The 69,352-nt window shown below is 35.9% G+C and overlaps 1 protein-coding gene across 1 annotated transcript; it reads right to left on the bottom strand.

Annotated features, from left to right (window-relative positions):
• Positions 1 to 8,616: 8,616 nt before the first annotated feature.
• Positions 8,617 to 63,639, bottom strand: RAB28 (RAB28, member RAS oncogene family; the record flags this gene model as incomplete). Its single annotated transcript, XM_009865974.1, has 6 exons — positions 8,617 to 8,820; positions 16,073 to 16,150; positions 18,972 to 19,075; positions 49,331 to 49,460; positions 58,239 to 58,327; positions 63,543 to 63,639. Coding segments are annotated over 6 exons (591 nt in total), but the record flags the coding sequence as incomplete, so codon positions are not given.
• Between the last annotated feature and the right edge of the window lie 5,713 nt (positions 63,640 to 69,352).

The following is a 69,352-nucleotide window of genomic DNA, read 5'->3' as shown; positions in this document are numbered from 1 at the left end:
TCTTAACCCACTCTGAACTCAGTTTGTATTTACTGCAGGAAATCTTTAATGTCTGACAAACCTGCTATGGTAACAGTTATCACGCTCTGTAAGATTCCAAAGAAAAACACAGGTATGCTGCAAGATGCGGTTTCCACACATGAAGTCATCTCTGATAAGCACCTTTATCCTCCTTCTTTCTTTCCAGTTACATTCCAGGCTCATGATCCAAACCAGGTACAGCTTTGATTAATTTCATACCCAGAAACAAATAATGATGCTCCTAAGCATCACCTAAGCTTCTTAGCTTCCATGTAGCCTTCCGCAAACCCACAGGAAATTTATTTTTCATATGTTGAATGACAAAGAGGACTTTTACCAGTAACAGATCACTGTTAATGATTTGGGATCCTCATGGACCTCATGGTTGCCATAATCTACCACATTTCTGTTGGTAGTCAGAATAAGGAAACTCATGGTTTCTAATACCTGTGTCACGATTTAGCAGATTTGTACCTCATCCTGGTTTTCAGTTATTTGTCAGAAAATGTTGAAAGCTGTTGCATTTACTCATTCAAATATCTCAAAGAATGCTTGGAGCGCAATACCACTATTTCCTTCTCAAATGAACAACAGACATTGGAATCAACGTTGGTTTACTCTTTCAGGGGGATGTTTTGTCTCATCCTTGCTACTCCAGCCTAGGAAACTGAAAAACACTAAGAATCTGGTTCAGAAAATCTGAACTTTCATTCTCAGAAGCCTCAAAATGTGCCCTGAGAGAGAAACATCCACTCAAAAATGGAGGTTCATGCACACAGAGTAGTAATAACATGAGCAGTCTTTTGGAAGTGTCTGGGTACATAAGGAGTTACAGGACTTTATCGTGTAACAAAATGAAGAGCCAACAGCCCAGTTCTTGTGCTGATCTCATCTAGCACTTCTCTACCTTTCCACATGGCCACTCCACAGAGCAGTCTGGGACTTAGATGATACATCACCACATGCATGGACCTTCACCACAGCTTTCTTTCATGTGCATGGTTTATGCTACTATGGACATAAGCATATGTGCACAAAACCCACCTTTATTTTGAAACTGGTACACTTTCCCTAAGTCTTTTGTCCCTGGAAGGCATGGATTTCCCACTCCCCAGTATCAATCACTCTGAGTTTTTCACCTATATTTATTTTAATGAAACTCTATTAACAGGACTAAATTATACGAACTCAGATCTATCATTCTGCAGCACATACACAGCGCATACACGGCAACAACAGCAGACAGCATTAGGTTTAAACACAATAGTAGAGGTCTCCTGTACATACCTATATAGCAGCTGCAAGGATGTGGATTTGCTCTGTACATGGAATAGGAACATTCACCTGTTGTTTCCAGAGCTCCAAAACCCAGGTGGGTATGGTTAGTGAGTGTGCACTGCAAAACGTTTCTCAACCAGAGCAAAAGACTATGCCCAGACCCAGGAGGATGCAGAAACAGCTAACCTGTTGTTACAAATAAACAGCTACAGTAAACTTACACACACCTAAAGAAAAATAACAGTACTTTTTTAAAAAAAAAAAACAGACAAACACGTCTCAGCCAAAAGACAATGGAAGAAATTCAGCTGCTGGTTACATGTGTACAAATCAAACTAACTGTATCTCAATCAAGTAACTTACACTTCTGTGACTTCAAAATCTGGCTGCACCTTCTCCAAGCACACTCAGCTGTGTTTCAGCATTACCACTGGCTGTCCCCTCGGTCTCTGCTGTGGGGGACTGGGCTGGCCACCAGCTGCTCTTGACAGAGGAGACAGGAAAGACATCTAATCATCAACTGTTGACTGCGTAGAGATAAGAGTTAAACTCTGACATTCGGCCATTTAGTCAGAAAGAGTAGCAGAACCACAGTGAAAATAAAATAGGGAGCACACTCACAAGACCTTTGATTATATTCAAGTTTAATTGGCACAAATACAAACTGTGGTTTTCATTTGAGAATAAGTAACCTGTTAACTATAAGCTTATTTGCATCCCTGAATTTCTGGGCAATAATACCAGGAAAGAGGTTAAACTGAAAGACTTCCATTTCCTTTCTTACACCAGTGTGAGATTCCTGAGGGATATGATTAGTTTTCTCGTAGTTTATGCTGGGTTGTGAGCTCACTCACTATTATAAATGGGTTGTCTGTATAATTGTTACCAATTACATGCAAATTGCTGCTAAATGGCACAGACAGCCCATTTGTGCCAAATGTTGGTTTACACTTTGCTCTCTTTCCAAGACAGTGGGGAGATAAAAAAGCAATTGGATTGATGAGTGGGATGTCAAAATTTCTCTCCAGTTTCCATTATGCAGTTAAACATTGCCTCACCATTCTTTGACAAATACTGGAATATATCCAGAAATCGCACTTCATTTTTTCCAAGATGGTCATCAAATACTGCCCCAAATCTGAGCAAGAAGTACAGGCTCTTGTTTATCCTCCATGTCAGATCTGCAATTCAGACACTACAAGCAGGCACTTGATATGTCTTCCTGCACTATCAGTTGGTATTCAGTTTGCAATTAGACTTGCCAAACATTTCCAGATTCTTTTCTCTGTTACTGAATCATTATGCTTCTGAGGAGAATTTGTTTCAAGAACAGCAACTTGCCCAGTGTCAAGTAAATACTCTGATCACACAACCAGAACACATTAAAACTTTTTTTTGCAATTTCTGAATCCTTCATGTTAGGCAAAAGTATCAGAAAAGCAACTGAATATATGAGAAACACACTCATTCATTTTTTTTCTTTTTAAATTGAGAGTTTAGTTTATGTCCTTCACAAAGGGTAGAAAATTTAACAACACTGAAAATCGTGAAAGAACTTTAGCCTCAAAGGCATCTATTTCAATGAAGTCAGAATTTCTGTGTCAGTAAAGTACGCCTGAATGTATTTACCTTCAAGTGTATATTTAAATTATGTAGACTTCAAGGGAACTTAAATACACGCTTAATTTTGAGCATATGCTTAAGTGCTTTTGGTGAATAGTATTGAACCACAGCATTTACCTCTCTGTAAAGGAAAGAATGCTTTCCAACGCAACGTTTACTTCTCAGGGCACGGTGTGTGTCTTTTAAATCCTCCTTTGATGTTTCTTGGTCTACTTTGTTTTTAAAAGCTCACCAGAAATCAAAAAGGATTAGTAGGTCATGATCCTGCAAGTTACCTGGTATGGATCAGTCCAGGAAAGGACAGAAATGAAGTTTAGCTAGAAAAGAAAAAATGTTTGCCTGGAGCAGTTTAAAGGACCAGTTTTCTGAGACACAAATTAGCTAAAAACAGTTTGGTATTTTGTTTTGTATTTATAATCATTATTATTCTAAAGAATATTTCAAATAAAAAAGTAGGAAGCAGAATATAGGCTATTTAGCAGATAAAAAGTAAAGATGATTATTAATGTGCATTAAACACCTTCACCTAAAAGAAAAACTTTTTTGAATCAAAGTATAATTACCACACCTTGTTTTTTAAGTGGGGACTTGAATTAGTATTTTTATATAGCATTGATTGCCACCATGACATCAGAGAGCAGAGGCAGAGAAAGCCTTGAAAGCCAAATTAAAAAAAATATCTGGATCCCTATTTCCTCCAGAAATCAGTGCTCTAAATGTGGTATCTGAGCAAACATAAGCTCCTGACCTCAAATCTATATTCTTCTCTGAGGTTCATCCGCCAGGATAAGGAATGCTGTGTAGCGGTTAAATACAAAACAAACCTGAAACTGGTACGTTCTGAGGTTTGGTTCTGACCAGCCTTTGAAACAGGATTGCCTTTAGTCAATTGGTTATTTCAGCACTTGACATCACCCCCACATAAAAGAAGGCAAATAGCCAATTAGCTAACTGGAAGTTTTCCAGTTCAAAATAGTGCCAAGATGAACGAAGATGAAGTGGGATAGAAAAAAAAAAAAGTTTAAATTGGCTGAACAGGCAGCTCTCTATGGGAAGCTGAAAATAGAAATCGGTTCATGAAACTCAGGAGCTTCACTATCTTCTATTTGGGGAAGATCAAACTTCGGCATTTGCAAGTTAAACAGGGATCCCCAAGGCTTCTAGAGAGTACTTTATAAAAAGAGGTTTTATATAAGACCTGTGTATTTTGCAAATAAAACTGCAGCACATTAAATTCTAATCACATTCTATTCATAGCATCTGAAATCAGAGTATAAATTTGCTTCCTACGGATAATTATCTGGACTGCAGTTTTAATCTCATATGTATGCTATTACCCCTATGCAAACATGGATAAACTTTGGCTTTTTCTTTTCAGCAGCATTCAGCTATTTTGACATTTTAAGTGGTTATGAGTTGGTTTTCAACAAAGACAGCCTAAAGAAATCAGATTATATGCTAAGCAGTAGGACTTGAGCTGAGAAAGAAAATACAACATTGTAGAATAACCCCTTTGCTTGGAAAATAATGCTTAAATTCCAGAAGGAAAAGTAGTTAATCACATCAGCTTTGTAAATACAACTTCTATAAAAGTCAATGCCACTTTAAACACATCTATCAGACCCTTCATACAAACTCTTAAGCCACATCTGAAATGAATGCAAGTATTTTAAATAAGAAAAATTCTCCTGCAGAAAATTTCCCATTATTATAAAACTGTTAATTGTATTAAGGAACAGCAATCTAGTCTTCTGTCAATGACAAAACATAAGCAGGACAGTACAGCTATAGTTTGATATATCAAAATTTACTTCGAAAGGGTTGAAGACAAGGAGTTATGGGGTATTTTGTTTTGCTTTCACTTTGTTAGAGCTGCTTGGCTAGCTCAGATCAGTGATCCGAGCGCTGCACAGGTACACAGCGACTTGTTCTTACATCTTTAGCCTCAGACCAACACAGAAAACAGGGACACCTTCTACACAACACTGCTACAGCTTGTACGAAAAGGTCAGAATCGTAATGAAACAAGGATTACAAACCTCTTTTCATGAAAAAGCAACCATATTCCTACTGTAAAATAAATATAAAAAGGAAAAATACAGTTGCAACTTATTTAAATTGCCATAATCATCAAAAAGCAAAAAGAACAGTCAGCTTTACATACTACTACAATATTACTACAATATTTTTCATTATGAAATTACTACTGGATTTTGGCTATCAGGTGCACTTGCCACCCAACAAGCAAATTAGCTCTGCATTTAAAAGATGCCGTCTTGTCCAAAAGCCCTTTAGTTCCAGTGAAATCCAAGCAGTGCTTTATGGAACAGGTTTTTTTTGCTAAATAGATGCCTTATGATGCAGATAGAGAGAAGAGACAACTTTCAAATTCCTCATTTAATCTAATTTTTCTAGTGACCCTGTATGTATTCTGTGAAACTTGTTTTCTTGTGGATTTGGTGTTTTGTGTTGTTTTTTTTTTTAAAAAAGTTACTCTGGTTAAAAAGAAGCCTCATGTGCTTTCCCAACCTTCATGAAATGTCAAAAGAATGATGTATTCACAGCAGAGATCATGAACTTATCGCAGGTTCTGGCACTCAGAACAGATGGTCATAAGGGAAAATACCTTCACACTGCTGTTTGTGAAAGAGACTCAATTTGACCGCACCAAATTTTAGAACCACAGAAGATAAAAAGTTGGGTTAGCCTTATAGCACTTCAAATATGTGTTTTAAAAGCACTGGTAATAACATATAGCCAGACATAATGTACCTGTTGGTATTCACTACATCACACAACACTGATCTTAGTGAGGAGCTGAAGTTCGAAACAATTTTTAGCTGCGGAGCCGGTACTGAAATGATTAGTTACAACAGCTCTGAGTAGGCAGATCACTTCACCAGTGTGGATCTGTGTAAGATCAGGGCCTGAACACATTTCTTACCTTCATCTAGCCTCAGCTTCAGGAAAAAACATGCTTCCCCCTGCCGCCCCAGCTTGCTCCCCATGTCAATGGATATTAAGCACATGTCGTCTCGCTTTTGGAAAAGCATTGCATTACTTCATTACTGTTTGTTGAATTGCTTTCAACCAGTTCTCACCTTGCAAAAAACTTCTAAGTGCATTAATATGGCACACGCTTAAACTCCATCATGTGTGAATTGTGTGGATCAGCAGCGGGACGTTATTTACGGAAGGAGACAGGGCACAGGCTGACTAAATCTGTTTCTACCCTTCCTGTCTCCAGCAAGCCCTTGCCTTCCCTCCAGAAGTGTCTACCTTTCTCTCTCCACATTGCTTAATCCTCCAGAATTCTCTCTGACCTTTCTGCTCAACCTGATGGAACGTGGGCCATAGCGATGGCAAAGGCATCCCTGAATCTTCACCCACAGCTGTGGCAGCACTTCAAAGGCAGCCACTACCACTAAGGATTTAGACTGCAGCTGGAATCCCAGGCCTTGAGGTGGGGTCCCCAGGGCTGAGCAAAAAGAGCAAAGCTCATTTGTAAGGATTAAAACGTGGACAGGTAATGGATCTAAATGGGGCAGGAAGGGTAGCGAAAGGCAGAGAGAGTGGAAGTCAGTATACAATACAGAAAATCTGAGGAGGTTAAGAGGGGCAGCAAAAGGACGGGCTGGGGGCACAGAAGACAAGAGATTCCTGGCTAGCGTAAATAATAGGCATATATGTTAGGAAGGAAGAATGAGAGCAGCTTGGAAATGTAAACAAAAATATCTTCAGAGGAGGTAAGGCTTTAACACAGAAAATAGAGAAAAGATCAATGGGAATAAAGGACAAAAGGATGTACAAGTCAGACAGCTAGAAAAACAGGCACTGAGAATAAAAGATGGTGATGAGACAGACGTAAAATCCATTTGTAAAACAGCTTGGACATTTATCACAACCTTCATGCTGCAGTATGTAAAAATGTAAAAGCTAAAGTTTTTTATTATTCAGGCTAATAATGTGCTTTGCACATCGAAAAGCATTTTCGTTTGAAAAGACTGCAGTAGTTTTTAAGAGAAAAGCACTGTTTGGCTTTTAAGATCATGCTGCTTGGGAAGCAGGACTATGAATCTGATTCACACACACGAGGAAAAGGTGCCCCCAGCCATTACCTGAGCCAGGCTGTGCTTCGCTCCTCAGAGAGCAGGCAATTCTCATGAATATTTCAACATACCAGTATTGTTCAGAATAGAAACACACCAAGAAATCTAAGGGTTCAAAAAAACTTACCACATGCTTTGGAGGGCATAAACTTGGAAACTTAGCAGCTCCTTCAGAAAAACTGAAGTTCTCATCCTGTGGTAGCAGAAGACCGTTCATCTTTCATTTGCATTTAACTATAAGGCAAAGCCATGCAGCAGGACACAAACTCCATGGGACAGAAGCAAGAACACACGACTGTTAAAACAAATAATTTACTGCAAATTCACATCTACCTTAGTGTAGAATAATTTCTCAATACCTCAGAGCTCGCTTCTTAGAATTTCCCACATTTGAATGGTAAAATACGACACCATCACTATCATGTAGCTACAAGCTGCATGTTGACTGGTTTAAAAAAGAACTCAGCTTTTCAATGAACTTGAAATACAACAAAATAGTAACAGATAGCAGATCTTTCCCATCTGCAATCTTTTTTAAACATGATTAAAATAGTTTTACTATTTTATTAAACTACTAATGCTTTAATAGTTCCAACTATATAATTTTCTAAATCTCCAAATGTTTTGTTGTAGTCTATAAGAAAAACACATTCTAGAGTTAAAACAGGAACAGATTTCAGTTTAGAATCAAACTGGCTGTTGTTTTTAACTCTACTCAGATCTGCCAGCAGAGAACTGCACACCTAGAAGAGACCGACAGAAAACGAACAGAGAAGAAACGTGATGATCACAGAGCAGACAAGCTTTTTATTGGTTGTTCGCTCTGAACTAGAAAGAAGAGTACCAGGCCAAAAGCCATTCAGTTAGTTATTAAAAATGACTGATCCTAACTGATCTATCAACAGTTTCTAATGCCTGCTGAATATATCACTCAACATTTACAGCTCAAACTGTTGACAGAGGTTCATCCATATTTATGAAGACATATGAATATATCTACTACTGCAAGAAGTAATGCTGATGTGGTAATAAAAATACACAAAGACACTAGCATTTTTCAGAGCATCCACAGACATAACTTGAGATTTATGAAAAGTAACTATTTTTATATTATGCTTTATTTCAAGCACTGTTTCTTACTGGATACAACGTATGCATTTTGCACTATGTATACATATTAATGTAATACATTCCAAGTTATCCCGAGATAAAATATATTATATGATTAAAATTATTCCAGCAATAGCTTTTCCAAGTTACATTTTGCTGAGTGCTATTTCAGATCACAGGAGAAGAAAAAATAAAAGAGAAAAAATTTTTAAAAATGCTTTGGCAAAATACCCTTTCATGGTGACATCTCTAAAAGTATTTTGAATGCAGGACTTCATCCACTTTTATTCCAGTATCAGTCAAATAGATAGGAGAAAACATATAAACATAGCTATATTGTTTTATTTAAATATAATTTAAAAGAATATAGATTTTAATTTTTCAAAGTGTGTGGTCTCATATTTGAATTTCAGCCAGTCAGAAAACTGCTTGCTTCTTCTCAGTGTACAATGGTGCCACAGGTTTTTGAACTCTCTAACTGCATTGTTGTAACGGTCGCTGTTAAAATAAAGTTCCTGGTAGTCCCAGAGCCTCTGTTAAGGTAGGAGGATGGCCAAAGGTAGCAGAACAGAGAAGAATAGAATGGTCATTGAACTGCACACATGGAGCTTCTAGGAGGATTCATAGTTCTTGTCATAGGCTCCTGACTGTAGTTGACAATATCTGCCTTCACCACCCTCTGTCATAAAAAAAAAATCCAACACAGTAACAATTAGAAGATATAGTCTTCATGCCGATAAAGCATTCAACAGGTATTTTACTATGAAATATGATGGAAAAATAATTAGGCAAAAGAGACACCATGTAGGAACTTTTTCATTACCTTACAGAAAGTCTCATCAGGTGCTAAATCTCATTATAAATACCAATTTATCGATACAAAGTGGAAGGATGTGCCTTGCTAGGTTTTCACAGCGTACAAATGGAACATGACTTGTGCAAAAGCAATGAATACAGTTTTACTTCCATGAAAATAGTTTTATATGGAAATAATAAAACAGTGATTTTTTTTTGGAAGACTATGATATGCATTCTTTAAGAATAACTGCCCAAATTGTAAGTAGAAATTGCATGTAAGTTTCTCTTTCCATCTTTACTCCAGGCATTTCACAGGAAAACAGGGACAGAATTCAAAGCAAATTTCAAATACAACCGTATCTCAAAAAAACTTGGATAGGCAGATATATTAAAGACTAAATTAACATAAAAGAACCATTACATACCACAAACATTTATTTTCTGAAACAGATCCAACAGGTACTACCCATTCTATTTGCAAACTATTTGACAAGACTGTTGGTCTCTCCTATATGAGAAGGAAATGAGATTCCAATTTTGTGACCATTTCTATCTGAGGCAGCTATGTAAACATTTTGAACATGCAGCACTGAAAGGCCTTCCTAATACAGTAACATGAAGTATTTCAAACTTTCTATGAACTAACTGGTTACTTTAGAAACACCATGTAAGTGTACACAGAGCTTCAAATTAACATGTTAAGTATTACAAGTGATTACAGATACAAGATATATTTCTTCAATATAACTTACTGTAACAGTTGTTACAACGCAGCTTGAAAAAATTTTAAAAAAATAAGTTTTTCATCAATACCTGAACTACTGCATTGAGCAGACTTTGCTCTGGCAGTTGGAAGTCTTGTGATGCTGGTGATCTTCTTCAGGATATTTCACTAGTTCTGCCCTGACAACGTGCTGTTAATCATGTACCAACACAATGGACAGAAGGCAAGGAGAAGAATGTAAAAAGAAAAGAGAAGGAAAAAAAGTGGAGAGATTGATCAGTAGCTGAAAAGAATGAATGACAAAAAAAGACTATGCAAAAGCAAAACAAAAGTGCATTTCATTTCATGCCTTATGCTGATACAAGAGCAACATGTCCAGCTGAAAGCACCACTACCAACATCAGGGCTACTTGCCAGGCTTCTTCCAGGCCATGCCCTTTCAAAGCGCTGCAGTGAAATACTCATGCAACCAACAGAAGTGTATTAAAACAAGAGAAGGGACAGAAGAAAAAAAAAGCAATTCAGTGGAAGAAAAGATGACAATGGCCTATTCCTTTAAGTCTAAGGTAGTTAAATATTACATTAATCAGCTTCCTATCAACAATTGTAACGAGTGCATTAGATGTACACATGCATCTTTTCCATTACGTAACTAACGCATTATATCTAAATACATAAACCAAAACAGTGACATAAACTAACAACCTCACATCTAGGTTCTAAAAGCTTCAATTTTTCTTAAATATAAAAATAAAAGGCTCTCACTTTTCCCCTTACAGACAAACAAAACTGTTGAAAAGTTTTCTCACTATTAACATAGTCATCATGCAAAAGGGAGCAAAATTCACAGAACAGTTTAAGCCAAGAAATAACAGTAGGCAGGTTTGCTATGAAAGACACCCTAACACAGTTTAGTAAATTTTTCTTAAATAGTCCAACTTTCACACAACATATTTTCAAGGTTAAAATGAACGGATAAATATAAACAACATGTAAACTGGATTACATGCATATATAAACAGCATACGTTAAAGATTAGGTGTGTAAAGAAAACCTGTCGAATAAGCAACAATAATTGAATTGAATGGTAAAGGATCTGAATTTATTAGCTGCTGATGTACTCTTCTTGAGTTTAATTGATCACATTCATATTATCTTATCTAGTGGACAACACTCATGATTTACTGGACTCCTGGCCTGATGTTATCAAGGGAAAGGTTGCTAAATCCCATGTAAGGCACTAGTAGGAGTTTCAGCATTAAACAGTGTTATCTGACCTCACAAGACCTAGTTTCTTCATACCAATCTTTTGACTAGAGCTGAGATAAAAAAAAAAGAGGGGGAAAAAAAAAGGAGTCTTGCAATCAGTAGGCAATTAATTGTACCTCAAAACATTGCTCTAAATCCCATCCTGTAAACACAGGCTGGTTAGTGACCCATGCTTAGGCATGTTGTAGCTAGAAACTGACTATCATAAATGACTTGGATTTTCTAAAGGAATTTCCTCTAAATAAGAGTTAAAAAATACCATTGCAACATTTCTTTTATGAAGTTCATGGTAATTAAAAATGTAGGCTTCTTTGTATCAGTTTCTATGTCAGGGATATCATTGCCATGGTTCAAACCACTGTCAACACTGAGAAATAACCTTTCTTGGCACAGGTGCTCTGAATTCCAGATCTGACTGATCTGCCAAATATTTTATTGTGCAAAGCTGGCACACGCAATCTAGTTTGCTGAATTGGCATTTAGAGAGAAAACTACACATCACTTACAAAAATGCTAGTTCTTGCCAATGCCAAGGAACAAAGCTGCAACCCACGCAGTTTTTACACTATGGTTGAAAGTAAAAAATACAGAAAGAAAAACATTTGATTAGTAAAGGAGCTATTTCCTCAAATTTCATCGGACCCTTGCGATTTAATAGGGAGAGTACTTTGAGGACTGAAAATAAGCCCGAATCTGCAATTTTCTTACTTTGGAACTGTTCCACTTTAAAAACATGCTCTACTTTCCAGTCACGCATAAAGAGTAATCTACCTCTTTGTTTCACCACAGTTCTGTCCAAATAAAGATCTGATTAACAGTCATCTCAGCATGTTAACAGACAAGGTTTAGTAGCTCTAGCTGAGACAGTTAAAAACTTACCACCCCCAAATGTCTGTCCTATTCCTCTGCTGGAGATCACTGCTGCCAAAGAAGAGCTGGTGGAATGTAACGTGTACTTGCACCTCATCCGCTTCAGCACAAAGTCTGGCAGCTTCACTTAAAAACAACTTTCAGCAGCAGTTTAAGTTAAGCTGCTCAACTTCACCCTGATGTGGCCAAGGCACACGATCACCTTCCATTTTTCTGATTCTGCTGTGGGAGTGATAAATTCCAGCAAAAGGGCAGTAACAAACAGCTTGGGTTGCAGTAACATCTTACACTGCTGCAGCAGCTTTCTAAAACAACATATGATAAATAATTCAGTCTCTAAGGCTCATTCTTGCCGTTAATTAAAAGAAGTTGTGCTGTTAATTTGAAGGAGACTAAGAACTCCATCCACTTTTCACAAGACCTTCTGCAGTTCTGTCAGTCATCAAAGATCAAAAGTCATATGTCAAGCCCCACAAATTCATACAAGTTAAAATTATGTGTTTAGGATTTCTATTACTTATTTCTAACCATCTGTGAGTCACTTCTAAGACTGTCCTAGTGACTGTGACAATTATAACTGATTTTAAGCACAAGAAATATGACCTTCAGGCATAAAATCAAAAGTGCTAGAAATAATTTTTACAGCATATTCTCAATATTAGACAATTGGTAATAATGGAGAAATACACAATAAAACATAATTCACATATAGGATATCACTGTTGGCATTTGATACAAACTCAGTATTTCAACCAACACTTTGTCACAACCTAGACTGTATGAAAGCAACTGACGTCACACAGTAGCCTGCTCATTTTTCAAAATGAGAAAATTGCACATTACACAAAATACGGAAAATTCAAAGATATAATCCAGCATTTAAACAATGCACATTTGTAAAAACTAAAATGAATTTTACTCTTTGTTTAAAGATTAAGTCCAAGTCAACACTTGCATTCTTACTGATTTAAGGATAAATCACACTCACTATTGTATTGGCTTTACGTGCTTTTTAATAGCATGCATCTATCTATCCATCTATTGATCTGTCTGTCTATCTACTTTTATAGCCAAATAGCTAGAGTATCAAATGCTTGAAAATTTTAAGGAACACATTTACATAACTGTTTCACAATTTAAGGAAGCCCTGTGCCCATTTCAACCAAAATCACCACCACACTAAGGGACCTGTACCTGTCATAAAAAAAAAGTCTGTGGTAAACCAAACCTGGTAGTGGCAACATCATCTAACACCACCACCTTCTAGCCAAGGGCCCAGGTCCGTGCTTTTGGGAAACAGCATCAACATATTACTTTAGTTAGGCTTTTCCACTGCAGACTAATACATTTCTCTCAAGAAATATCCTTCTATTCATCTCCCTGAGGATATGAACGTTAAAGCTTTCCTTCTCTAGTTTTATGCAGAGACTTTCTCTTTTCTGTCTTAAGAAGTGACCAAGGTATTTGGTTCCATAAAACAATGAAGCTTAAGATACAGCTAACAGACAGACACTGATACAATTCCCATCGGTTTACAACTGATTTAAATTGGGGCAATTCCTACAGCCGACTCAAAAGAGCACTCTCAAAGGAAGCAAACATTTCACTGGTAACAAAGAACTATTGCTTGCTTGGAGTAGATCAAAACTAAGCTCAATTAGCAGAACCTTGCAAAGCCGGGCAGTTGCTTTTCAGCTCTCACTCTTCAGCCACAGGCACAGCGTAGCCCCAGGAGCTGACTCCGGCTGTACGCCAATGGCGACAAAAAAGTTTCTTTTCTGTCCAACTCTATTTACTGGCTTTGTTTCATTATATCTTCTTCCGTTGTTGCTTTTTGTTGCTGTTCTTGGTTTTTCAGGGTGTTTTTTACCTCTTTTTTTTTAATCACGATAGCTGGGATTCACACTAGCAGTAGTGTGTGGGCCACAGTGAGTATTTAATTTATGCATATTAACGACTTATAGGAAATTGCTACTGCAATTCGTGTAGTATCGATTTTGTCTGACTAATTAAAAACTGTACTTACAATACTAAGGTAGGAGGAAGCCTCCTTAAAGCTGATACCAATTTGACATACAAAGTTATGTACTCTTAAGTCAAGGCTATATAGAAATTATTCCTTTAAAAACAACCTAAAAATAGACACCTTCTTTGGAAAGCTACAATTTCCTGTAAACTCCCTTTTACACTATTTTCTTTTTAAGGTGTGTGCATATCTACCTACAAGCTTACATCGGAGTTACTGGAACACCACACAGCACAGAGACGTCTAGTGTTAGCTAAACAATTAAAGAAAAATTAAGTAACTCTATGTGCTGGATTATGAAAATAATCGTAGAGCTCAGAATATGAGATGGATGGAGCTTTCATAGTAAAAGATCACTGAAAAACACATTCAATATTTCTATACCTAAAAATTACAGCTCCTTAGCTTTGCTTGTCAGATATGCGCTATATTTTACCATTTTACTGTTTGCAATACAGTTTTCCAGTCAACCATTTCAATACAGATTGTAAACACTGCTGTGGCAAAATAATTTTAGAAATTTCATATTTATTGTATATTTCAAAAACTAGGAGACCAAGCTGTAGGTAAGAAAAGTTTTGACCTTTTTTTTTTTAAAAAAAAAAAAAAACAAAACAACGAACTTGACTCATTTTGTGATACTTGTTTAGGTAGTCACTAGCAGTTCCAGGATATTATACCAGGATATAATACTACAACAGCCACCTTTTGGGTCAATAAGCAGATTTAAAATAAGTGTATTGTAATCTCAAACTTCATTATATAGTTTGTTTTAGAAGTTTCTGAAACCAGGTTTGTATAAAATCTTCTCAGTTTAAACCCGTGACGCAGTAGAAGGAAAAATATTTTTAGAAGCAGGAACTAGGAAGAAGGAGGTGGTAAGGGAAAAGGGGTTATGTTAGAAAACCTCTTCCTTACTTGCTTAACTGAACAACTAACAAATTTTTGATCTCCTGACTTTGACTGATAAAAACTGAGTGATCTCCAAACATGGTACCATCTCTCCCATTTTAATTAATAAAGTGACAGTTCAAATTTTTACAAATAAGCAAACACACCTTTTCCGAAGTAATTGGTAAGGTCCTAAATCAACGCTCTCATTAGAGCCATTTTGCCTACAGTAAATACTGAACAGCCCGAAACAACAAAGTTCTGCTGCAGTTCAGAGCGGGACATGCAGCAGCAGGGTTTTGCCACGTGTTCACTGTGAAGTCACTATATTCACATCCGTAACTCACTGCTAATCAATATTAGAGACAAGGGGACAAATTTCTTGACAACCTTCCCAGCTCTTGCTGGGAAACGTTCTCTCAGCCCTTTCTTACTGCTGAGGAAAACCCCAAGATAATGTTTGCAACGCAAAGAACCAAACACAAACTGCAAGGGTAGAAACTAGCAGCTTCTTTGAAGGGAGATTATTTGGGACTGGTACAGCAAGAAAAATAATTGCAGATGGCAGGGAGCCGTAATAGCTACCCAAACACAGGATTCCACAGGTCTGCCTGTTGTTGAGAATGGGTATACTGAATCAGAATCAGATTCATTTCTCATTTGCACATCACAAAAAAAATTGGGAAACAACGACCTCACAAACTCAATATACCTTCTCCAAGGCAGAGATCACTATTTAGATCATATATTATAAACAGGCACACAAGGAAGATTAAAATCAGAGATCAACCAAATGTAGGATTTGACATAGTTAATTTCGAGCTCTCTGATAAATATTTTCTTTTCCTGTACAACTACAATGAAGATTGATTTAAAACATTTTCATTCACAGAAGCCTATGCCTTCTATCACTTAAAATTTGTATCGTTTTAAAAATTAAATGTTTTTAAATATGTAAAGAACTAAAAAAGAACTGTCATAAAAACTGTATCTGACATCAGTGTACAGTATTTAATGTATAGAGAAGAGTATCTTCCATGTTACCTGTATATGCATACATACAGAGAAGTTTTCATTTTTGAAACAATTTCAAGTACTACTTTTAAACAAAGAGCTCTCAAACTAAAGGTTTTTCCCTATTTGTTTGATCATATATTTTCTTGTTTCAGCAAGTTTACCACAATGGATAAATAAAGATTTATTATACTTTAAAAATGCTGTTGTGAAAGTAAATAACTGTCTTCAGAACAACAAATGCATCTTGATTTAAAGGCAGTTACCATTTTGCAATGAGACCTTTTTTAAAAAACTAAATTAAATACTAAGAAAAAACATGTATTTGTGGAAAATCACCTGTGATTGTTCCAATTCTGCTTTGTTTAATTTGATGCCAAGTATGTCAGCAGCAATTCTCTGAAAACACAGGAAGACCTATGGAAAAAAATTAAAATTGCACTTAAATGATTAAAAACAGACATCCTTGAGGTTCTTTCAAATATATCAAACCATTCTTGAACTGTAAACAATGAGATATACAAAATTATGACCTGTGCAAAACATCTGAAAATAACCTCATCTGGTATATTCATTTTTGTTTAAAAATTGGGGAATATAACTCAACAATGGTACAAGGAATGAACAGTATGCTGGATTGTTAAGCAACACTTACACTCTGCCTCCCGAGACCTAAGTTTAAACAAGCTTTTAGCAACTCACCTCTCAAATACTACTCTCAGTGCTATAAAATATGAATAAGGGTATTCATTAATGTTTAGCACAAAAATATATTATTCCTGTGTTGTGCAAGATAGATAGAGGTTTCCGAAATTGAGAACAGAACTGTGCATCAACATCACCAAAATCTATATTGCACATATTTAAAAAACTTTAGCAATACAAAAGCCAAGCAATGATACATTTGTCCTGAAGAGCCCTACAATACATTATGGGGCTTACACTAAACAAAAGTAACCAGGAAAGAAGAAAGTTGTTACAGCAAGCAGGAGCCTGGCAGAGTTAGGCTTCAGATACGGTTTGACAAATAACATTGGGTGCCAACGCTATCTTAAATAACTCCTTTACTTCACTCTAGTGCACCAATCTTACTGTTCAGGCAGGAGCATTTTAAATGAGATTCAAGAACACAACACATGTTCAAGAGAGGCAGCTTAAGCTTGCGCTGCTGCTGAACACCATGTTGTCAAGCTACATATTATATATTTTCTATATTATCTATATCATTATTCAACTGAGCTCACAGTCTAAACTACTAACAAGCATTGCTTTCATCATGCAGCTGCCACCCCTAAAAGGTAATACCTACATGAATGATTTTAGTAATTTTCAATGAAAATTTAAAAAAAAAACCTTTACACATTCTCTTCTTATACTTGGATGGAAACCAGTAATAAATTAGTGGCACACCAACAGATCACAGTAGTTTCCAAAATAATTTCTCTTTCTCTGAACTACTTGGTCTAGCACTGGACTGTTCTACTGGATCCACACAGCAAGAAAGGAAATCCTGAACAAGCTCACCTTTTCCAAAGACCTACTTTAACTCCTACCAAGCTCTCAGGTGTACTGAGCTAGATCAGCTGCCATGAAGATGCTTTGTGCACAAAACAACAGGCATGAGTTCAGTCCTTCAGTTATGCAATTTATCGGATGACAGGACAGTTAGTTATACTAAATCTTTCATGATTTTTTTTTCCCCACTGAGGAGAATTTTGGTATTTCTATGTACATAAAATTACCTTTTACAAATGCGTCTGCTGGAAAGATCTGAGGTAAACAAAACAAGTCATTTACCTTAACTGAGCAAATTTAAGACTCCTCTAGACTATGTCCACAGTAACAATGGATGGCCTCTTCTTAAATCACTCTCTAGGGTAAACACTCTTGTCTATCCTGCAAAACTACCCAAATACATAAAGATACTGGAAGGTCATCATATGGTAACAGTGAAAGAGTTAATTCAAATCTATACTGAAACTAAAAATGAACTATTGCAAGCTATACCTCAGCCCTTCTCTTGTTATCAGATATTTTTTAAAAGACTTCTGGTTAGTGTTTTCTAGGTATGTTCAGATTTTTTGGTTTAAACAGTTAAGTTTTAAAAGTATGATTGGTATATATAGTAGGATGCTGCTGTAATTCATGAATCAATTAAAAAGATGTAATAAAGATTCCTTCGTAATTTGTAATGTGAAATACATCGACCTTATAAAAAGAACTATTACCAAATCCCACATAAATGTTGTCGACTTGAGAAAGGACTACGTTTTATCAGACACACACTTCATTGAGGGAAGTATTGTAAAATTTTACAACTGTTTCTATTATAAAAAGCTTTAAGTAAAAAAAAATACTAAAGATTTAACAGAAACTATTAAGAAGAATCAAGACTCACTGCATTTGTAACAGAAGCGTTGTTAGACTTTAAAGAAAAATTACTATCTTATAAAATTAGGCAGTTCATTAGAGAAGTTTCAACAAAGGTCTTAAAACAAGTGATTCCATCTGCGATACAGAATTATACCTCAATATAATTGAGCATGGTCTTACCATTCTATAACATGTCATGTCGTCCTAAGTAACATTAAGGAGACAGATAGAGGGATATTTTATGGGAATGCCAGAAGTTATTAGGCATGTGCCAAAAATCAAGCAAAAAAAATACAATGTGATTTGACTGATACAGTCAACTAGAAAAGAACCTTTTCTTCCATACACTTTCAACTAAAACAAATAACCCAGTTAGTTCAGAGTCAAAAGGCTCTGCAAAGCATTACAAATACCAGAATGTTCAAATTTCAATGGACCTGCAGAGGGAGTGTCTCTCATGGCTCATGACTCACATTAAAAACTTTGACTGCAACCAGGTCTTGTGACATGATCAACTGTCGAAAGTTTCTATACTGACAGTCTATGGATGGGACTCCACTTGGAATAAAGGAATACTTTTAACTGCAGTCTGACTGCAAACAGAGATCCAGCTGGTCTCCGTTCTCACGGTGATGTATAAGATCTATACCTCAAACTGCGAATCAGATGAGAAGCCACCATAATTAATAAAGAATATATACATATACAGTCACACAAAGATCTATTTCTCATGCAGCTAAGCAGGCAAAATAATCTGCAGCAGCCAAAGTTCTCAATGGTTTTATATGCGAAGTATAAAAAAGCTGCTGTATCTTAAATTAAAAAAAAAAAAAAGCTACAAGGGTTTTTTATTTTCCTTACTTACAGAATCTCCTGTCTTGGCTGACACGAAATGGCTACTGAAATTGTTTTCCTGACAAAATCGCTGGTGTTTGTCAACTTTCACTGTGCGCATATGCTCCAAGTCAACTAAAAATAAGTTGAAGAAAGGAGAAATTACTACAAGGGGCCCATATGGTAATCCATCTTAGAAATTATGCACTGGAAACACAACAAATGTAATTTTTTCCTTTACAGGTGTATGCAAATGCAAGTTCCTTTCTTTTTAAAATCACTTGCCAAAATAAAAATAACAAATTACATCAGATTAATTTTATTTGCAAAACTGAAATGAAATCACAATTAAAACTGTATGGTCAAATGCAACTAATTCTTACCTGAAATAAAGAGCAAATTAATTTCTGGATACACAAAATTTGTAACTACTGCTAACTAAATACAAAAACTTGAGACAGAACTAAAATTTGCACATTATATTTACAAGCATGATGCATATTGGACATTTCAGTGTAATGTAGAGACAACTACAAAATATAGAGTTCACTGAACAGATATGAATTTACATTTTATTTCTAAGAAAAAAATGTAAACAAGTTAAAGAACTTTATTGCAGAACATGGTAGAGCAAAAACGTTCACTATAACAAAAAAATGAACTGAGGAAAAAACCTGATCCTTAGTTACTGGTGTATTAAGCTTTCGATTTCACAAAGTTATGGTTCAGAAAATTAAAAAACTGTAAAATGCATATTTCAAGAGTCACACACATCTTCATTTTTATCATTTTACAACCACTGGAAGCAAAGGAAAGCTTTCAAATGGTATTTTATGCTGAAAAGCAGTGGTTGCTTCCAAAACAACATGGAACTCAAGTCTTGCACAGGTTTTATTGTGTACATTCCAGCTTCTCCAAATCTGATCCTAAGGTAACTGGAAACTATATTGAACAGTTTCTCTTTTTATTGCATTACAGTTCCTATAAGGGTGTTGACTCAATGCCGTCAAATTATAAGGCAAATATATTCAGAAGGATTTAAGGACAACCAGGCTCTTTCAGTCAATACAGGAAAAAAAACTTAAACTGATTTCCTGAGGAAGGGACCCAACTGACTTGTAAAAACTTGTAAATTTGCAAATCTAGTAAGCCTGTATAATAGTGTCATTTGATTATCAGTTGAAAAAATGCTCTCCTACTACATAAAAGGCTTTATTTTAAAATGATATTGGAGGTCTTTAATTTGTAGGCTCTAGAGATTTTCTCTTGGAGATTTTTAGTCTAACAGGGGATTCCTACACCCCATTTATACTGCTTACCTTGGTTAACGTGGAGGTTTTGCCACATATTACTGTTCCGTGTACATCAGTAAGGCCTTGTTTATAAGAACAGGCCTAAAATCATCCAGTTACCACAGGCATTAATTCGTGAAGGACTAAAACACTAAGCTATTAACACTCATGTTTGTTGTACAGTTTTTCAAAATGCTCAATCTAGAATATAGTCGCATAAAAAAAATAGGAAGAGCAAATACATTTACTAAGATAAGACCCAAAGTTGATAACAATTTTGCTAAAAACTCTTGCAGTCTGTGTAAAAGCTACTTAACTTTTTTCTCTGAAAAAATCTACCAGAAGAGAACCTCTGCTGAAACACTTTTAGGAATAAAATAGAGCATACTGCCTAAACTACATAATTATTAACTATTGTTTTACTCTTCACATACTAGCTTTAAGTGCAGCTTGGAAAACACAGCAGTGAAATTGCTCTTATGGGGGGGGGAACACAAGAAAATACATAGTTTCCTTATTTTAATTTGATGAACTCCTAAAGGAACCTTAATCTCACCTCCAAATTTCACTCACTGTATTTCTTCAGCTATACCCGAACTCCAAAAACCTACACACGATTACAATGAAAATGAATAAATAAACAGACGGATAGCATTTACACTGTATCCTTCTAAAATGCCATGACATGCTTATATAAATCCACAAAGACAAGCTCACAAGTTACAGTCTCTCCCAACAAGACAACAACAGGGAGCGGAAGAACATAACAGCATTATAAAAAATTTATGAGTTTTCAGGAAGAAAATGCCACTGCCACACTGGAAGTCATATCCTCAGATGCCTCCTATTTCTTTTCAGCGAAACATCAAGAATAATATATGGTCAGTGGAGTACATACTTTACTACAGCAAAGAAGTTAAAAGCACACCTAAAATTTAACAGACTGGAAGTAAAAAATCAAGGTGAAATGATATTTCTGAATTTTGTGTAATCCTCAGTCCCTCTCCTCACTTTGAAATATTTCACCTTATGCCTTCTGAATTATGGGCAGTCTGCTGTGAACTGTACAGCTACTGTTGTGCCAGATAACTGCCAGGTGACTGTCCGCGTGCACGCTCTCAGCCCGCAGTAAGTGCAGGGCAATTCATATTACATTAACTCTCAGTGAAAGAGGGCACAGTTTTAGTATAAGAAAAAGGTTTCGAGCATTAATAAATATTTACCTATACAAAAGCTGCAGTTGGCAGTCAATGAAAGATGACTACCAAACTCAGATTACTTTGCACTGCCACAGGCTAAGGGCACAGTCACAGATAGTTACTGAAGATCAGCTAAAATAAAGTGAATAGTCCTCCAGTTCTTTTTTTTTTTTTCCTACATCTGACGATGGTCAGCTCGACAGACAGAATTCTTCGCACACCAGGAGATAAGCCTTGTCCAGCTTTTATTTAGACACCACAGCAAAAAGACTTTAAGGAGGGATTTGGAGGAGAAAAATGATTTTCTAAAAAATGTTTATAAGGAATGCAGGGACTTTCTATAAAGAAAACTAACAGCTGGCCAATGTGGGCGCATATGATGAGCCAATTAACAGCAGTAATATATATCTTGGGATGGAAGGGATGATACTAGAATGCACTTAAGCCATGAAAAGTTTAAAGGCAAAGACAAATAAGTTTGGGATAGAAAGAAAGAGAATCAGATACATAAATATGGTTTGATTTTACAAACCAGAAAAATGATCTTAAAGAATATTCTAAATGACTAGATAACATTGCTTTGGCCAAGAAAAAGGAATCACTGAAATTAAGATGCAAAGTAAGAACAGTTTAACTTTGGTAATGGCTATGATGGGCCATATCTAACAAAGGTCTCAAAGAAAGAATCTGCAAGATTTGGACACACCTCAAACAAAAACACTTAGAGAAAGGACCAAAGTGAATTTTATACATGCCAGATAGTACAGTCATCCTCCTTAGCTGAAGCGAATGAGAAGGAAGATAGCAGGGGAAAATTACTAGCTTCGTTTTTACCAAGTAGATGGCTAGAAATTCACAACTGGATGTTTAAAGGCAACACAAGGATTTTAGAGATTTAGCTATTTGCAAACAGTGAATCTCTAAAGCATACAAATTCTGCAAACCAGTACTTTGGGTTGTTAGGCTTGGATACAAACTGCTATCTACTTTAATAACTTACATCTTCTTATCACGAAAAGATAAAGCAATCCCAAGATGCTTAAATTTTATGGAATGCAGTGAGAGTATCTCTTTGATCTATCATTTCTAAAATTCAACAGGTCTTAAAAACAAGACTAACAGGCAGTCAAAGTTAACAAAGCAATACTTTAAATGTTGAGGGAGTACACTGCTAATTCCTTGACTATGCAGGAACCAGTTGGCATATTTGCATTAAATGGAATACTTAAATTATCCATATGAAAATCCAAATCAGGAGCAGCAAATGGACATCACGAGCAACGGGTGATACAGAGATAAGTCATAGTCCTCTTTCCCTGATTAGGACAGAAAAAGAGGCTCATCATTCCCCAAAGTCATTTTGAAGTCCCTTTCTAAGAAAAGGCACCCAAAAATCGGCTGTTGCAATCTGCTCATTTATACATCTGAAATACACACAAGAAAGCTCATGCGACAACTTCATAAAAACCCCATAACTTTCACAAAAACCCCAAGTGAAATCTACCCTCAAAGATGAAACCAGCATAGATCAGTGTCTGCTGATAGCAAAAGTTGGTAAGGCTTACTAAAATACTTATCAGTTTTTAAGTGAGACTAAACAGAGATCTAGTGAGGTGAAAGAAGAAAAAAGAATGTAAGAGAGAATTATGGAACCCCCACAGAAATCCCAAGGATTCCTTAAGATGTGAGAAGAAAACCAGGTAAGAACAAAACTGCAGAACTTATGTAAGGACCACCATGGTCACCTCTGTGGGGAGCAAGTGACATGTCAAAGGACAAGGACAAAATAGTCATTTTCAGGTAGGACCAAAGAGATTTGTTGGGGCACATCTTCAGGTGATTTATATCAACAACTTTTTCATTATCCTCTGAATTGTTGCTGTACATCACTTATTTGCAATGAAAAATGCAAACTCAAAATGTAAAAGAAAATCGTATTTGAAATGACTACAAGGCTAGGTATCAAATGACAGAAAAATTCTGACCAAACACTTGAGACATTACAAATAGTTATTCAAAGTAAAATCTCTATATAACTTTATGGAGAAATTAAAAATGGGTACTTCACAAGCTCCTGACACACAATCAACCATTCAACAGCAATTCGGTCTTGATTAAATAATTCTGCCACTTTTGATGCAAGAGTCTGAAACCACTCGTGGTAAATAAATTAATACCAAATTTGTTTCTCTTATGCTATTTAGATGTATCTATCATTCCATACACCATATATATGTGGAAAACCAATAGTCAAGCAGCTCAAATATTACCTTAGCTCACCTGCTTCACTGAAATTAACTAAAACAAATAAAATTAGCTCACCAGTGTTTGCTTCAATGAATAAAGTGTGATAGCAAAACCTACAGCTGTATTGTCTTAAAATTTGGGCAATCATAAAATACATTTAATAATTTACCAGAGTAACACAACTGGTATAGACACAAAGTCAGTAAGTATTTTAAAATACATATCACCTGTTAGAAGAGTCATGAATGTTCTGGTTTTATAACCTTCAAAATGCCGAAAACATAATAAAACTCGGTTTTGATGTAAGTATTGCCACACAAGCAAATAACTGCACATACTCTAAAAAGATGACAAAACATCAATTATACAGAATGTAAAGGCTCCTACTCAAGCTATTTATTTCCCTTTCCCACAGGACTGCCAGTCTCTTCTTTCATAACATCACTGTAGAAGAACTTCGTGTAAAAAATACAGGGTTTTTTAAGTCGGAAAACATCCATTTTGCATGAATCTTCCTTTCAGGTAATTCTGGAAGAAACACAAATATATAACTTGCACAGGTACTTCCAAGCAGCTGAAAAAATAGTGACGGTGCTCATTCAGAATGGCATAAACAGCTGAGTGGCATGCATAATGCATGTTAAGCAAGTCCGACTGTTTAATAGTTTTTTGGCATTTCTCCTGGATAGTGAGATTACACTTGCAAACTATAAGGCACTACACAGTCATTTCAGATGATTATACCAGTGATAACTAACCTAACCACTTTCTAAACCCTACGTATGAAAAGAGACATAAAAGAGACAGTTTGGAGAATTTCAGTGAAGAGACGCCTCTCCACCCAAATCTGGCCATCTTTCACTTTCAAAGCTTGCAAGAGTAATAACTGCGACGGAGTGTGTTACAAACGGGGTGGTTCTTCTGCTGAAGCTGAGGTTTTCTTTTTTTTTTTTAAATTGATAATTACCGTATTTTCCATTAGAACTGGTACTCGCACGTAAATGAATTTATAACTATCTAGCTTTGTAGTTAGCATGCATATCATAACTACTTCATATTTTAATATAATTAAGGGTAGTTTTAAAGTTAGGAGTACGTATCTGTTAGTCTATGGTACCATACAAAAATATATTCTTTTATAGTATGCTGTGAAAAATTAAATATAAATCTTTCTGCAAAGTATTTGCAGCTGTTCACACAAGCTATACAATTACATAATGTTTAAATAATGAGCTATCATGATTAGCCCACACAGACATGACAAGTAAAATGCTTTAATAATTTATTAATTTGATTTACATGTGCTTAAAATTATGTACGTATTTTCTCTTCTGAAAATACTCCAGGGTCATAAAAAAAAGGGGGCCATACATGATGAGCTCTTTTTCATCCTATTTTTTGGTATAATTTCAGGCTGATTTAAGAACAAATCTGACTTCAGCACCTGAAAAACTAACTGGCTGAAAATGACAATACTTTCATACAGTGTTATCCTCATGCAACACACATTGCTCAACAAGTGCCGTCAGTTTCATTTCAGAGCGTGAAGCTTCTGCTTTTCCTACACAGAAATGAAAATGCATGGAAAAGGGAATAAAAGAAGGATTTATCTAAGACTTCCAAATACCACTATTCTAAAGAATGAAAGAAAAGTCCTGGTGAACATGGGGAGCAGAATTCCAGGCAACACGATTTACTGCCCAGTTAGTCAGACCTCTGTCCCACAGCACCTCAGCACAGAGTAGCTTAGCAGGTCTCACCCTTCTGACTAGAGGGATCCTCCTCTCAGACCTCTCCTGCCACCAGTTTTAATTCTAATTCTGCCATCACCCCAAAGGAAAAGACAAAACCAAAAACACCTAGCTTTTTTATTGCTCGGGTTTTCAGTTACCTACTGTTTTCCCAATGAAAGCTGAAGCTATTTGACTCTGCCTCCATTTTTAAAGAACATTTTGAGTGGGTTACTTAGAACTTCAAGCAAGTGTGCTTTCATTTTCTCATTAGACACGAAAGTTCTTTCTGTGTATATAAAAAAAATCATTTGATATAAAAAATATCTGATGTTATTAATAATAATTATCTGATATAATAAATATTTTAAATGCAGAAATAATAATAAACTAACTTTACTACAAACTGTACTGAGTCTGCAGTACGATCAAACTTTGTGTACTACCTAGCTCTTTAAAAATCAATTTTGATTCGGTACTTTTAAATTATTACAGCATACACTTCTCAAATATTGAAATCTAAGTGTTGGAGTGCAAACTGCAACTTTTTGTTAATATTTTCAACCTTTTTCTCCCACTAAAATTGTATAACTGTCAAGCAAAGAAAACCCCTTCATGGGAGTCCTGAAAACTGTGCCACTACTCTGATTTAAGGAAGCTCAAAACGAAATATAAATATAGTTCCACTACAGATTTTCTCAGTAATTTTTTTAGGTTATCAAGAAAACATCTAGAGTGTTGATCTGGTTATACTCATGTCAGACAAACTACATGTCACATTAACTACCTCCAGGAAGTTATTCCAAACACAAAATAAACTGTTTATGCCCCTTCTCAGATAGATAGCATGACAGATTGTTATTAGTTGAAGACAGATGAAATACATTAATTTGATTGAGAGCATGTGTTTACTTTCTCACTGTCATGCACGCTCTACTGCTGATGCTTCCCTATGAGGACACAGTAACAAATCAAATGCTGTATCAGAAGACTTGCTAAGGCAGAATAACAATAGCTGGTGCTACACTTTAATACTTAAAAAACTATGCTTAACATTTCCAGCTATAACAGGAAATTACTGGCTTCAGAAAGGAAAAAAAAATGATAGCTTAAAAACTCTTGGAATTTATACTTATAAATAAGTAAGCTTCTTAGAATAAGGGTACTTCACACAACAAAATCAGGTTGATTGTTCCAACACAGGAAATAGTAAGTATGTGTTGTCTTTGATTTGCATTTATGGAAGTAGCGGTAGTCTTCACATTAAGCTTTCTACATAAAAATTAAATGAGACTCTAAAATACTATTAAACAATAAAGGGTCACAGCTTGTTTCCTTCTAAAGCTATAGAACATATTGGTTCTTGTGCATCTTTAGAAGATAAAAGGTTATTGAAGTCAATGTTTCCAAGATTTCAAGGAAAAAAACAAGAAAAGCAGCCATCTCCACCTCAGTACACCAAGCGCAGCTAACTAGAGAGGACACAGTGTGACAGGATTATCGCCTAATAACATGTATAATAATAGCATGTGTATCTATATATATAGTAATAGCATGTATAACGTTTGGAAGATGACAGGTCTTTTTTAAGAAGATACGTTAACTTTTGCAAATGCAAACAGTAGGCACCTTTTCATACCAGAGCAAAATTTCTTATGAAGAAAAAACGAATACACTCAAGTTTCTTTTCATGTCTTTGATGACAGATGATTGGCTTATATAGCTTGAAGAGACAGTTAAAGAGAAAACAAGAATATTTTTCTCAGCTAGACATTTCCCAATTCATTTTTTGATACACTCTCGGCAGAAACTCTTGCAACCATTTATCATTTGACTGAACAGACCAAGATTACACTGACAGATGAAAACTGATCCCTTCTGTCAGGTACTTACACTCCTTATCTTTACCCCTAACAAAGACATTTTCTGAAACAGGCATTCAAAAAAGAAGATATTATTAAACAAACACACAATTAGGTCACCTTCTAGTATTATGTTAGGATTAAAACATAACTGGAAAACTCTACCCGTTTTCAGCTTTTTAAAAGGGTATCATAAGAACACAAAAAGCAAAAGAGGAGGAAGAAAGGCATGTGTCAACTGTCATCTTACCACCCTGCAACTCTAGGGACTAAGTAGTACTCTGAAGACACATCTAGACATCAGACAGTGGCACAGCAAAGATGACCAAGTTAACCTGAAATGCATTCATCTGGGCACAGGGAGTTTAGATGTGGCAGGACCGACCTCTGTGCGGATGATTTCACCAGGTACCTGTTTACTGTCTGCAGCGTACAGACCTAAATAAACACACCCTCAGGGTACTTAACAAATCAAGTGGGGATGTGAATGAAAGTAGATGAAACACTTTTGTGCATACTAGTATGGAGAATGAACCCAGCTTCAGCAAATTAATGCCGCTCTCTCTCAAAGCATCATCTCACAGGACTTTAACAGCCTCTAATTTCACACCTTTGGTTAACTATTTTTTATGTTCCACAGAGAATCATGTCCTAAGATCACAGTCTTCACCTGGAAAGAACACAAGTTTGTTTACTGTTGCTTTTTATCCAGTCAGTAAGTTTCTTACATGGCCCTTACTGCCAGTCTATAAGCAATTTGCATTTACTAACAGATCATTTGCTGACTAATTCTCTTCCCAGTAAATTAGGTAAATATTCGTCTTATTTTTACAAATGGACAAATAAACATGCATGAAAAGATGAATTCAAAGCCTTGCCTAAGATCACATAAAGTTTCGCTGAACCATGAATTTACTGCTTTGTATGCTAAACCACATTTCATCTTCTTCAGCACTTGCGCTCAGGCTTCCTAACCTCTGTGCCAGTAAGAAATCTGATGGCAATTAGTTTTACTTCCTTATTAAATTAAAGCTGTTAATTTGAGCTCAAACATCAAATAGCTACTTCCTGGAGACAAGGAGAAAGAAGAAAATGGCTGGGGCAGGAGAACATCCCCCAGCTGGATTTTTCTTGCTATATTAACTCATTTATAAAAATCACTGGGCAGTCACAGTGACCGGCACAGCACAGAACCACAGTTGAACATGTTCAGTGAACGACACTGAGAGCAGAACAAGACAAACTAGCCTGTATTCACACAAACCATAACCCAAGATGCCCAACAACAGCTGGAATTCTAGTCCCCACAAGCACACCCTAACACACTGGCAGTACACACTGAAATGTCTAATGAAGTTATAAATCACACAGTAATAGCATTAGGGTAACCATCACAGACAAATGGCAATTCTGTTAATTAAGTACCATAAACCAAATAGAGCATAAAAAATATGTAATAATTATGCTGTGTCTTTGAAACTATAGCTGCAGCATTTCTTCTCACCTTGTTAAAAGTAATAAATAGTAAAATAATAAAAAATTATAACAAATAGTAAAAAGTAATAAATACAATATTTCACTTTTTGGATTCAGCATCTTTCACAAACACAGTAACTGAACATACATATTGGAAAAAAAAACCACCCAAGTTTCAAGTGATATGTCACTTTTTAATTGGCAGTATTTTAATAACACTAACAAGAAAAAAGTTGTAATATTCAGAAACTACATTTTTCTTTCACCAGTATAACCCTACCTTTTACAAAGCCACATATAAGAAAAACAGAATTACTCGATGCATAAACTTGTAAGAACATTTTTAATACCACAATGACTGCAATAGGTATTTTTAAATGTCCATATGATCTCCTCTGGACAAATTAATTTCAACAGGCCTAATTTAAAAAAAATTATGTTTCTCTTTAAATTGCACATGACCATTTTTGACAGTAGTTTTCAAACTTCCCTATACCGAATTTTAATGACTGCCCAAGCACTCTGAAACAAAAACTTATTTACAGAAAAATAACAACAGACTCTTCTTTGATTCAACATGAAACAATTTTTATCAGAATTACTGAAACTTTTAAAAAACTGCTTAAATTGATTTTGCAGAGCTACTAGTGACAAATTTCTGGACTTCAATAGCTTTTTTTTCACAAAATAATTTCCCTACTTTTTAGGACAGCGGTTTGAAAACTGTTAAACATCTCAATTTCTCACTAATTCAACTACAGATATCCTTTGTTTTGATTTAAAAATTTCATAAACTCACCGAGTTTAAACAAGATATTTCAGTACTGTGATTACTGAAATTCAAAGTTCAGTGAATATTCTGCTTAAAATGTTTTCATACCTTAGTGAAGACATAAAGCTGTAATGTACTAAACCTTCAGAAGATGGTGCTAGTCCAATGCATCTGCAAGCCACAGACGAATCAGCTTTTCTTCACCTTGCTCAAATTTTCATTTATCTACTAGATCATCACGGAATCTATCAATCTCAGGACAAGGTACAGTCATCTTCAGTGAAATACTAAGAGCACTACTAAATGATTTATCTTTCTAAAATTCACAAAAATTTAGTAGATTGACAGCCACAAAATATAAAGCTCACTATAGTTTCATAAACTCAGGATCTTGGGATCTTAATGAAAACTTAAGACAAACATTTCTTAGATCCTACCTTCAGTCACTCACATCTGTCTCCTTTTGCAGTCAACAGCAAGAGTTTCTGATCACATTTTCAAGACTGGTGCCATTACCAAAGCTTGGAAAATCTCACCAACCTGCCTCACTCCCGGTCATACCTTCCCACCCTCATGCCACAGCACACCCTTCTCTCCTCACCTACTTAGGAGGCCACGTAACTCGTACAAGCTTATGAAGCTCAGTGGGCTGATCTGTGTTAAAAATAGCCATTTCTTTTTGCAATGTTCTGTTTAACCCAGATCAAGTCACAGATCCGATTTCCCTGTGGGGCAAGCGACCAACCGATTGTGGAACTGCAGCTTCTGTAAGTTTGGAAGGCCTGAACTCAGCATTCAAAAGCGTGCAGGCAAGTTAACAGTCAATTTCACTATTGCATACAAAAACTAAATTTTTCAAGTTATTAAAGGAAGGTACCTCCTTATTAAGAGATTAGATGCAGAGTACGAAACAAATCCTATGTACCTTCCCACACCAAACATTAGACACATTTGCAGTTCTGTCTATAATTCAAACATTCTTCAGAGCCTTGCAAGCTAGGTACAGTTGCGCACGTAATTTCTTTCAAAAAGAGTAGATCCGTACATATGATAACATTAAGCAAAATGCTTTATCCTTACACAGCAGTTCCTAAAACAGTATTCTCAAAATAATGCATAGAAACGTATCTCAGTAACGTGTTTTGTGAAGTCATGGAAATTAACTGTTAATACAAAACTTTTCCCTCTAAAAAGCATTGCGTAATAAATGACAAATCCTCACAGGACTCACTCAAGTATTCCTGATAGCTGCTGCTGCATGCATCTATACAGATCATTTCCACAGGTATACTTCTGCTGACTTAACGCCAAAATGCCATGTTAAAAAACTGGCTATTCTCTCGTGATGCTTTTACCCAATACTCTCAATTATTTGTTCCTAACAGAGCCAACCCAGGTCAGCTCCAGGGCCTTTCCATGCCTGATTCCATCGTTGCTTCCAGCAGATGTCATAGACTTGGAGACACTTAGCCCTTCTCCTACATAACCCTCTGGGAGCTCTCACAAGACAAAATTGTAAGTGAACATGAAATCATTCACTAGGATATAAAAACAAGCCTTAAATGCTCAAAGATCAGGCCAAGTCAGTATTATTGTTATTACAATAAACCTTCAGCATTAAGCAATTTCAAACACCAGTTCTTCTTCCAAATTTTTTTCAGTGTAGACGCAAGATTGGCACATATCTGAGTGAAATTGTTCAGTTACTAGGCAATTTATTACTGCTTAACTGTTCCATGTGTATCAAATCCTGTTTGACAGCAGCCCAGTTCTTCCATTTGGACATTTTTTTAAGTAATTATTACCAAGCCAAAGTGTTTTCAACTGGAAGTTAAAAATTAATGGTACAACTCAATTTTATATCACATTACCTTTTGTAAGACTGCTTAGTAAAGAAAAACAACCTACTTCAATTAACTATAAAAGAAGAAAGGGAAACAAAACATATTCCAATCACTGATAGTAAATTTATCAAGTATTTCTTAAATTGAGCCACAGCATTTCGAAGACTACAAAGAGCTGAGTTCAAAGGATTTATATTTCAGCAATATAAAGATTTCAAACCAGACAGCAGAAGTGGAACTGTACAAACCTCTTTCACATTCGCCAACTCACATTTATCACTAACCAGCCACCTAGGCAAACAAGAAAAAAATAACTGAATCTTAATCAGTGCATCAATCATTGGTTCATCATGGTATTGAAGAACTGCTCTTGTTTCCAAGTAGAATGAGGATATATCTTGTTTCTTCCTGACGTAATTTTCTATCATGATGTGAACACTTTGGTCCAAAATTTCATTAACTTAACAGAAGGTTACAAGTGACTCAGATACTGAGAAAAAGCTCTTCTACAATATTTATATCTATTTTTTCCAAACTAATTAAAAGCTTCAACTAGTAGACACATTAAGACAAAATATACAACTTTACAGTATTAACCAGTTCCAGATGAGCAAGAGGAACCAACTCATCAGGCGGAACAAAAATCATTAACAACTATGTCCAAGACTTAAAAAGCTATATAATGTATAAAGGACACAAAGGAATAAGAAAAGTACTTTGTACATGATTTGATCGTTCAGATCTAACAAAGCAGGGTTCATACTATTCTCAGAGCTAATCAGGCCATGTGACTGTGCAGAGCAATCCAACTCCCTTCTTCTTGTCTCTCTCGCACACACACAAAAGGGGGAAGAAAAAATAACACCTTCACACCCAAAAATAAAAACACACAAAAAAAATTTTATTAAGTGGAAGGGGCTGGCCTGAGCCTAGAGTGAGAAATGTGGTATTCTCTTTAGCAGCTTAAGCTACCAAAATTGCAAATCAAATGGATGGTCCTGGCTTTCCCTGTGCTGCTGGCCAAGCATTTCCAAACTTTCTGGTGTGATAGCATCACTGCAGAACAAAAGGAATCCATGAGTTCATTCAAACAAGAACTCCTCCCGTCGTTCTGTTCAGCTCAGGCTGGATCAGGAACTGAACCAACTCTCTGTGCAGTGCTACCATGACCACAGTTGACAAAAGCCAAATGGTTAAGTTAACCGCAAAACAACTTCCTCAGACTGGTTTGAATGTTGAGGGGAATGTAATAGTGAGAACGGCTGAATTTGGACACATGCATGCACTCTTAAAAAACTTTTGTCACGATTCACTTTAATTTGAAAATATTAAGCAAGCAAGTTGAGGTTCTGCTGTGACTTCTTGAAAACTTTTTAACATTTTTTTTTCTAAAACTCCCTAGAACCAAAGACAATTTTAAGAGTTTCTGCTTTGTTCAATTCTTACTGAAGTTAGGGAAGTCAGCTACATCTGACTTGCAGCAGAATTTAAATGCTGAAATACTATTTTCCCAGACCATCTAGTCAGTCATGACCTCAGTTAAATAGACCCACTCTACTTTTTCTAGTTAGCAGTGCTCAAGGATAAGCAGCACTTCATCTGCTAGATTTGAAAAGGGAGAATATGAGTCAAGGAAGTTAACAAGTCCTTTGTAAATAACCCCAAGATATTATCTACTAAAATTTTAGCACAGCCCTGATGATGACCTAGTTTCTTTGCGAATTAGTACACTCCTCCTCTTCCAATACACATTAAGAGGGCATGGAGTTTCCGCAGGCATCATTTCTATGGGTGAGGTTTTCAGAATTAGTACAGTAAAGAGACTTTAGTTAATGGTTAAACATTCATTTAGGCCATCACTAAGTACTCTTTGAAAAGTGTGTCACCATCATGCTTCCATTTAAAATATATCTATAAAAATAGATTTAACAACGTTAGATTTGTAGAATTTTTCAGCAAAACAAACTTCTTTAACACAGTCTAGGCAAGAAGCAAGGTTTTCAAATGAGTCTGCGTGACTAACACAGCTGAATTTAAGAGCAGATACTTTAGAGACCTTGAGGGCCTAAAATTAATCACTGGGGATTACTCAGATACTCAGTGCTTCTCTCTATCCCACAGACTTCTTCATTACTTTACCCAGAGACTGTTCTACTGAAAAATAAATGAGACTGTGGAGCAGCCACCAGAATACAGGTTATACTCTCTCACCCGCACTGTTCTAACCAACCAGCTACAAAGTAATGCACATAAATACAGCTACACAACCTGAGGCACTGAAGGCAAAATGACAGGGAGGGGTGTTTTGTTCGCTGTTCTAGGGGTTTTTTTGGAGGGTGGAATGGGGAAGCAGGAGTTCTAATAGCTCAAGGTCAGGAATTTGTTTTTTTTAAAAAGGGATATTTGAAAGCCTGTTATAACGTGTGCCAGTAACCCACCTAAAGGAGCCGTCAACAGCAGGTATTGAGGCAGGAAAATAAGAAACAGTACAACTACAATGATCTTTCCTTGATAGAGACCTCACTTTCAAGCGGTTTGCGTTCCTCAGCCAGACACTACATCTCCAGGTGACTAGGAATACACCTGAAACGTTTTATAGCCACTGGTGGATAAGCCCTTCACAAATCCATGCAGTTCCAGAACCTGTGTGCAATTTTGGCTTCTACAACATCAATGGGTAGGACTTCCACAATTTAATTATTCACAGTGTGAAAAAGTAATTTCATCTGATTATTTTAAGCTTGCTGTTTACTAAAAAAATGCAAGAGACTTCCTTGGATTTGTATTGAGAAGATGTTATATAATTACTCTCTAGTCACATCTCATGGTTTTATACACCTGTTTTATCTTTTCCCTATTGCTAATGAACGCAATCTATTTCATCCCTCTTCATATGAAAGGTTTTTCATTCCCATGGTCATTATACTGCCCTCCTATATACACTGTGTATGGGACCACCTAAACTTTTCCCAATTCTTGAGCAAAATTCTGTAACACTCAAAATTTTAATCCCAGTATAGACAGAGCCCTATGAGAGCTTCAGAGTTTGGCATCAGGGATATTTATTGTGACAGAAGGAAATTACCCACTTGGCATTTTGTTTGTCCTACTTATTTCTCCTTTCCTTTCAGAAACTATAGTGGGACATTTTTCGGGAATTCTAACTAAACAATGCAAAAAATAAGACATTCAGGAAATCAGAAGTGATTAACAAGCTTTTTGGTTCTTGTTTGCTAGTAATATAAGAAGTCTTAATGTACTTATAAAAACAGAACAATGACAAAACAACTTTAAAAGAATTCACATTGCTACCCAACTCATCTTCACTAGCTGCCCACGCAAAGAAAATATTGGCATGTTGCAAAGACACATGCGTCGAATGAAAGCCACACCAAACTTTCATATCTGGAACATCATGCTGCCCACTGCAGGCTATGCTGTTGGGCGCAAAAGTGATACCGAAGGTATAACACAAAAGTGTGAAAACCCCAGCACAGCAGTCAGAAGTGCAACAAAGCAACAAATAGCAAGACAAACCATTTTAGTGACGGCACCAGATAACTCAGGGTGTAATCTACTAAAATTGAAAGATAACAGACACCTCAGCAACCTCAAAGAAAAAAAAAATTGCAGCTTTGAAGGAGCTTCAAAAGCATTTTTGATTATTATAATTCTGGTCCCCCACGAAAAAGTCAAAAGATTTAATTACAAAGTGTGGCTCAGGGGACACCTCACCTCAGTTGATGAGCACGAGTTACCATGCAAATCTTGTTCTGTTGCACTCACACTTAGAAGGTTACGTCTGTGCCACATGTAGCCCAGAGCTGTGCTGCAGCCACACATCTGCCATGTCTCCAAACTGCATGAAGTCAATTCCACATCCAGGTGCATGCTCTGAATGAGTACCAGCACACGCTGACATGGTAAGCTTGAGCTACGTAAGCTCACTGTCCCTCTGCCACGGAGTAACCTGGTGGGACGGGTGTTGCCTGCTCAGACACTGCCACCATACACCCGGGAAGGCGCTGCAGCGATGGCATCTTGCTTACGGAATGAAGCCACTGGGGCAGCCCAAAGAAAACTGCCCAAACACACTTCAGAGATACATATACATGGTTATTAGGTCATAGAGCCTTTTATACTCTAGCCTCTTTCCATGAGTAAGGACAAAATGTTCTTGAATAAATTACCTTTACTCTTTTTTTTTTCCTTCTGAAGGCTCTTTGCAGCACAGAAGGTGAACTGGACAAGGAACAGCCTAGGTCTCTCCTCTTTCTGCTAAATATTCAACATCTGATAAATTCCCTGCATGCTTCTGTCCAACTGATCAGTCAGATTTGGTAACCCAGACTCAAAAAATAAACCCTATGATTACCTCAAAATGCTTAAGTCATGAGCAGAACTATAAAGCCTGCAAAATATGGTGCAGGGGAAGTATTAACCTTCTATGCTTAATCTTGGAACTTGGGAATTTCCGTGAACAAGATGCCTCATTAGAATCAGATGGGCACAGATGTACCTACATGGTGGGTGGGCATGGGTGGACATCAGCCCCGCTAACCACTCTAACGAGCAATTTCCCCAGATTCAAAGAAAAATTTCATAAAAAGTTAAAGAGAAATGGCAAGTTGCCTCCTACTACCACTGGCCTAACTGCCTGGGCTGCTGCTTCTATAAAACACAGGTTTTTTTCCAAGAAAATTATTGTTTAAACCATTTGGCTGAAAGTGAGGAGCTATTGAAAAGTACAGTCAAACTGGCAGCTTGCTCTTAAAATTCCCCCCACCACTTTTCTAAGTATCGTTTTGCTTGTGGCTTTTAACAGCTGTTCACACACGCCTAAGCTAGATGTGAACTTTTATTTTCCCAAAACTAAATGGGAAGCTTTAAACAGCATCTGATTTAATTTTTTTTTAATTAAAAGTGGAGGTTAAAAGGACTGTGGAAATGGATAATGCAGCTGTGCTGATACTAGGGAAAAGAATTCCAGAACAAGAAGTGAGGTAGAGTAAACACACAAAATAATTTTCACAAAACTAAGTGCATACAATGCTCAAGTGATTTTACTGGCTATGGGAAGTTAACTCTGTTCTTCACAAATGTTTCCCAAAATTAAATTAAATTGCATTTTGCAAATATAATAGAATTTGGCTATCAACTATTATGCTCTTCCCCAGAGCAATCCTAAAATTAATTCCAGAATGAAGTGGCTTCACAGGTTCCAGTATTATTCCCAAACACATTTAGAAACTCAGAAAACTCAAACACACAATTTAGAGCTAGCTCACTAATACTGCCATATGTTTACTGGTTTGATTCTCAAAATAATTTAACTTCCCTTGCATTTAGATGTCCTCTCAGAATCAGATTTGCAATGGTACTGAGATACTGAAAGATGCAAGCAGGCATTCCTAGAGTGACTTTTTTAAGTACCAAAGCAGTTACTGGGCAACTATGCCATGGTTTAACCATACGTGAAAATACCACCAGACAACAGCCTACATTTTTAAGCACCGGCACACTCACAAAAATTCTGCCCTCTTGGCCTCATTACTCAATATATACCACTAGATACTACATTAAAAAAAAAAAAAACATAGGAGAATAAAAATGCCACATTTTATTTCTACTTGTACACCTTAAGTACAAAAGTGCACAATGACAATATAGTAATTCTAGATATTGCCACATATTTAAAAGGTCTTTTCTACCAAAACTCTTAGGAAAAACATAAAAGTATTTTTAAGGCAGAAAATTCATAGGATTATGAAGGAAATGTCATATTAATCCACATGGATTACATATCCTGTAGACAATAATAGCTCCAAAAGAAATCTTTTCCTGTCCACTAGTACAGCTACTATTTAAACGAAAAGACCTTAGTAATTCATCCATCAAGTTTATTCAGCCAGAGAAGCTGCTAGAATTTTTATAAGATGTCTAATATACTAAAAAAGCATGCAAAGTAACCCACACTTCTCAAAACAAAACTATTTTAAAAAACAGAACAAAAACCTGGTGTCCATATTGGGCTGATGAAGCAGCACTCCCAGAAGACGCATGAACAAAAAAGAAAACCACCATTATGAGCATTCCCTTCGCACCAAGCACAAGGGACTAGGTATAAAGAGAATGGAAAGGATAAAAAAGTGTCAGAAAACAGACATGTAATCCAGGCTGGACAGCAGAGCCTAATAGCGGGAGGCAGGTGGAAAATTTTAGTGATATAGTCCTTTGTTTGCCTTCCATGTCCACCCACATACAAGAGACTCAAGGATGAGAAACAAAGCACTCATAAGAAATACAAAAATCTGAGCTAATCAAAACCAGGAACCTAGAATATTCTAGTCAGGTCCAATAAAAGCACCACAACCTAGATCCCTGCCTAGGGTTCCCTTGGGACATAACTTGATATTATCTTCGATGACATGAAGCCTTGTTTTCTGTTGGGTTAGTTCCTTGCTGAATACAAGGCACAGTTTGACAAATGAAACCCAGGTCACAAATAACATTTTATGCAGGTGCATTTGTGCACTTTAACTCATCGAATGTAACAAACAAGAGTATGCCACAAGCAAACACACTGATAAAGCAAATACAGCATTAATGTTTCTGAACCTTCTACAAATAAGACCACACTTTAAAAACTCAGATTAATATATTGCACACTGCTGAGATATAATGATTCATAGTGCACCAATTAATAAAACATGTTTCCTATTAAACCAAGCAGATAGAAAATTCAACTTCCATAACTGTGAAACAGTTATAAGTCACTATTTGTTTAGCTGCCCAGTAGTACTGCCCTCAACAATACAAATGTAAATAAATCAATTAAAAATGTATCACTCAATGAAAAGACAAAAGGAACTATCAATGACCAACACAGATCTGGCAGAAATAGTTCTTCAATATTCCACAAGATAGCTGAAAAAAAGAAATTGGCCAAGCAACCTCAGAAATGGACACCCACTACAAATAAGACCACAGAGATGCACCCATGCTATAAAATGCTCAAAAATGGAAGGCATGGAAACAGAAAATGCCTTGTTCCCGTAAGGTATTTCTTACTCTAAATGATACTAGAAATCCTCTTTCTGTACAACCATAAATGTATCAGAAGCTCCCAAAAGGAACACAGAGCTTTTCCCATCTTGAGAATCTTAGCTGGACATGTTCTCTTCAGGTTAAAAAACCATAAAAGCATGTGGGTTCTGCGACCTAATAAATAAAGGCTTAACATACTGAAACTAGTCACATTCAAATGGAAAGAAAGCATAACAATTTTCACTAATAAAGCAATATAGTCTGTTCAGGACAAGAAAAGTGGTTTTGCTGAATGTTTCCTCAGTGTTCCCTTTGCACCTCGGTTTCCTAATCTCTGACTTTGTTGAGAGACTGACTTTGTCTCCTCACGGCAGCAGAGCTTGGGATGTTAGGGTACACACTGCTTCAGGGTAAAACTAATGGCCTTTCACAACAATCTACTCTAGCTCAGTCTGAATTACTGGACATGAGGCAAGAGTTAAAGAGCAAAATATTATGACTTGTGCCAGGCAGATCAAGCCTGATTATAAAACAGGGCTTGAGCTAAAATCTCCAAAACAAATCTCAGTCACACTGACGTCAAAGGCAAAACAGTACCATGGAACTAGACATTCAGTTTTGAATTTATGATTTTTCAGTTCCCTCTCAAAACAGGTGAAGAATATGCTAATGCTTATCCTCACGTACCTGTCAATATGACAAAAATGTGGGGCGCGCTTCAGTGTAAACATCACAATTAAAATATAATCATTCGCTGATCATTTATTTCAAAGTTAAGAGATGAGAAGCATATTTGTATGCCTCAATTTTAGAGAAACTGCGTGCAAAACATTTTTCTGTTCATTTTGCTCTCTAGTGACCTACTTTCACTATTAGTTCACTACCACGCTCTGAGTTTAAACATATGAAGGAAACCAGTGCTCTTTCATTGCTTTTGAAGCCAGTGATGCCTCATAGAACAAATGAGGCTGAGCGTTACACCGGGGGATTGTGACGTTGCTCCTTCACGAATAGTAATTACTCCAGCAAGTGTGTAAAGCAGACAGGCCCAGTTGCATAAGGCTCAATGCAAGTTTTATGAACTGCAGAAAAGCATGATTAGTATGGGGGGGAAAACATGTTTCACACTTTTATTGTAAAGAACATGAGAATCTCACAGAAACTGCCAGAACAGATGTTCATAAACTGGGCCCTTAATCTGCAGCACTTTCCAGGTTTTAAGCTATATCCACTGGTCTGTAGAACATATTCCTCTCTTTTTAATATAATTCTTCTGTTTAGTTTTTTTAATAAATAAGTTTATGACTCTAGTAGTGTTGCCAGCTGTTCAATTTTGATTTACTGTCAGAGTGTGCTTTAATATATAGAGGCTTTTGTGGCTTACCCATATAGATTACATTTTAAGCTTCAAAATATCACTATAAAGCAGCTGGAAAAAGTGCTGGTTGTGCTCAGAAACGAGCATTATTGCCTTTGTGATCAACCACTTAAAACATGCACCTACACCAGTAACTATTCTCTAAGAATCTTTCAGATAAACCATTCTCAAAACAAAACTGCAAAACTTACAGTGTAAGAGGAAGTCCTCTCAATGTATATACTTCAAAAAGCCAGTCCGAGAAAATTGCTTATTAATTAGCCAATGTATCAGCTGTCAGCAGAGATCTCTACAAGGACTGTTGTTTATTCCTTCATTACATTGTTTCCTTCTACTTTGTAGCTTGAGATAACTTAAGAAATCAAAATGCTTCATGTTAAAAAAAAAAAGAACATTAAGTTCAAACATTATTAAGTCCAGACAGTTTCAGTAATTGCTCCTGATAGACGTCAGTGGTTTTGTAGACACTTAGACCTGGCTCATTTTTCAGTTGTAAAAATTCAAGTGTTAAAACTACTAATCTGGATGAGATGGCAAGGCTACTCCTTGTGTTCAGAGCATCAAAGGACAAACAGATTAAATTAAATTAAACCTTCACAAAAGGTTCAGAAGAAGTTACATATTTACGATTTCCTTGTCATATTCACAAAATATACTGTTGCACTCTTAAACAAGGGAGATAAAACTTTGAAAAATACTAGTTCTGCAAAAAAAAAAAGTTAAAAAAGCCAAAATATGTATGAAAATTCCATAGGGAACAGGTTTTTTTAAATAGAAAATATGTACAATGTATACAAAATAGTCCTCTTTTAAGACTTTATTTTAAATAAACAAACTAGATTTCTAATTTACCATTCATCACCACTGTACTCCACCTCCTTAATCAACATGCTTCAGCAAATCTTATTTGATTTTTAACATTGTTCTTTTTGGCGCTACAGAATCACAGATCTCTCCTTTGAAAACAACAAACATTTTGAGGTTATCCTGCTTATCATGAGGGCTGGAAGCACAGAGTGTAAATAGCAATGATAATAACAACAGTGTTGTCTGCATTTAAACTACCTGCCTTATCGCAGTGAACTATTAAGATCAAACAAAGTTTGATACTGGCTCTAGTAGTTACAACATCTTCACAGTCTCATATTACACAGACAGAAAATGAAATATCTTTTTTCAAATACCTTTATTTCCTAAAAATAAAATAAAAGAAACCACTGACCTGTATAATAAACCAAAGTAGATACCAGAAAGAAATAGCAGCTCATTCAAGTATCTCATCAAGACATACCCTCTCAAATACTGGAACAATGAAGAATTCATAACCAAAAGGTGCTAATGTCATGAAGGCATTAATATGCTTAAAGATCTATCAAAAAAGCCATGCATTTACCACAGCATACAAGTTCCTATATTGAAATTGGCATCATGAACTCAGCATGTCTCATTTTATCAAGTGTATGGAGTACCATGGATTAAAATTGACATAGCAGAATTTCCACTTCTCCTCTTGCAAATCCCAATAAACATGGTAATGTTCTGACAATCATACAACTTAAAAATATACATATAATGCATTACCTATAATTTTTCTTCCTCATTCTTCAATCTGCATGCACATAGTTCATACTATACCACTGAGAGGCTGATTTGAATATTCTACTCATTCATCCATGTTCTACTGTATTTTGCTCCTAAAGGATCTCACACCAAATTATTTTTGAAAAAGAGCAACATAGCAAGATAATCCTACAGTATTACCCTAACTTCAACCTCTGTAAGAACTACCAATTTTCTAACATATTTTCAATGTTTTAGAATTGCACTTTTTATACTACAGACTCTATTAATCATATTCATGAAGGTTAACCATTATGATTATTCCCTATATTAAAACAGACTATCCTTCATCCTCTAAACTGAACTAATTCCTAGCTACTTCCAACAAAAATCTTATTTTTTTAATGATTCATTGAAATAAATAGAAAAAGTTTAAGTTTTCCCAGCTGATTAGGAAGAAACTTCCCTTCCACACTTTCTGCCTGTACAGCGTAGTAAATATATCCATTTATTATATACATCGTAGTTGAAGTTGCAGTGCACATATACAAATATAGTAACACCTGTGTATTGCAGTCTGACTTTGAAACTGAAGCATTACAAAAAGTTTAGCTTACTGGCTTGCTAGCTTTTAAATAGAAAATAATGCTACAATAGCACTTGTCTTTTTCCCACTGTATCCAAAATCCTAATACTAATGCCCTATTCACACTTGAAATTTGGTTATCCTCTCTCATCAACTTCCTTCAATAATAATATACGAGAATATATTTCCACAGTAGCTAAAGGAGACATTCCTACAAATCAATGTGCTGCAGTGATACAGAAATAAAAGCTTATTTCACTGTAATGATGCTTCCAGACTTCCCTCAAGTCAGGTGGTTACTTGCAGTTAATGATCTGTGACATACCACACAAGTAGTCCTAAAAAGACTTATTATCCACTGCATGTGCAACAATATTTGCTTTATGGATGGCTAAATGAATGAAGACATTCAATGCAACTGTAAAAGTAAAATCAAAAGAAAACTTACAAGTAACATGTTTTCTTTGAGTAAAAGAGCTGTGAACATTTTCCATTAATACTTAACCTTTTGCTGGAGCAGTGCAACCACATATAATGCTTGAATCCATAAAGCCCAAGAGCTACTCAGGGTTAATACTGATTAACTGCCCCCAATCAAATGTTATAACTTTTAAAAAATTCAGAGAGCTTCACTCCACTAATGAAATTAAATTGCATTCATGTCATATGGCAAAGGTGGGAGCAGACAACTTGCAAAGAAAAGCAATCCTGTCATGTCTTAAGAACTGGATTTTTTCTTCAATCCAATGACACATACGTGAAGTGGATCGGTTTTCAAAACTACGTATTTTATGCTGCAGTGACTTCCATTAATATACTAATAGAAAAGAACAGCAAATGAACTTAAAATAAGTTACGATCCAACAGCACAATATCTCCCATGACTCCCAGACTGTGCAGACATTCACACATTTTCTGTTTATAATTTTTTTCATTTACTAGACTCAGCTTTTGTCCACCATATGTCCACCGTAGATTAACTATTCCCTTAGGTACAATTAAGGGCTTTCCATTTGTTGTAAGAAGACCTAAGTATGAAGGACGCAGCCAGAAAAAACATTTCTACCTAAACCAAAAACAGAAGCACATTCAGTCTGGACTATGGTTTATGCAGCATCTTTTTTATTAGACATGTGTCTACATTGCTAAATAAACTACAGACAAAATCCATGGAAACAGTAAGATATCTCTCAGCATTTCATTTGTGCATTATTATAAAAATAGGATACATATACTGTTCTAACCTTTGTATTTAAAGGGTTTACTTCTATTTCCATTTTTCAATGACATCTTTAAAGATTTTTCTGAATTTAAGCATAACTGTTAGTGAATGAGAATATATTATTTACTGGCATTTCTGTCACACAGGTGTTTGCGTTCTAACCACGAACAATATTCTACCAGGTCCTTGAACTTGGTCTTAGTTCTTGGTTGATCTTAGCAGGCAAAACTTAGGTGCACAAATAAAAAACTGAAGTGCAGACTCAAGATTTTAAGTACGAGAGGAAACCAGGTTATTCATAGTTACTAGGAAAAAAAAAAGGATAAAGAAAAGAACTGTCCATTAGTTGGACTAGCTCACGACCATGCTCACTTTCTTGTTAAAGCACCACCACGATTCAAATTAGAAACCATTCATTTCAGTAAATGGTTTGTACAATACCTAATCTGTCCTGGTTCAAATGAATGCAAATTAATTTTCATAGAATTACACTTGCTTATATGCAGGCTCTGTCTAGCTGTATAAATCTCAAGCTCAGACAAGTGGTGTAACAGTAATATTTCTTCTGTGTGCAAGACACACACATTACTCACTTTCATCCCCATACTGAAGCCCATACTGCAGCAGAACACAAATCAAAAGGCAAGAGCACTACTAACTAATCCTGTCTGTGAACATCAGAAATTGGTCTTAAGACAGGCAGTGTAGAAAATTACAATGATGATTAATCACCTTTTGAGCAGCATGAGAGAAAAAAAATCCCCTTTTCTACTCTACTTTTTTGTTAGTACTCTGGCACAGGCCACTTGGCTTTTGAGAGCCACCATCAAAACCTATCCCATACATGTGCCCCAGTAACAGCTGCAGCACTGGGCCAAAGTCTAAAAATCTGCCTTTAACCAGATAATTTAGCAGCTGCTGTGTCCACTGTCACTTCTTTGGGTGATATGGTTTGGGGTGAACTTGTAGTGTAGGGTTAATGGTTGGATTCGATGATCCCAAGGGTCTTTTCCAACCTGAATTTTTCTATGATTCTATGATTCTCATCCAAGAGATCATTTTCTGAAGGATTCTGAAAGAAGAGTTCGAGTAAAACATGGTCTGATGCAACAGATACATTTATCACAGCAGATTACATGAAGATTGGGGCCAGAAAAAGAGTACATAAGCCCAAATCCTTGTGATCTATCCTGTCAGGTGTTCTCCCTTCTCAGTCAATGGAATACATCTAAGTAAATACCACACAACAGCACTAAACCTTCTTTCTTTTATTCTGTATAACTTTCTGCAAGCTCAGCTACTTTCTAAAGAACGTATCTCTGCATGGCATTCATCACAGTTTAGGAAGCTTGCCCACGTCAGAATTTAACAGACATAATTAAACAGATTACTTTGGCACTGATGGTAGCCAGCACCATTTAGGATCAAAATATCACAACGCAGATGCTTTCTCAGGCAAGTAAAGTAATTTTATCACTGAAAAAAGTGTACATTTCTAGGTGGTTCCCATCCCTAAAGTAATAGAGAGTATATTCAGACACTGTTATCAGCCATTATTATAGCAAATAAAAGATTGTTTTCACTTGTGATCTTCCCTTTCATTAATTTAGGTTGCTTGTCAAAAATATTTTTTTTAAGTTACTCGATCATTGAAACAAAAAAAAAATCCATAAAACTGCAACTTTCTATTCATCTTATGAGTTTGCTGAGGAAAACATTCTATACATATTTTAAAACAGGGTAGCATTCTACATTTATTCAAATGAGTTGGTAAATTGACCGTAGCATAAGACAAGGTTTTCTTTTTAGGAGAGTCTCTACATGTAAGTAATTTACCCTCCAATCCCAGGAGCATGAGTGAGGCTCAGGTGACTGGACCTGCTGTTAGATATACAGGAACTTCAGTTTAATCAGGCATAAGACTCAGAAGGACAGGGGACTTTGCATTTGCTGCTTACCACTTGTCTTAATTACAGGTGAAGGACCTAACAAGTACAAGCCCACAGGAAACAAGAACAGAAAATAACTGCAGGAGGTTGGGAGGGACAAGAGAATAAATGCTTAGTTCTGAATTTCAATAAGCCAGAAACTCAAAATGACTACAAATGAAGAAATTTTCTGAGTACTGCTGGGGAAACTAAGTATATATGGTCATAACAGTCCAAAAGCAGACTATGTCGTTACCGACCACATGAGTACACAGTACACCAACCATTCTTTTGTATCTGGGCTGAAAAATATTTCTTTCTGTGCTCAGATAAGATAGGTAAAAACACTTTACCTTGTATGTAAATACAAGTTAAAGGGTACACTAAAATGTAACCTCTAAACTTCGCAATGTAACAGCACACCACTTCCTGTTCAGAGACAGAACTCCCAAGATCAATTAATCATGGCTAAGACGAAGAAATAGTCAACATTTTTAATTAGCGTTGATGTATTCTCCTCTGTGCCCTCATCTGTCATGAAGACTGTTTAAAAATCTGAGTTATTAGTCTTTATTGAGGAGTGGATCTGGTTAATATCTCTACGAATAGAAATCATTCATCCATCCACTACACACTGGTACCTGATAATTCCTATCCCCTCTGTAAACTACAGATAACCACCACCCTAAGACCATCTTAGTAGCTATAAATCAAAATGAGTGTAGCTCCCATGCAACCTGGGTTAATTTTTGTTTACAATATATCCACTGAAAATGTTGGTACGACACTTGAGGAGACTGCTTATAGATTAGTGCAGAGGAAAATATATAAAGTAGTCAAGGTAGAAAGGAAAGAAACACAGTAAAACCTCTCAAATTCACCCTAACCACTGAAAGGTCCACTGCGATTACTGAAGTTTGTCAATACCAAACTTAAGCAAAGATCCTAAACACTATAGCTTCATCTGTGCTATACAATATAAGTCAAAGTATTTGACGGCAACATATCTACAAAAGTTTTAAGTTACTGAAGAACTAAAAAAATCAAAAGCATTTGTTAGTCTTAATAATAAGGTTTACTCCCCTACTTCTCCTGCAAATGAAGAGGTATTAACACCACAGAAATAAGTGCACTTCAAATACACTTTGTATTAAATAAGTTTAAAATACTACAAAGAAAGTTATAAGGAATTTAAATTTAAGATTAGACACCAATTCTAAATTTTAAGATTATTATAATCTTATGAGTTACAATTAATAGGAAAAAGAAAAATTCTACATTACATTTTATGATTCCTTTTGTTTATCAAACGTACAAACAAAAATCTGTGGAAAGACAGAGAATTAACTGGACATAAGTGGAAGAGGAAGGTGTCCACAAGATCGTGACACAAATCAGCTCTCTACTCTCTCTGATCAAATATGTAAGTCAGGCTATGGAAAAAAAAAATCTAGGGGAAGGAAGAAAGAATGAAAAATAAAACTAAGCACCCAGGAGGAAGACAGTCACACTTAATAAACTGGTAACAAACTGGTCATTTTAATAAACTGATACCATTCTGAAGTTAATTATCCTGCTTTAAACAGACTCAGTAGCTTACTGCGTTTATACTTATAAACTCCTGCAATGTACAATTACATTTAATTATTACATTTAACAGAATAACTACAAATTGATAAAAAAGAAGCCCACCAATAAATCATGTAGTTTTATAGATAATTTAACAGCTGGTACTCAATTATGCACCATATACTACTATATACCTGTATATACTGTATATCTGGTTATACATTTGCATTCAATGACAAAATTACCAAAGGAAATTATTTTCATTCTATATAATTCAGGTGTACAGTTTTCTATACTATATTGTGAAGAAAAAGACTTTTCAATGTTCTCTTCCAAGCTCTTTTTTTAACTATAGCTTTATTCCTATTTCTGAAGCACTGCAGCAGAAATCTCAGCTGTATTTACCCCAAAATGGAAATACACACATTTCTTTCAAACCATATTAGTAACAGAAAACAGTTAAATGAGAGCCTGCTTAAAACAACAGCACTACATTTAGGCCAAGATTTCCAAACGGGTGGTTTTATCTGGGCTTGCAAATTCTTATCTAGGTATACATATATCAGTCCAGTGCTTTCCAGTTGCTATGAATGAAAATAACTGCACTCTTAGCAATTTTTTAAAACTTTTATCAGAAATAAAGTTAAGTGTCAGAATAAATTGTGTGTGGATATAGATGTTTGCAGTCTTTAAGTCAGCATATCTGGCTATTTTCCTAGAACACATGTATAGCTCAAAACCCGAATACAATCCTGAGACAGAAACTACTGGCTGAAAGTATTTCTCCTGTATGATGCATGAGGGCAAACAAGTTCGTTAATTCATCAAATAGTTTTCCTTGGCTTTAAACCTATAAAGCTCTTGCATTGCATCCAAGCATCTTATCATATATCACATATTCTTCTATTATAGAATTCAGAAAAGTAATGCACTTCTGAAGGCTTAATTCTTTTTTGAAGTGAAAATAAAGCAAAATATGACCTTTATAAACAGCATCCTCTGCACACTTGATGTGCAACAACATCCCTAGGATCACATGAAAGCAATAGCTGCTTGCTTTCTTTATACACAGCTCCTGAAGTAAAAAAGAGGCAGCAAGCACAGTTTCCTCAGCTGCTATTTTCATCAGATGAAATCACTTTCACGAGTCAGCATCAGCCTTTATTTGCAAGCCTACCTACAAAATCATATTCTATTTGCAGATGCTTCCAAGAAAATACTTGGATTTTAAAGAACTGCAAGCATATATATGAGAAATAAATATATATTTAAGGTATATCACAGAAATACAACTCCTTCAAACGAAAACCAGTGTCTGATTTTCTACCTCTGTGGTGCCATTCCAGCAAAAGAACATTATTAATCCTATGTTACAGTGTATCTTACTGTAAATACTTCTTAGGAAGTATTGCAGAACTCCAGCTAGGAAGTCCAATTTTGGGGCAAAATACAAATCAGTGAAAAGTATTTTTCACTTGAATTTCAACAGAATCTATATTATTGACTCTGGTCTCCTAGAGTACAACACTGTCTATGTTATACTTTCAGAAGTACTATTTATATATTGTAACTCTAAGAGTTTCTCTGTTTTCCTCCCAGAAAATAAGTAGTCTTTCATAATCGATGTTATAAAATGTTACTGAATCACAGTAGCAACGCTACAGTTAATTTTTCTGAATGTGTTGTCTTTACATTGTTTTCAAATATTTTTAAACAATACTAACTTGCTGGATGAGGTATTTTTTCAGGTACGTTGATGACACAGACATTGTGACATGGACACAAATTACTTGAAAGTCAAAAAAATCAAATCTGTTTTTGCTGTTCAAATAAACACATTTACCCTGTAAATTAAATTTAAAAAATCTGTATCTGCTTCCACCACTTTGTTTCTAAAATTGCTTTAAGTTGTTTTTATTACCTTCAATAGAAAAGGGGTAAGAAAGACAGGATCAAGGCTTCAGATATGCTAGTAAGGATGCTTCTGTAAGACTTCTTAGCTAGAAATGGGGGAATTTGGAATCCATCTAATCAGGAAAGTAACTAGGTGATATTTACTGAAAACAGAATATTTTGGTGGTCGGAAGAAAATCACTCTATCACACTTACGTGATCAACAAGAGGACAGCTTAAAAAAAACATGTACCCAGAAAACAGGAAAGGAGTAACCTTGTGCAAAACTACAGATAGCAGGCAAAAAAAGCCTAATAAGCAACTCATAAATATTATGCCTAGTGCCTAGCGTAGTTATTTTAAATAATATATATCAGTACTTAATTAAGCAGTCTCTTGGCATACAGAACCATGAAATATACCTTTTATTAGATCCAGGAATGCTTCCCAGTTCTCCGTTCTAGATGCACACCATGGCTATATCCTGATACCCTACCAAATTCAAACGTGGGTGAGAGAGATCTCTCTACTCCCGTGTGCTGCTCTCCGAGTACAGAAAACACCGGCAGCAAGGCTGCAGGCCAGGCAACGCGTGATGCAGCAAGTTCCTCAACCTAACCGCCCAGATCTAGAATCCTGACAGAGACCGAAATATCTCATCTCTACAGAGCAACAACATGCAAGACAGCACTGTTCCGTTTTACTGAAGGCATATGTCCTGTGCTATTTCTTCAACAGACACCCACCACATTCGGAGTATTTCAATTAATATACGAGTAACTTACTTTTATTTCCAACCAGGGCCACAAGTGGCTGTGTTTCTGAGTCTTCATTCACCTTTTTTACGACATTGTACCAGTCTTCTAGATTTTCAAAACTCTGGCCATTGGTAATATCATAAACCAAGAGAATACCCTAAATATAAAGATATATTTAAAACATTACAGGTTGTAAAAATAGTTTAACATGGTAAAAATTGCATCAGTCTAAATTATTATCATAAAATAGAGCTTTAACAAATAACGACACTGTATCTTTTGAGGAATAATTAAAGGAATCGTAAGTTTCTATAATAAACACATTTTACTGTAGTATTTCTCCCGCATTCCATGTGTTCCAAATTCAGATGCTAACTGATCTACAAGGGCAGAAAAAAGGCAATTCAGTAAAGAGCACAATTACTTATACTAGAAATATTCCAAACTACATATGCTTTATCAAAAATCCAAAAAGCATGTCACAATAACAGTAAGAATTAAAACCATACTGGAGAAAGACTTCTATTTTAACTAATATTATTCATTCCCTTTTTGAATAAAATGGAAAATAAAAGCATTTAATCACACATTTCTGCATATTGCCTGACTGTCATGTTTCTGCTCTGCTTTGAGGAGAAAGGCCAGATCTCCTCCTTCACTGTTGAAGACAAGCAAGAAGAACTGGCAAGCTTTTAACTTTCAAAGGAGAAATTAAAGATGTGGTCAGAAGTCAAAAAGAAGGGAGTCCCATGTATTTCAGGGGTTTGGGGCCAGGCTACAAGTAACAAATACTCAAAGGAGCCATTACTGGTGATTCCTCAGGGCCAATAGCCAATCTTATAAAGCACAGCCTATTAACAGACCAAATATCCACCTTCTCCCCCTCATTATTCTAAGAGCTCCTCTCACAAATCAATCTCCTCTCAGTTACTGAATCTTCTGCCCCTGTTTTGTGCTACACCCTAATAAAGTTAAGTATTTTGTAACTGAAGAATAAAGTAAGAATTTGCTTCAGTTGCACATGTTCTCATGGAGTTCACGTTTGGAAAAAAAAAAATCCCTGCAACTGCACACTGTTGCTCATATGAAATTTTCACAAATACTCTGAAAAATCCCAATACAACGCCTGCAAAATTAGCTGGTTCAGTGACTCACTGTAAATAAAAAAAATTTTCCACATTTCTTCAGACATTTGTCTGGACCTAGCTTTACTTTATAGTCTCATAAGAAGTGTGTTCAATCATAAAATAGAATGCATCCTTATTAAATTAATTTCACAGATGACAACAAACTGGCAGAGACTGCAAGATTATTTGAGGATAATTTAGATTACATGATGAGAAACAATCTAAAAATAATAGGATTCAATTCAGTAAGTACCATAACAAGTTCAAAGTAAGCAATAATTAGCTGCACAACAGGAAACATGTAGCTTTGTAGCAGGTTCTATACAATAGGATCAAGGAACTATAGTAGATCATAGCTGAATGTGTCAAGCTTACTTTGTAGAAAAAAAGGCAAATATCACACTGGCATGATACACGATGCATCCAGCTTTGGACACCGAATGTCAGGAAAAAGGTAGACTAGAAAAGACCAATAACAATACCAAAGGTTTAGAAACCATGACTGACATCAAAAAATTTGAATAAAATGAACTGTTGCAACAAACACAAGGCTGATGGCAGGCGTGATGATGCTGGAAAAAGTTTCAAGAGAAGTTAACAGGAGTTCTCCTTTTCTATGCTCTTACACATAGTTTGCAGATGACACGAAATTGGGAGGACCAGCCAATACATCTGGGGGCAGGGCTACTATTCAGAGATACGCAGACACGCTCAAGAAACGGATGAAGAGGAACCCTTCAACACTGAATAAGGTCAGATGCAAAGCCCTGCAGCTGGGGAGGAACAAACCATAGGGGCTGGGGGCACTGACCAGCTGGGGAGCAACTGAAAATGACCTGTTGGTCTTGGTAGACAGCAAGTCAAATGTGAACCAGCAATGTTCCCTGGCTGCAAGGATGGGCAATGTGAACCCAGGCTGTGCTGGCAGCCACTAGACCAAAGGATCTATTCCCTTCTACTCAGCACTTGTCCTATCCTATCTAAAGTAATATATCTAGTCTTAGGCTCCTCAAGACATCATTAAAGCAGAGTGAGTTCAGCAGAGGGCCACCAAAATGATCAGAGGCTGGACAAATTGTCCTATGAGGAAAAGATGAGGGAAAAAGTAGCCCTGTGAGAAACTAAAAGCAGCCTTCCCATACCCACGAGGAAGCTATGAAGGAGACAGAGCCAGGCCCCTCACAGAAGTCAATGGCAAGAAAATGAAACACCACAGGCATAAGTCGAAACAAGAGAAATTCACACTAGACATAAGGAAAAGGGTTTTTTCACCACGAGGGGAATCAGGTAGTGGAATAGGCTGCCCAAAGAGGTTGCTCAGTCTCCATCCTTAGAGGTTTACAAGAAGGAAGCGGATAAAGACTTGAGCAGCCTAGTCCCATCTCAGCTGACTCTACTCCGAGTAGGAAGTTTGAGGAGAGACATCCTGAGATGCCTTCCACCTTGAACATTCTTACAATTCTGTGATCTGCAACATGTAGTAGTAGGTTCAACTTACAGCAAAAAGATTGTAACAAGGGCATGTATTAGAAAAAAAAACTTGTAGACAATAAGAATACTCAGAAATATACCACCTTCAGGGATAGTAGTCACCAACACTGGAGGACTTTTGAAGATTGATAAAAATGAAATAGGCATTATACCGTGTAGCTTCAGAAGAAGGCAACAGATCCTATTGAGATCTCTTCAATTCCTACTTCCCTATGACTGCAATACAAATCTCTTTTCCTTCCATGTCATCAACTCCTCGACAAAATCAGTTCTTGTTCCTTATATTTACGTCTGCTACTAATTTCTAAAAAACAGCTTTCACCAATTCCTTCAAGGAAATTAAGACTTAAGGCACCCATCTTTTCCTTTACTATCTTTCCTCCTTTACTGATCAAATCTAATATTAAACAATCCACTTCCCTCTTCCAACTTTTGTACAATTTATTCCTTAATACTTGCATCTCAGTTAACTTCTCCTGACTATTTTCATAACTACCCAAATTCCTATGCACGTATATATCTCATAATATAAGCTTTGCTATAAGAAGGACATATTGATGTTATTACATGCTCAGTGGAAAAGAAGAAACTCAAGCTGAAGGACAGGTATTGTAAAGGTTTAAAAAAGAATATAAAAGGCTGAAAGTGGTAAATTAGAGCATCTGACAGGTTTCTTTCACCATTGGTCAAGTTCTCTTACCAGCCTGCAGAAAAGCAGGGCAGACTATTTAAACCACTTTCCGCTCCAAAGGAGTTTAATAAGAGTAAGATGCAAGAGAAAGACAACAGCACCTGAGCATTTAAGGTTGGCCAACCTTGTTTCTAACTATCTCTTCATCAAAATGCTACTCTGCTACATATCCTCTAGCCAACTGCAGCCTATTAACACTTTTGGAATAAAGGGTATTCATAGTAGATTTACCATGAAAAAAAACACTATTGAATAAAGTTAGCAGCTAGCTCACCTAACTTCCTTTTGGTTCCCTTCTCCATGATCTAAAATATTGTCTCTAAAGCACATTCTTTTCTTAACCATCCTTTTTTTGAACCTTGTCAATATTTGCTATACTTAAGAAACAAAGATGGCAGATACAACATCCTAGAGATATAAAAAAGACAGTATGGCATGCAAATCATAAAGAATACTTCTTGCTTAGATCTGTGCCATAACAGCATTGTGAGAGTGACAGAGCACTGGCACAGGCTGCCCAGAGAGGCTGTGGAGTCTCCTTCTCTGAAGACTTTCAAAACCTGCCTGGACGTGTTCCTGTGCGACCTACTGTAGGTAATCCTGTTCTGGCAGGGGGGCTGGACTAGATGATCTTTTGAGATCCCTTCCAATCCCGAACATTCTGTGATAAGCAACTTCATGTGATATAAGTAATTAATGAAGGACTAGACATAACTCCATAGAGAACATTTATTTCACTTTTTTTTTATTTAACGTAGAAACCTTATCATTGCTTCCACAAAAATACATCATATTTTCCACAAACTTACAGTATATGGAATACAGAACAAGTAGACAGCATAAAAGCTGTTGTTTCCCTATTATGCATGAAGAATTAAGGTGGAAAACTAACACTGGCCTTTTTACACAAAAGCAGTGCACTTCCCTGACATGAAAAAGGTTTGAAACGCATGGTGGACAACATGCCAAGAACAGCAAGTTAATTCTCTAGTCTCTAGCAACGTGGCAAATAGTCCCTGCTTGCATAATTGCACTCCAGTAAGAGACATTTTGCCTACATTAGCGCATATGTGAGTGCTTTTTGTTTTGGAATTACAGAGTATTTTCAAAAATAGGTCACTGGAAACTGAGAATATTGCAGAAATTATTTGCTGGTCTCTAGAGAAGGTAGAGTCTGCAGTACTCTTATTCTATTAACAAGCCAATTTACGAGGTGGTGTATGCCAGCTCTTAAAGATACTTTACACTAGGTATGTGGGTAGGGGCAGCAATTACAGGTAAGAGATGGCAGCAGTTCTGAAACATTTATCATGCAAACAGCAGCAGTGTTATTATACAGCAGAACTACTGTTATGGAAGTGTTATAACCAGGCAATATATTCACACTGGATAATCAATACTCAAAGGTGTCAAGTTTATGTCAAAATTTGTCACAATAAAAGAAAGCTACAGAAAACACTAATTAAAATCATATGTTTTCTTCTTCAGGTTTATCCTCAGTTGCCCTCATCCTATGACTGACTTTATTATGAAGGAACTAAATTAACTTTCAAATTTTCATTAATATTCATTAAATATGTCAGACCAAAATTCTGAGATATTTTTTCTAGTCACAGAATATTCACTTCAGCAAAGAGTAACTTCATTATATCTTGCACATCTGCAGAAATGCTATTTCTACAAGTCAAATCAGTTTACAGTCTACATATACTCTGCCACTGTTGTCTTTGCTGATACTGAGGATTTGGTCACTCAAGTGAGTTGCCACAACTGAATGAACTACTGTCTATCAGTTCAGCCGACAAAACTGTTACTCTAACCTTCTCTCAATTCTGAGGTAAATATATCCATTTCAATCAACACTACTAGAAAGCTGCTTATTAGGACCTTTTGTTAATAAAGATTAAAGAGCTCTCTTTACCCACAACTTCTAGAGTTCTGACCCATCAGTGAAACTCAGCTACTGAGATGGGATACGGCAACTATATTGTTCTGGATGAGAAACACCAGAGAAAAAAACAGGGGAGGGGGGGGAACCAACTGCTTCATGACATCAAGTGAACTGTAATTTCTTCAACTGCAACCACACAAGCAAATTAAGTTCTCATCTTCAAATAAGGCATTCTTATTTTAAAACATGGTAAAAGAAACCAAGAATCTCAGACAAAAAATGGCACCTTCAGAGTAACTTAACCAAAAGATCTATCCTAGAGAACAGATTCAGATCTCATTCAAAGAGAATGAAACCTCCAGTGGCAAGGTGTGAAGTGTAGATGGATGCCCCACTTACTCCTCCTGGTATTTTCATCAAATATCAATTGAGATCAACTGAACTGCAGGTAACCTTTTCAGTTGCTGTAAATTCTCAAAGCTTCCATCTCCAGCTGGTCATATTGTAAGTAGGTCTACCAAGAATTCAGCCACTTGCGATTTCTGAATCTCATGATGATCAACCAGATGAAATCTATACAAACCTATGGGTATCAGCAAATACCCAACAAAAGCATGATGCATACTGTAGGCACGCTGCAAGCTGTTCTACACAGGTTCTTTAAATCTCAATTATTTAGATTTTAAAGAATACATGCATAGGAACAAAATTTCTGCAACAGATCCAAATAATCTACTCTACATGCCCAGCCTGTGTGCTTTATAAACAAGTTGGTTAAAATCCCAGTTGCACCACACACAACGACCAAGTGCAACACACCACACGTACAGATAGTTCTTTTGCAGCAATCTTCCCTAGTTACTCCAATATTTTAAAGGCTTTTGTCTACTGGGGAGTCCAAAATCAAATACAGTACTCCAAATGTCAGAGAGGATGATACTCACGTTCTTTGATTTGCCTACTTCACTCTTACTAATGCAGCCTAGTACTCAGTTACTTTTACTGTTGCAAGGGTGCATTGCTGACTTCCATTGAACTCTTACTTTTCCCAGTAGAAGATCCCATCTCCTCTTCTCCAAAGATATTTCACAGAATGACTGAGTTTGGAAAGGACCCGTAAAAGTTGCTTGGTCCAATACCCCGATCAAGGGGTGTCACCTAGAGCTGGCTGCCCAGAACCACGTCCAGATGGCTTCTAAGTATCTCCAAGGATGGAGACTCTACAACCTCTCTGGGTAACCTATGCCAGTGCCTGGTGATGTTCATAGTTAAAAAGTGTTTCCTGATGTTCAGAGAGAACGTCCTGTGTTTCAGTTTGTGCCCGCTGCCCCTAGTCCTGTCACTGAGCACCAGAGAAGAGTCTGGCTCTCCCTTCTTTGCACCCTCCCTTCATGTATTTATACACATTGATAAGATCCCTCTGAGTCTTCTCTTCTCCAGGTTGAACAGTCCCAGCTTTCAAAGCTTTTCATCATATAGACGAGATGCTCTGGACCAGTAATCAGTTTCATGGCCCTTCACTGGATGCTGTCCAGTTGATTCCCAGACAGTTGATTCTCAGCCTGTAAAAAGTGATTCTGTGCCAGGTGCAGGACTTCGCATTTGTCTTCAGTGAGCTTTACAGGGTTTCTGTTGGTCACATCCTTCAGTTGGTCATAGTCCCTCTCAACAGACAGCCCTACCCTCCAGCATATCGCCCATTCTTCTGCATTTTGGTGTCATCCGCAAACTTACAATGTTTCGCACCACTGTTCAAGGAGTTAATAAAAGACATGACCCTAGTACCAAGCCCTAAGGAATACCACTTAGAATCAGGCACCAGTAAGACATGGATCATCTCCCTTTAAGTTCAGCTGTTTATTGAGTTTTCCAGTCACTTATGGTCCACTCATACATTCTGAATCTCTACATTTCACCTGTAATATTACAGGATATTATGTCAAAGGTCTTGCTGAAGTCAAAGTAAATGACACTCACTGCTCTCATCTCCACAGAGCAAATCATCTAACCTCAGAAGGCAAACTAGTTCCTTGGGCACAATTTACCCTTGCTAATTCATGCTAGCTCTTCCTTATTACTTTCTTGCTGCTTTGCTGTTCCTTCATACTTAAAAGGCTTTTTCTTTCTAAATAGTCCAACTTGTTCTACTTTGTTTCCTCTTCTACAAAGTTACAGACGTTCAATATGAAATAAGCTTCTGCCTAGAAACAAGCTGAAAGCAGTGCCTTTCCAAATTACTCATGGTGTTTCATGAATAGATAAAAATAAAGATAGTTTTATGCATCTTTAACAGATCTGTTACAAAGCTAATAGGAAAGTATGTTACATGTCAGCTTTGATGATAAAAAGCCTATTACAGACTTTGGCAATACATGCCAACAATGGAACAGAGCACAAGCATTAGTCTATTAAAAATAATTAGTGTTACGATAAGGGTCGAGGAAGAATTACAGAACAAGACACTGGATATAGAGCTTTTTTGTTAATGTGCTTAGAATGACGAAAAATCAAAGTTTTTTAACTTTAGGTTTACTGATATCAACTTTTTCTCTACTTTAAGGAACAGGTATTAACTTTTTTAACCTAGTATTGCTGATAAAGTCCTAGGTTTATCACCAAATTCAATACAGAGAAAGTTAATAGCCTTTTATTTCCTTCATTGAGTTTACTTCAGGCATATGGCAACAATTTGTGATTAATCAAAATCCCTCTGTCATGGAAGCCACTTTCTCCTGTTGCTTAGTAGAACTTTAACAGAGCAGCAAAATGTTTTTTATTAAAAAATAAAAAAGCACTATAAAACAGATGCAAAAGCTAAAAGCATTTAGACAGTTTTTTAAAGTAACAAAATGTTAAACTGTCAAGTTTGTCTTTATCTTATTAAGTAACAAATCCTAATCTCCTTAATTAGCCATTGTAGAGCTGTACTTCTTAGTACAAAGTTTCTGTTCAATAAAACTTTCAGGATTCCAAGCTCTTATTGCTTAAAGTATTAGGGAGAAAAATAGGTGCATTTGTCTTCTTTTCAGATAAATATAATAACACATAATAAAACATGTTATGCATATTGTTCTCATTACAAATTCCAAATTAAAGCACTCAGTACATTTTAGGATCACTCATGTTAAGAAGTTGGGCATACAGCATATACTCCTAAATCATAACTCAAGATACTATTATAATATGTAGCTTTTACTTAATCCTACCACTCACTTTAAGTTGCTTAGCTAACCTCAAGGTAAAATTGATTTTCATTGGATAGGAATTCTGCAAAAATATTTAGCTACCTGGCTGCCTCCTTTTGTTTGCCCTCTTATAACCCCAGTTGCATGTATGAGTTTAATGGTGTAGGATTGCTCTTAATTTCCTCCTTCTACTTTTTCCCCCGCAGGAGGCATCTGTTCTAAAAGCAGCCACTATATCTACCATGTGGATATCCAAATAGCCTTTACTGTTTACTATGATTGCTTTTCTTAAGCATGGAAACATACAGCTGTTCTTGAGAGTTATTCAGATCTACAAATGTGCACCCTTGCTCTCCTTTTTAAGCAGCTCTAAAACTTAACTACATACCAAATTAGATTTGCATATTAATATCAGTTATGTTAAACAGAGATTCAACATTTTTGAAATCTACAAAACAACCACCCTTAAATTACGTATATTTTTAAGAAAAAAGTTTCAACTAATTTTATATAATTACTATAGATAGAATTATCATAATTTATACTGTACCTGAGCTCCATAAATATATTTATCCAGCATTTTGCCTCCTATTGTTTGCCCCCCTACATCCCACACTTGAAGAGTAACATTCAAATTTCCTGAAAAAGAAAGTCATACAGACACTGTGTGACATGGAAAGTTTAGATACAAATAAAATTAAAGATATCACAGCAGGTAATAGAGCTCTAGCATATCAACAACAATAGCTTTTTACAAGTATATAATAAATAGTAACTGCATTTCAACAAAAACATGACTGTATCACTTGGGAAAAAAGTCACCTGTGTCCAGCTACATCAGTAAGAGGCAGTATTACTATAGCTAAATATTAACATTATTATTGAGAGATAATAATTGGAATTGCAGAAAGTGTAACACTCCTGACTAGATATTACATAACATACATTGCTGAAGAAACATGTAAAATTTTACAGAAAGTTCTATAGCCCAATACTTGGAATTGAAAGGTAGTAACGTCAACCACGTTATTTCATAATCTGCGTCTTGTCCTCCCCTGCTCCAAATCTTTTTTTACAGATGTAGAAAAGGGAAAATCTGCAGAGTAACCGTATTTTGGTAGTGATGCCCTCAGTACTATACAGTTAGAGAATTACAGTTCACACATTAAAAAAATGGAAATACTGGGACATATCTAAGTTAAGGTTGCAAACTATAATTATTTTCTCCCCATCTCAAACCAATCAACTAAATAGGACATATTTTATGTAAATTTATCTTCAAAAAACCAGCACCAAGAATAGTTCTTCCTTTCTACTCTAAACTGTCTCTAAGCTATGTTGAAACTCTTAACAGGTTTAAATTCTTACTAGGTTTTCAAATAAAAAGAAAACAAATCAGTATATATGTAGGGTCTTTATTATACTACAGGTCATACATATTCTGCAAGCTAGTAACTCAGAAACCCACAGACTAAACATACACGCACAGCAATGCACGTCACCACATGCACACAAAGAGACTGAAGCATCATTCGGCCCATCTTGCATGGTGAGAACTGTTGACAACTGTACTGAGTACCTGGAAGCACTGAACTAACAGTAAGGTCTGATGAAATATTTTCTGATCTACATAAACCTCATACAATTTAAATGTTCATAACAATCCTACATACTAGCAAATAATCATAACCGCCTATTAATTTTATTCCTAGATTAAAAAAAAAATTTGAAAGAAAATGCACATCACAGCTACCGAGAGTCCAATTTAAAAAAGAACACAGTTATTTGGACTGCTAAGAAAGATATATTCTTATTTCAACTATCTTATCTTATTAGCAACCTTATTTTACACAGCGTGACCTATTCAGCCACCAGTTTATAACTAATAAGCAGGAGTTATTGAAGTGAGTGTGCTCCATGGAAATATATCCCAGTGTTTGGTGAATATAAATAGCAAATTAGAACTATATAGCTGAATATATCCTACTTATGCTATTAAATATACCACACATTTTTACGACGCAACTTGCTTTAATCTGGTTAAAAACACAGATTTCCTAAACTCCTACTTTGGTCTTAGATACATAAAGATGCATGTGAGGCAATTTATTACAAATACTTTTAAGCTACATCGAGTTTCATCTAACACAAAGATAAAAGAATTTCTACATGGAGCTTAGTAAATAGATCACAAACACCCCAGTTCCATAAAGACAATCTTTCATAGAATAAAAAGCTTTTTGTTTTGACACTGCATGTGCTATGTATTAATGAATTATTTTTAAAGCTTAGGACATAAGTGACTGCAAATAATGCAGGAAAGTCTTCCACAAAGCTTCTGGTGTGGATAAACTCGCAAATTCACAGTCTGAAATGACTGTGCATCCTCGTTGGGTAAGCAAACTAAACATGTTCAAGAGCTTACCATGCTGCAGCATTCCACCTCTCATCTGGTTGTATGTATTCTACTGGAAATTTACCATGTAATTCAGGTCAGCTATTTAGAAAAAAGCTTTACAAATATTATCACTTTCAAATTGAGCAATTTCCAGGTGCCTAATTTTGTGTTCAAATAGCCTAAACTGCTTCTTACTTCATTTTCCCTCCTAAGAGTACTAATAATGCATAGCATACCAGGCTTAGGATCTGGATAACCGTATGAAATCATCTGGGAAATTTAATGCAGGAAGATAAATTAAATGGTCTAACAGCAATTGTTAAACTTAAAAATCTAATCTTATTAATTATTTACTATGCTTCACTACCAACAGAAAAAAGAAAACTGGGGAAAAAAAGGTTAGAATGTTCATTAAATTGAAGTGGCCCTTAATAAGACCTCACCAACTACTGAAATTCATACTGATCATCTCTAGTGCAAAATGCTTCCTTTTCCCTTTTTTTTCAGTTAGGTCCTGTAATAATTGCTTTGTGCTCAGACTGATTTTCAGGGAGAAAGAAGGATGTTTGGATTAGTCTGAGAGAAGTAAAAACTCTGGACATTTTGCCTAGCAAATGTTTAATTAACAACTCAATGATAGCAGCACATGAAGCTTTCTGCAAAGAGTCTGAAATCTTCAATTTTTGATAGATTTAAGAGGAACGCGCAAACCAGAGAATGACAACAAAACAGAAATAAACCATGCATAATTAGACAGTTCTTAGAAACACAGTTAATACATCAATAAAAATAACTGAAGAATCCCATAACAACGATATGTAATATACTGATAAGGACCAGGAACAATAGCACTTCTTTACTCTGTAGAAAATGCACACAAGTGCAAAGCTGAAATAACTAAGGCAACGCAGTGTGAGTACCTAGAGTGTTCTGGTATGAACTGAAGCCATCGGGCTGATTCAGCAGAGATCCTGCAGAAATACACTTGGTGCATTAGTAAACCTTAAAGTGCTGGACAGTCAAGACAGAACTAAAAACACAAGTCTGCCCACGTTCTGCACTGACAACTCAAATCCTTTTAACAGAAGAATCCTGTTGACTGGACCGCATTCACAACCCTCCTAAAAGTATCTGATTACGCGTCTTAAGAATCTCTATCAGCAGAGCCTCTGACTAACACATACACTATTTAAGCAGCAAAACTGACACTGTGGTTGCATCCAGACTATACAAGATACTGCATCAATAATGATTTACATTTGAAAAAAATATATTGAAAACTACATGAGGAGAATTTGTCAACGGCTGAATACTAGAAGTCATGCCGTTCAAAATTAATCAGTGGATTTACTATTTGCATTAAAATATTGTTTTATCATGTAAAATATTGGTTTTTTCACTGCAAAACTGCATTGGTTACTAAAACAACTGGAGATAAATACAGTTTTTTATGTTCTAAAAGCAAAAAAAAATAGGAAAACAGTACTTTATTTTACAAGCTAAAATGCATTTCTAATGTGGCCTAATGTAAACTTCTATGCAATTCTAGAAATCAGTAATTTTCACTTCTGAAATCTCTGCTTACATTTTAAGAATAAAAAAAAAATCAAATACTGAACCATAGTTACTCATCAATTCCCTTATAAATAAGAGAAATTAAGGCTTTTTTTTTCTTTTGATATACACATTATAACTTCTGTGCAGTGGTACGAACTAACACTTCAAGTAAACCTAGCAGATCTGCAAACCCAGAACTAATCAAGAAATTAGAAAAATCCGCTTAAGTAAGTAATGCTTCCCATTCCAGGATTTAGAAATTTTACCTCCCTTCCTCTTCCTTCCCTCTCGCTCTCCACCATCAATTCAGCTTGTCCATAAAACACAGAAATCCATATATACCGAAACACATATAGAGGCACAGGCAAAACGAGAATGACAGTCTAAAGAAATATGCTTCTTCCTGAATATGAATACATTCCATGAACTTGTACTATTCTGTTAATGATAAATGAGCAAAATAGATGTACAGAGTTTGTTGCTGTTCTGGTGCTATTTTCATCTACATTCCAATTTTATTACAAAATAAACTAGAAGAAAGTAAAACATGAATGAATCAATAGTTGATAATTTTCCAAATTTTCTACTCAACAAGAATATTCAGAATCCCAGCAACGTACTAATAGCTTCTGTATGCTTAACAGCTGAAAAAAAAAACTTGCAGAACACAAGTTCTCAGCATGCACACTGCATGATTTGTGTACACATTCCACTTCCAAGTACTGCTGCTAAGTATTATGCACACTGGTATTTTTAGAGGCATGAGCAGGACAATACAAAAATTATTCTGTTGATTTTATGGAGAAATAAGCACTGAAATTTGGTACTTTATCACTCACCAGATACTAAAAAAGTACAGCAAAATGGCCAAACCAAAACAGTGAATGTACGAATAGTCTGAAAAAGATTATTCTGTTTCATTTAATAAAATATATAAACATAGTCAAAAAAATATTGGCAATAAAAATTTAAAAAAAATAAGTTCAAGAACTGTATATATTTTTGTATAACTTCAGGTTACAGAATGCTTCATTTCTGAGTTGACTTCCTTTCCCACTCTACACAAGTAAAAGCAGCAGAGCTACAGAACTCGCATCAACTTTATCAAATCTCACTGCAATTTTAATAATTACACATACTTATTTCTAACTCCTGATTTCTGAAGCCAGAAGAAAATGCATTTAATGAAATATTTTCATACTGCGAAACTGAGCAGCCACAAGTCAGTGAAAATAATTATTTCAAAACCCCAATTGTTCAGAGACAAACTTCTACCAGTAACTATTCTTTTTTAATTACTTCTCTACATTTTCTATGCAGTGTGCTGCAACTGGCATCTAAATAGTTTCTTTGCCGTCGTGAAGTGAAACATCTTGAATGCTCAAACTGTATTTTTATGAGTGTCGAGGGACCCTAAATTTTAGTGGTCTATTAAATGCCAGCAATTTCATGCTGCCTTGCATAAAACAGCATTCACATATTAGAGCACTGCAATTCCATAGCTGCATTATGCTTCTCTCACACAACTCAAATACAAGCTGCATATTTCATTTTAAAAAAAAATTTCTTTCAAAACACATATATTTTCTCAATTAATATATCTGAAGTTCCATTTCATTGCATGTTACACTATCCACATGGACAGCAAGTACCTTCAAGTGGAGATAATAAAAATCACTAATATAGATAGCATTTCTTTTATTTGAATTCAGTGCTTTACTTAAAGATGTAAGTTGCAAATGCGCAACCCTCTGTTGTCTGGCAAGAAAGTAGTAACAAAATTTTCTCTGACATATAAAGCACTGTACCAAGCTTATTTAGTATATATTACTTTGAAGAATCTGTTTCTGTGAGTCTTACTGCTGCTCAACCTTTCAGTGTTAGTTTTTATCCTCTTACCTGGCAGTAATATGCTCCTCAAGAAGAAGTCCAGTCCTATGGTTTGTTTGTACTGTTTTCCAAATGTTTCCTGGGCAAAACGTGTAGCTAAGGATGTCTAAAACAGAACAATATCAAATTAAGTTGTAGTTTTAAACAGAAAAAAAATATTTTAAACCAGAAATATCAAATACAGCTAAACTCTTTTTAAATCAACACATGCTGACAGCGTTCACGGATTTAGACTGACAAGCATTCCAACCAACTTTAATATAGTAAGAGGCGGTGGCAAAGGCTACTAATTTGTGCAAAAAAGTAACAATGTGCGTATTTCCTTTCTATTTCAAAGATACTGTGATATTCACAACACAAAATACTACACAGATTTGAATGAGCTATCATCGGTACGCTCAAACTGACACAAATCTAAGTGACACTATCCATACCTTAAGAGGTTATTTTTCAAGAGCATTCAATTTCCAAGCAAGGGTCTTTCCCTGGTACAGAACACCACGATCTCAAACTTTCTGGGAGGGAACAGAGATGTGCATAGAGCGGAGTCCCACAGGGGCTCCAAAGTGCGGCAGGATTCCTGCCACTGTACATCAAATTTTCAGGACGAGGGATTATATGAAGCCTAAGATAGGAAGAGTACTTTCCTGTACACAAAAAAAACTACACTCACATTACAAATGCATATTTGCATAATCATTCCTTTAAGCAGAACTTTGGAAACTTATTTCTTAATTACTATTTTGTGCATTTATGAAAGTAGACCAATACAATGTTGACCTAATAATCACTTTTTACTACATACTGCTAAAAGGATGCACAACTAACTTACATAAAGTAATGAAGCAAGGCATTTATATTCTTTTAGGAGTAATTTAAGTGCTTCATGCAAGGGATAAAAAAAAGAAAGGGGAAAAAAAAGGAAAAAAATTCCCACTTAAGGTTAAAGGGGAAAAAAAAAAAAGGAGAGATGCAATTATAAATACAGAAGTTTGTACTGTGTAAAATGTTAAATACCATATTGAAAAACGAATGTCACATAGATATATCTTACACCAAATTACTGATGAACACTTAAAAATCTCTTGTTGACATGATATTGGAAAATAAAAGAGTAACTGCAGGAAAAAAAAATCTAAATATTACATTTACAAATGTGGAGGGGGAAAAAAAAAAGAAGCCTAATAGCCCCACAAAACCCATACACTGAGAAAACTCAAAATGGGCAAGAAGGAAGGTTTTTGCCAGCCTTCTCTTCTTCAAGACCTGAAAGTATGAGTCACATCATTATTAGAAATTGCTGTTAGAGAGTATTTAGTCAAAAACGCAATAGCAAAATAATGTCAATACTTCTGAAAAACGAGACTAGGCAAGTTCTATTAATAGAATGGTTATAACAAAGATCTAAATTACGCTAATAATGTTAAATGTACATAGGAAGAAAATGTAAATTTTTTTTGTCTAAAAACATGATTGCCAGAGCTCCAGCATTAAAGCTCTAGTATTAATAGGCAAACATTTATTCAACTATTAAATTACATGTGAAGTAAGTAATACAAGATGTACTATTCATTTGCTTCTATACCACATTTATATTCCTATCACTGTCATATATTATAACAAATGATATTTTGATATCAGAAGACATGTTTAGAAAATAATGCAAAAAATGAATTAAAGACTGCGAAAATATTTTCATTTACTTCACTGAACTTAAGCTCCAAGAGGATTAAAAATAAATAATAAACAAATGGGGGAAAAAGCAAGTAAACTAGAAATAGCTTGAGTATGCTTGTATATTTATATCACTGTGGAAAGGGTGAAGACCACAGAGGATGAATCATGAGAAGATTCTTCTGCCTATAGCTATGTAACAGTAATACTAACAAAATGCACAGAAAAAAACAATACAAATTTCAACTGCACTAGTGAAAAAGTCAGTAGAACTGATTCTTTCCATCACAACAGTTACAATGTCAAGATTACAAAGACATTACTTTCAATCTGTCTTGATCTTAAAGATGTAGATAAAAATAAGAACATTGCAGGAATACAATATACAGTTCTTGAAATTTTCCTTTTCCAAAAAGTAACCAGTACTCACAGTACAGATTAAAATATCATCTGACTATATCATAGTATTACATATTCACACTAACTTAGATTCCCATTAAATAAGCAACCACTCCCTTCTTGTTTTAAGGACTCAGTAAATATTAGCTTTATCACTCTGTGACACTCAGTATTCCCTGAAGGCTTCTAGGGGTGTTAGCAAAAACAAAAACATATATTCAATTAATAGCCGACCAATAAGAAAAGCAAGTAAACAACAGCATGGCAAAGTTCTCTTAAACAGTTTTCCCCTGCTGTACTCTTGAATACAAAGGAATTTACAGTAGAAAATTATTGACTAACTCCTTTTTAATTTTTTTTCTAATAAATGTTAGAGCTCAAGGAAGGTGTTGGATTACCAGAGTCCTCTATTTATTCACAGAACAAGCATTTATCCACAAAGTATTAAGACCAACAGCTCGAACTTCTCTGCAACAGTAAACAAAGCAGTTATGTCAATGGATATTCAAGCACCTCCACAATGCAAATATTTGCTTCAGTCCTAACATTGTTCTATCACATCTGCCATAGAAGACTTTGCAGTACAGTTTTGTCTGTCAGGATTTGTTGATATGTTTTGCATACAACGTATGCAAAAAAAAAAAAGCAAAGTCAAATAATGATTCCACAGAATTGTATCTGTAAAAATAAATAAGTGATCGGTGACTGCTTTTAAAAAATAATATCTTCCATTCATAAAGTTTTGTTCATTGATGTAGAGATCAGAGAAGAGTATGATATCAAGAAGACCTTGTTCCTTCACATCTCTACTAAGACAACCAGGCCACCAACTTTCATAGCAGACTTTCCATTAGACTCAGTTTGGCAAGGTCACATGTCTGTCTTAAATACTACAAAGCAAACATTTATATGCTTTTCTGAATAGCAATACAGTACTGAAGGTTGGTGTTACCAACTCCCTCTTTTCAGAAAAAAAAAAAAGTGTTTGAGTTCTAACACACAGCAATCAAGACAGTAAAAATAATACATAAAAATTACAGTATGCTAAGTGCAAAATACAGTGGGATATTTGGGAAGGATTTTTGGAAACAAAGAAGCAATAGAACCTCACAGGCAAGGCAAGACAATTTCTTGCTTCTATTTTTCAATGTCAACAATTCATAGTATAAATTGCGGGCAAGCTGTTCCTAAACAGTCGCATACTGAGTAAATAGAATAGAAAAAAAAAACAAACAATATTTATTAAATTAATTGAGAAATAAATTCAAATAAATTGAAAGTCAAACAGAACAAGCAATGATAACCAGCCCTGACTGACACTAAGTACTCACCAGGACAACACAGGAACTTGTAGAGAAAGCCCTGCAAATGACAACTCTTTGTGTAAAACCCTTCAGAAGACATCAGAAAGCAATGCCAAAGTGTACTACAATAGTTGTAAGAAAGAAAAACTAGAAACAAAATTCAATGGGATGCAAACCCATAGTTCTGAAGCCATTAATTTCCATTCACATACCAACTTTATCAGCCAGTTGAGAATCTACTTTCCCAAAAAAACAAAATAAAAGCAGCCCATCTATCCCTGCTCTCATTACCTTCTGGAATATCGATGCCATTCTCCAAGCACAGCAACACTCAGCCCTCGGTCATGTCCTATCCCTACTAGCAAGAATTTTAAGACAGACAGAATGAAAAGAAACACTAGGCTAAACAACAAAATGCTTTAACTAATATAAAACCACAAAATTGCCCAGAGAGTTTCTCCCTGAGAACAATCTAGCTTGGGAATGCGAGGGGATAGTTTGTAAACAAAGGAAATAGTTCTGTCATCTACAGCTGACATCTTTCCAGCCCACTTTTAACTCATGAGACTAATCTTTCCACCAAAAAATAGAAAATTATCAACACTTTTTGACGCTAGATGTAGATCTATGAAGTTAGGCCAATCTGCACAGGGAATTTGATGCAATTTTCCATTTGCAATACAGAGCAGTGACAACAATGCTTTTGTCAATATTGAGCCCATGTGTAACCACAAGATCCAGAACTGGCACCATGCTTAAAAATCTGGCATCCTAAGAAGTCCTAAAGCAGGCAGGACAGCAGTCTGTGTTCCAGCCTACATTTCAGCTCCTGAAAATTCTCACTAGGCTGAGGATTCGCTCTTTCATTTTCATCATCTGTTGTTAAGAGGAGAAGGAAAACATTCCATACTTTAGTCTCAGCTTGCAACAGATGACAGAGAGACAGAACCTCAGCTGCTTTGACCCTCTGGCATACCTATTTTTCGGGACCTCCTTTCCCATGAATAGCTCCACAATTTGCTTCCAGAGGCCCAAAACTTTTTCTAAAGGTAGCAAATTAGAGTAATTCTAGCTCAAATCAACATCATTATATACCTCAGTACTAAGCCAACCTGTGCATAGTAAGAGTAGAAATACCCAGATCATAATAACACCATTTTTTCAACCCATACTAGTACTGCTAGTTTATTTTAATGGAAGATCATTCTGGTTCAGGAAGAACGAGTTGATTTAAAACCCAGACGCATCACGCTGCTATGTGTATATATATATATTCCTTCTTGTAATCAAAGTCCAAGAATCAACTGCTATTAATAATTGCCGCTTATTTTCATCTCGCATTGTCCCAGCTTCTGACTTTCAGACTGTTCTCCTGGTTTGCCTAGTTAATTAAAATCATTCTCTATTATTATCTTCTTAGTAACCAATCTTGCCTTCCTCAATTTTTCTTTTAAACAATTTACCATTTCCTTACTGTCTTTATTTTATTCCAATACTTTTTCAGATTCAACTCTGTCTCACTCCTTTCATAGCTTCTTCTGTTTTCACTCTTCCCTCCTTACAGCTTGCTCCAGCAGTGCTTACTCCTACCCTTAAAATCTAAATATCCGATTATTCATTCAACTACCACAAAACAAATTAATAGATACACAACATCCTTTTCTTGCCTTATGGACAGAGCAATTCCTAGCTAGTGGAAACACAAATGCTGTCCTTGGCTTGAACCATCACTGATTTGTATTTAAACCGCTACCAACCCTTGCACAAAACCTAAATCATATTGTTTCTAAACAACAGGTAAGGAAAGAGAAAGCAAGTTTACACCTTCAGCCAGCTGACTCACAAAAACCTGAATTTTTTTCCCCTGGAGAACTGAAGATCAGACAGCCCCAGATGGCCACTGGAAGGAAATAAATTTTTTTCTTCTTCTTCTTTTTTTGGCAGTAGGGGGAGCAATGGAAAGAAGTCAAATGTGAACAACTCACACTAAACATGAGATGCAATTTTTCAAAGACATAATGCATTATTTCCTCCACTCCTCCTGTCCAATGATCCCAACAACAGAGGAAGAAAAAAAACCACCAGTGTCTTGCACAGTAAATGAGAGGCTAAGTATATATGTGTATAAAGACCAGCTGTGAACCAGATGTGAGAGGTAAGCTATTTAGAGTTGAAAACATATAGACATACACATTTCAACAAGCAAGCAGAACGAGTAGCCAACAAAGGAGAGGAACCTCAACAATTTAGTCTTCTGAGGTACTTGAAGCAGCACTAGGTGCATTTGATCCTTCTTTTCCATTACTCAATCACTTCTTTATTTTTATAAGGTCTTACAATGAATCTATTATCGCAAAGGTTTGCTGCTATGCCATCAGGATGGCTGGAAGAAGCCTCTATTACAGCATCATCTAGGGGGAACACGAGGAAAAGCAGCCCACC

The sequence above is a fragment of the Apaloderma vittatum genome, unplaced genomic scaffold, assembly GCF_000703405.1.
Source record: "Apaloderma vittatum isolate BGI_N311 unplaced genomic scaffold, ASM70340v1 scaffold30513, whole genome shotgun sequence".
Taxonomy (NCBI): Eukaryota; Metazoa; Chordata; class Aves; order Trogoniformes; family Trogonidae; genus Apaloderma; species Apaloderma vittatum.
The sequence above is the reverse complement of the archived record's forward strand: the minus strand, read 5'-3'. Positions and strand labels throughout refer to the sequence as shown.